Consider the following 72,089-nt stretch of genomic DNA (forward strand, 5'->3'; position numbering starts at 1 on the left):
CCCTCTGTATCGTCAAATTTGATTTGCTTGTCTACAATACTTGGCTATATTCGTCAAGGAAATCAGTATAAAAAAACCAGAAGTTCGCCATTTGTATATTTTGGATTTCGGCTATAATTTATTTTCAGCGTTTCGGTAGAATGGAAATGTTGGAATTTTTTCACACAAAAGTAGTGGTTTATTCTACCCGCTGTCCTAAACTCTAACTTCATGCGAGATTTCGTGTTCTTTGCTTTCTATTTGTGGCCTTTATAACGGTTGCAAAATCAGGAACATGTTTAGTTGTTGGTCCTTTACCACCTCTAAATATATTCAAAAAATCAAATTGAAAAAATCGCATGCGATAAAAAATATGAAAAAATTAAAAAAATATCACAAAATACTACAAAATCTATATTAACATCAGTGTCGGAATCTTTTTATGCGATTTTTTTTTTTTAATTTTATTCTTTTATGACAAGAGGGCATTCTGAATTGAAAAAATTTATCAAAATCGGTCCAGCCATTCTAGAGATATAAGCATTCTAGCTAAAATGACATTCCTTTGTATATACATTGTTTATATTTCGCTATATATCCCATATACCTATTTACAATTGACATCTACGTAGCGGTCAGAATTGACCTTTTCGTCTATTTGTGATTTCGCCGGGATTATAGATATTCGCGGTTTAATGGAAAATTTTACTTTTATTTAACACAAATATTATGGTCTATCTCACCCACTAAATATTACCCGATGACCTTCCAAATTGGAAGGCTTCTGCCCAGCCCTATGCTCTAGCCCCATGCTAACATCGGCATCACTTGGTCTATAATTGCGACCTGTAGAACAACCGCAAAATCAGGAAAATGTTCTGTTTCTGTCAACCTAAATACAGGGTGAGATAAAAAACTGCAACAAAGTCAAACGCCATAATTATTAAATTTTTTCTAAATTTTATTAAATGAGAGCAAAAAATGTCGGAAATAGCATCAAATTTTAGAAACAGTTTAGATTTGTTCGAATTGCTCACCTTTGGTACGAATTATGGCCTTCAAACGGCCAATGAAACCTGTGGTACATTGGTCCATTCCCGGCCACAATGTTTGCATGCCCGAGGCTTTAATACACCCTCCAGAATATGTTCGCAATAATATTCGGCATTTATTCTGATCGAGTGGAGAGCTTTGGCTGTTATGGCGTCCCACACCATCACCATGGCCGGCGCTTGAATTCTGGTGGCCAACCGAAAGTGCACATTTTCAGCTGACCTCTTTGGCAAGTAAATACGATCATTTTGTTTGTATACAAACTGCTGAACAACGAATGTTTTCTCATCGGAGAAAACCAAATTCGGCAGTTCACCACGAAGTAACTTTTTAGCTCTTTTAAGTCTATTTTCTTTCTGTTGCGATGTAAGTTCTTGCACTTTTTGGAATTTCAATGGCTTTACCCCGAACTCATTTTTCAATAATGCCGAATGGAATATTGCGATATGTTCAGCTCACGAGCCATTTTTCGGCCACTTCTTCTTTACTTTACGAACCATTTCTGCTGATGTTGCTGTTTTCTTTCATCCACTACCTTGACATCGGGCTACGCTGCCAGTATCACGGTAACAAGCGATGATACGAGACACAAAAGCTTTATTCACATTTAAATGCTGGAATGCTCCAACGATAGCCACTTGTGGTTTTCCAGCCAAATAAAAAGAAATCACACTATCACGCTTGAATTCCATCACGATAATCTTTTTTTCTGGAAAATTCTCTCCAAAATGATTTTGAACGCTTGTAAACAATATAATGAGCTGTCACTGGAATAATTTTAACAACTGTCGGACGAGTGGCTTAGAAATGACAGCAGCCTGAAGTTGGTTGCAATTTATCTCACCCTGTATATTACAATCATCTCCAAAAGCAATAGGGTTCTATTCTGACCCTAACCTTCCATTTTCAATTTCGTGAAGATCGGGCTTTAATTGCGACCTGTAGCTTGATTACAAATTAACAAGGTCAGACGGACGGACATAGGTAGACATAGCTAGATCGAATTAGCTCGTCGAGATAGGAAGATCCACATATACTTTCCTATGTGGGAAAGCAATATTGCGAGGTGTTACATAATTTTTGGCTCAATCAAACTACTTTGTCCGTTGCTTGTATTGAATTCGTTTGCAGACGCCGAGTGTCGAACTCACAACTTTTGTTTTTGAAGACCCTCTTGAGACAACGTTACTCATTACTTGGTAGTGGGAAAAATAAGTTTAATGCAGAAGTTTGATTCCTTACTTAACATTTCATTGGTAGTTGTCATTACTAGTAATGCCAAAAATGGCATATGGTTCTGACGATGGTCTAACCTGATGTTATCGTTTCCTTACTGTTTCATATCCAACATATTACTTTTCATTTATGCTCCGCGAAAACGATCACCCATAATCTTCCAACATAATACTCACCTTAACAATTTAATTCATGATTTCATTTTCGTGTAAATTAAAATTGTAATCACCTGAGTTGGGATCATAATTTTGGCGCCATTAACACAAACTGCGTTGCACACGCTCACGGAAACGCATTGACAGCAAAATGAGATCAAAGGTTATTAACCTTGTCAATGAAAGTTTAGTTTTTGAAAATATACCCATAGCCATACCATACCATAATGCGCAATTGTTAAGCTGGCCGGCCAATGCCGACAGTCGAACGTTGAAAATCAAAACAAACAGACAGACCAACAAACAAACAAACAGACACACAGTTCAAGGAAACACTTTCTATTTCTAGAAGTTTAACCTAAATTTCTTGTTATCGCTTTCACGCAAAGACAAATTAATATAGATCACGTCATTGGTTGAGACAATCAGTTGGTTGGTTGGCTTGGTTTCGGTTTGGGTTTGGGGTTTTTTCTTGCTTCATGGTATTTTTCCCCGCGCTCTCAACTGTTGTTTATGTGCTCCAGCAATTGATGGTAATTCATTCATACAGAGTGACAGAGGTAGACCACGATCTATCTCCAATCATCTCACATTGTGTGACAATGTGTGTGTGTGTGTTTGTGCATCGGTTGGTCGGTGCTATACATTTGACCTAATTTCCTCCTGAAGACTGTATGTGTGTTGTTTTCTCACACCAAACTGAAGAGTGAGCGAGTGAGTGCTACACGTTGCTGATGAAAATAATATCAGCAACAAAAAAGCCCCCCAAAACCAATCCACAGAACAACATTGCCATCAATGCTGCTGGCACAACCATATCATCATCAACTTTAACCCCCATACACGGCAAAGGGGTCATTTCTGGCAGTATACAACAAAAAATCACCATATAAAGGTTAAACATTTATTCCACTATAATATGTATGAGTTGTAGAGAATTAACAATTCTAATTATTGTTTCGAACCATTAAATTGTGTGTTAAAATGTATAAGTTTTCGGAAAAAATGTAGCGTCCCACAATGGGTTAAGAAAAATGAAATTCCACTCTGAGAAGAGTTGAAAGAAACTAAATCTACATAAGCAAACAAAACAACCAACCACACAATCAGCAGAACTTTCTAAGTGAAAGTTAAAAAATACAAGAAGTTGTTATTAATGTTTTTTTCCACTTCTTCTTCTTCTTCTTCGCCTTCTGCTGCCATCTTTTGATGGTGTTTTGTTGTTGTTGTAACGATGCCGGTATAAATTTTGTAGTTTTTTTCCTAACAGCTTGAGGAACACACAAGTCGATCGGCGTTGGTCTGAATGTAATGATGAGGATTGTATGTCAGTGTTGCGTGTGTATGGTAGTGGCGGTGGTGGTGTGATATCCGATGTAGGCAGTTTGATTGTTGAGGCTGATCATGACACTGTCGAGGCAATGTTCGAAAATGTATCCTTACCATAGTAAGGAGTTATTATACCCTCCACCATAGTATGGAGGGTATATTGATTTTGTCATTCCGTTCGTAACACCTCGAAATATACATTTTAGACCCACAAAGTGTATATATTCTTGATCAGCATACATTTCTATGTCGATTTAGCGATGTCCGTCCGTCTGTGGAAATCACTCTAGCTTCCGAACGAAATGAAGTAGATGGATAAAATTTTACTCAAATGTATATTTTGTCTGGACCATGTACAGGGTTGTCCATATTCGACGGAACTTTGCAATCGACAAGGCTTGTCCGCAGGCAACATTCAATGCGAATAATCCGTTGTAAAGTGGACCGAGCCATGCCCAACTGCTGAGAACGACGTTTTTGGGATGTTCTTGGGGACCTCTCAACACTGGCTCGTACAGCAGCGATATTCTAGGTCGACCGCCTTGGGCGACTTTTATATGGCCTCTTCGGATTAGAAAGAGCCTTACCAGTCGAAAATTTTTCGTATAAACGCTTAATGGTGTTCTTCTCACATTTTTTAATGTTTTAAAAGCACGTTGAGTTTTCACAATTGACTTCTTCTGTTGAATGTAAATTTCAACTATTTCAGAGCGCTCGCGTGGCGTGTATTGGTTCATGGTAAAAATCTGCTTGGACTGACGCTTCAAACGCGGTATGTTATTAAGCGATGTGACATCTCTCTCAAAAGTTATGGCGTTGCCAGATGGGTCCGTCGAATATGGGCAACCCTGTATGTCCACGTTTTGGTATAGCCCCCATATAGATTGAGTTTAGAGATGTACCATATCGGTCCACTCCTTCTGGTACACCCCCCCCCCAAAAAAGATCAAAATTCTCAACGAAAATAATTTACCTGAAAGAAAAATAAGAGAATCGTTCGATTTTGTGCAAACTTTGCAAATCTCAGGTGCGAAAATTGGCAATATGTGCCCACTCCATCAAGTACCTCCCCCACAAAGGGTCAATATTTGGAATAAGTATAACTCTTATAAAATGTAAAATAAGGGTGCGATTGTCCTTAAATTTCTCACATCTCAATATTCTTATTAACACCAAATCTGGCGTTTAGGTGGAATGTACCACTCCTTCTGGTAGCTCCCCTACAATGGGTTAAAATTTGGAAAAGCCATTAAGTTCGTGGAACGCGAAATAATCATCCGATTCCTTTTAAAATCGACATATCTCAATATTTCCATCAACGAAAGATCTGTTGTTAAGATGGTAGATATCCTTCTGGTACCTCCCCCCACAAAGGGTAAACATTTCGAATAACTAAAGCGATTAGAAAATGCGAAATAATCCACCAATTTCAGTATCCCAAATTGTTTACTAATGAATGATACAAATCGGCCCACCCCTTTATGTCTCTCCTCCACAAAGGGTCACAATTTTCAATAATTATATTTCTAACAACTAAAAAAGCTGTAAGTTCGACCGAGCCGAACTTTAAATACCCTCCACAAATTGCAACGAATTTGGCAATTTACTAAAAAACAAAATCCGTTAAAAATTCTGTTAAAATCTTAAAAATACCGAATGTAGCCCTTTTATTAGGGTCTATACGACGACATGGACCTGCGTAGGTAACTTTTGTCATGAGTCATTACAATATACAAATGCAAAACTTAAAAAAAAAAATAAAAAAAGCTGTAAGTTCGGCCGGGCCGAACTTTGAATACCCTCCACCATTTGGAACGAAATTGGGAATTCTCAATAACAAAAAAATCCGTTAAAAATTCTGTTCAGATCTTAAAAAGACCGAATGTAGCTGTTATATTAGGGTCTATACGACATGGACCTGCATAGGTAACTTTTGTCAAAAGCCATTACAATATTGAAATGCGAAACTTAAACAGAAAAAGTCGGTGAATATTGTCGCTAAAATCATCAATATACCGAATATCGGGAGGTATCGTTATATGGGGGCTATACGAAGACGTGGACCTGCACAGACAATCTCTTGTCATAGGCTGAAGCATCCATTATGAACATCAAATACCAAATTTGAAACAATTTCGATGAATATTGTCGCTAAAATCATCAAAATACCGCATATCGGGAAGTCCCGTTATATGGGGACTATACCGAAACGTGGACCTACATGGCCCATTTTCAATACCAAAAGTACTGCAGACATAATAAACATTTGAAGAAAATTTTTGTCAATCTACTTCAATTCGTTCGGAAGGTAGAGTGATTTCCACAGACGGACCGACGGACGGATATCTCTAAATCGACATAGAATTTTATGTTGATCAGGAATATATATACTTTGTGTATATTTCGAAGTGTTACAAACGGAATGACAAACTTAATATACCCTCCATACTATGGTGGGGGTATAAAAATACCGAATATAAGGAGGTACTATTATATGGGGGCTATACCAAAACGTGGACCAGCACAGACAATGTTCTGTAATAGGCTGTAGTATCAATTACGAACTTCAAATATCAAATTTGAAACGTTTCCGGTGAATAATGTTGCTTAAATCACCAACATAAATAAGATAGAAAGTTCGAAGATGGGCTATTTAGGTCCATGATATAGCCCCCATATAACGGTACCCCCTAAACTCGGTATTTTGACGATTTTAGCCACATTTTTCAATGAAATTGTTTTAAAATCCACAAAAGGAGTTCCTTGTGAGTACATTAACCCCGGGAAGAGAATTGTCTATTTCGGTCCACGATATCATATATCCCCTAGATAACAGTTTTTGGGATTTTAAAGAAATCGAATACTGATACAATATTACGAGAGTTGTTATTGAAAATTGTGATCTTTTGTGAGGAGAGGTCGAAGGGTGTTATTACGCCTGAGGACTTGAAAATAAGTAATTCAGTTAATGCCAAATGTAACTTATAGAACTTTTGTAAATACTTCGAAACATATACCAAAGAGAATTAACTGTGATAATTTTTGGCATCTTTTTATACCCTACACCACATAGTGGTAAGGGTATTATGTCTTTGTGCATTTGTTTGTAACATGGAGAAGGAAGCGAGATAGACCCATAGTTACTCTTGAGGATATCCATAGAATCACTTTCTGAGTTGCATGTCAGTCCGTCTGTCCGTCCGTCCGTCTGTCCATGTATTCTTCTGAACAAAATGCAGGTCGTATTTATTATCCGATTGAGATGAAATTTTGCAAACAACATTTGTTTGGCCCAAGGACGAACCCTATTGAAATTGGAGGTAACCGGTAAAAATTTAGATATACACTGGTGGCCAAAACTAAAGCAACTGAAATTACAAGGAGAATGAATGCCCTGTAACTTGGACAAAACAAAAGCAACTCTGTTGTACATTCATATAACCGCTTCAATTTCAGTTGTTTTTGCTGTAATATTTATCGCTTTTTTGCTTCCTTCGACAATTTTGCTTGTCATAAATCCTTTTTGAGAAGTTTTTTTAAAACAGCTTGTGTTTTTCTTTTCGTTTTTTAAGTACTGCCCAAAAAAAAAATTAAAAATGGCTAGAAGTAAATAGAGTACCTGAATAAAACAGCAAATTATCAGTGACTATCAAAACAACATATCACAGAAAATGATTTTCGAGAAATATTTCATAAATATTTATGTGATTTCATAATTATTTCTGTATACTAAGTCGGTTTTTTGAAACTGGATCAGTAGTAACAGTCTATAACGGATGAAGGCCGTGAAAAACTTCAGCCCGTACTGATCCACAAATTGTGAGAGAAATAAAAAACAACCATTTAAGAGTTCAACTGGATTGGTGAGAGAGCAATCATTGGATATAAGCTCGAGATCAGTGCGTAGACGAGTAGTGGCAGCTGGTCTGCATGCCCGTAAGACATCAAAAAACCATTTATATCTGAAAAAATCAAAAAGGCATTCGGAAACAATAATATTAAGTGGAATCAAGCTTAATGGAAAAAAACATTATTTCTGGGATGAGTCTACGGTTAATGTTAAAGGCTCAGGCGTGAAAAATTTTACGATGAGAAGACCAAAAAATTAAGGACTAAAGCCGCAGTGTTGCAAAGGTACAGTGAAGCATGAGGGAGGGTCAAAAATGGCGTGGCGCTGTTTTTCTTTCTATGGACTTGGGCCTATCCATAAATTAAAGGAAGTTGTGGATCGGTTTGTTTACAAAGATGTGTTGGACATCACGTTGTTCCCTTACACTGAGTAAAATATTCGGATGATTTGGGTGTTTCAGCATGACAATGATCCCAAACATGTATCAAAACTTGTCAAATATTGGTTGCGGGAGTCAAAAATTGATGTTTTGTTATGGCTGGCACAATCACCTGACCTAAACTCCATAGAAAACCTTTGGAGTATCGTAGATATAAAGATCAAGCGAGATTCTGATATAAATAAGCACAACATTTTCTAGAGAATTCGGGGTGCCTGGGAAAGCACACCCAAGGATCAAATTGAGCGTGTTATATATTCAATGCCTCGTACGTGTGCAGCTGCTATCAAAAATAATGAATGCTATCGACTACTAGCCAAAATTTAATTATTTTAAAATAAAAAATCAAAAGTTGCTTTAGTTTTGACCAAGCAAAAATTGGGTCATTTTAGTTTTCCTCATATTATTTTTCGTTCAAAATTATTTTTGTATTTTTGTTTTTAGTTTCTTAAAAGTGAATTAAACCCCTCATTTAAAACTGGAAAAATAATTACGATTTGTTTATTTTTGTAAAAGTTACAGGACATTTATCGTCTTTGCGATTTAAGTTGCTTTAGTTTTGGCCACCAGTGTAGCTCCCATATATATGTTCGTCCGATTTGTCTTTTATTGTGCACCAAACGTGTAATATCAGGCCGAAAATTATGGAATTTTGCACATACAACCAAATTAGGCCTTAAACTAAGTATGCCAAATTTGATCGAAATCGGTTCAGATATAGCTATAGCTCCCAAATATATTGTTCATCCGATTTATTATTTTTGTCCTCCGCAGCTGTAATATGCACTCTGTGACAACAATATTTGGGGAAATATATCAAATGCAGCTCAGAAATATCTTTGCCAAATTTTATCGAGATCGGTTCAGATTTGGATATATCTTTATCCGATTTAAAATTAATTGTGTACCAAATGGGCAATACAAGTCCGAATTTAAAAGACACAAATGCTTCGGTATATTTAGTCCTTTGAACTTTAAATTATAATTATAATCATAGGGTGTATGATTGAATTCTCCCATAAAAACTTTTAAGTGTTATGTGGAGCTCTACTAAATTATCAAAGTGGTGTAGGGTTTCAAAAAGTCGGCCCCGCCCGACGGTAGGACTGTCTTTACTGGTTTTGTATTCTATAGTTTCCCACGAACACATTTTATAATACAAGGATTCCTAAAATATAATTTAGAGATCGGTACTAGCTTAAAATACTATTTGAATAATGGCGCCAACAAACACGAAAAACTATAGAATACCAGTTAATTAATTTGCATATTAAAAGCAAATGTACCCCCCGCAGTGTATTGAAGACGATTTTGATGCTAATGATCATTATCATTATGAGTTTTGTCTTTTTTTTTGGTGCTACTATTCACGTTAATTGAATCAAGCTTGATTGTTGTCTTGGACCACTTTAACAATCCGAGTGTAAACTACCCACACACAAAGTTTAAAACATCACACAACTTATAATGTTCCAGTAGTCAAACAAAACCATAATGTCAGAAGCAAAAAAAACGATATCACCTGAAATCCCTCCAAATACGTTTTTTGTTTTTGGCTACGCCAATAATTTACACCCATGCTAATATGAATGTTGATTGAGTTCTCTTTGCTATTTCTGGGATTCCAAATTAATTTATTGCTTAGAAATCTCCCAACAACTAAGTTCGTGCTCTAAGCCCCGTAAAGAGCGAAATAATAAAATTTGCTCGAGTGTAGCGTGGAGAGTTTGTGTGTACATTGTGGGGTTTATATTTTTGTTTCTCCAGTGCTCTGCTGTGCTGGATCTTACTTACTCATAAACAAACAACAAACACATGATTATAACTTGACCCACATTTTAAAAGCAAAAACAACAGCAACATCGTCGTCATCATCATCGCCATCATCACACAAAACCGTCAAAAAGAAACAACTGATCTACAAAGGCGGGGCGGCGGTGGGGTACTGACGAGGTAGGCAGCAAATACTGATTCAAAACCTAACTGATACTACAGCGCTGCTGCTGCTTCTGGTTGTTGCTTGGTGTTCTGTGGCTTGGCTGCTCCTCGCTTGTTACAGTCTGACGCTGGATTGTTGTTCGAACGAGCGATCGATCGATCACCACCAGTTGCCGCCTCTTTGACTTTGTACCAAGTTTATGTCGGCCGAGGCACATGTTGTTCATTTGTTGTCGTTACAAAGGCATTTATTATTGTTGCTGTTGTTGTTGTTCGTTGTGGGATTGTGCTTAACGTATTAACAGGAGAAAATAAAGAAATTTATAACGGTATTTTGGGAACAACACCAACGATTTGTAACTAAATATTGGTAACAGCAATGTATGCTTCCGCCTTTTCTTATAGCCAGATATTCAAGTCGGCGCAGTGATTTATTACCAATTGGATTGACCCCATTCTGTGGGATGAATAGCAAAGAAATACGTAAGCCCTGTTACAAAAATTCTGTGGGGAATAAATGTCTTTGTTATTGAGACATGGCGCGCTAAGATTTTTTGGAACAACCCGACTTCCCGTAGAATGTTTGGGTGAAAAAGTTTTTATATCCTCCATAACATCATATGTAGAGCTTTGAGATTTAGTAAACAGGTTATTGTAAGGCTAAGGATGATTAGTATTAAAATTGCTGGTCCACGCTTACGTATAGCCCCCAAAAACAGTATTTCCTGATTTTCGATATGTTCAGTAAGCCTTAATTTTTAAACCGGATGAGCTTCCTATTCCTTCCTCGGTAAGTTCCTATTTATACCCTACAACACTATGTGTTGGGGGTATTATAAGTTTGATTGGGCCAAAAATTATGTAACACCTCGAAATATTGGTTTCCCACATAGGAAAGTATATATGGATCTTCCTATCTCGCCGAGCTGAGTCGATGTAGCTATGTATGTCCGTCCGTCCGTCCGTCCGTCTGTCCATAATAATTTGTAATCACTTTACAGGTCGCAATTATGGACCGATTCTCATGAAATTGAAAATGGAGGTGGAGTTAAGGCCAGAATAGAACCCTATTTCTTTTGAAGATGATCGCATGACATTTAGGGGTTAAAATGGACTAAAAATTGAAAAAAAAATCTTATTTTGCAGTTGCTCTACAGGTCGCAATTATGGACCAATCGAAACGGACGTTAGCATGGGGCTAGAGCTTAGGGCTGGGCAGAAGTCTTTTGAAGGTCATCGGGTAATATTTAGTGGGTGAAATAGACCATAACATTTGTGTTAAATAAAACTTAAATTTTCCATTAAACCGCGAATATTTTTAATCTCGGGGAAATCGTAAATGGACGAACAGGTCAATTCTGACCGTTACGCAGATGTCGATAGCAAATATATCGGATACATATTGCGAAATATATACAATATGTATAAACAAAGGAAGGGGGTGTTATTTAGAATGCTTATATCTCAAGAATGGCTGGACCGACTTTGACAAATTTTGTCAATTCAGAAAGCCCTCTTGACATAAAACTATAAAATCTAAAAAAATCACAAAAAAATATCCCAATAATGATGTTAATATAGATTTTGTAGTATTTTGTAACTTTTTTTAATTTTTTCATATTTTTTATCGCATGCGATTTGTTCAATTTGACTTATAATATTTTTTAATATTTTTCACCTTACAACACAGGTTGGATTTGTTATATAAGTTTTGCAAATGTCGCCCGATCCTCACGAAACATTTCACAAGGGTAGGGTTGGGCTCAGAAGGGCTAGGCCTATTGTTTTCAAAGATGTCCGCAATATATTAGGGGTTAAAATGGATCAACAACTAAAAATTTTCCTGATTTTGCAGCCGTTATAAAGGTCACAAATAGAAACCAGAGGACACGAAATTTCGCATAAAGTTAGAGTTTAGGACAGCGGGTACAATGGACCACTACTTTTGTGTGAAAAAATATCAGCATTATTTACAGGCGATATCCGAAATACACAAAAGGCGAACTTCTGGCTTTTTTATGCTGATTTCGTTGACGAATATAGCCAAATATCGTAGACAATCAAATCATATAGATGAGACTCAATTTGGAGATATTTAGGTGTTCAAATGAACCAAAAACAGAAAAACAATTCCTGATCACACAATTGAAGACAATTGACACGCCTGAGAAGAGAGTTAAGAACAGCGAAGAATTCTAGCATTTTTGATGACCGTTGGATTATATTTAGCTTTAACGTGGACCACACAACTAAAAGCAAATGTCTCTGGTGGATTTGGACATAAGGGAGCTGCTAAGATATTGTAGTGTTGTAGGGTATTACATGGTCGGCCCGCACGACTATAGCCTTTGCTTACTTGTTTTTTTAATTTTCATTCAATAAACATTTCTTGACTTTAACCGTGCCAGCAATAGTCCATCCACTAAGTCCAATTTTTGCTTACTTTTCCCACGTTTCAGCTGGGATCCCACAAATAAATGCTTCATTGTTGTCTTCCCATGCGTCAATTGAAGTGGGCTCGTCTGTATAGATATGTGCCCCACACAACTAGTCCAAAGCCGGTCCAGATCTTGAAATAAAACGTTCGGGAACACGACCCTCAATAAGACCATTGTTTCACGTGCGGTGTCATGTGGCACCGTCATGTAAAAATCACAACTCATGCATAAGTTCCTGTGTCAGCTATTTAAATCCGTGTTGTCTATGAGTTTAAAACAATATTGTATATTGTCATTATCTAGCCTTATCTTTCGATAAATTTGACAGAATACGCTCAGAATTCTTATACACTGTTAGTGTTAGTTGTTCAGCATCCGCCACACTGAGGTAGAAGGGATTATGTATCTGTGCAATTCTAGTATTTTCTGATGATCTGCATAGAATCAAACGTTGAGTGTATTTCTGCCTATGTATGTTTATGATCAAATCACAGACCACGTTTTTTCCGAAATTTTGAACATTTCATTTGATTGCTTCAAAGAAGAGATCTACTAATACATGATAATTGGTCCAGATTAATATATAGCTCCCATATATATTATCATCCGATTCTCTTATTCAAGACTTAATAAAAATAGAAGCTGCCGAAACCCGGGATTGAACCGGGGACCTTTAGATCTTCAGTCTAACGCTCTCCCAACTGAGCTATTTCGGCAGATGATATAGTGCAATGGTATGAATTAGTCGTTTGTACACCTGTACTACAAATCTGCACTGCAATTGCATTTAATGAACTACGATTATGTAGATCACGACACATTTTTGTCAATTTACTTTCTTATCAATTTCAGAAAAACTGTCTATTTATATCCCCGTTGTAGTCCAATTAAGAATTGAAGACATTTGTGTGGATTTTCCCATATTTAGTATTTGTTGAGTATTTCCACAAACAATTGCACAATCTTGAGGCAAAGAACATTTGTTTAATATGGGATGCAAAAATTGAAAAAGTTTTTTTTAAACCGGTGATTACCAGTGCTTTAGTACTTTATAATTTGTTTCAATATTTTTATATAAAAACTAGCTGGCCCGGTCCGCATAGTTTTTAAAGCATAATAATTTACAAATCTGGCTCACATAAGTGGCACAATTTTTAGTATAAATGATGACTCGATTAAACAGAAATAAATACGTCTTTGAAAAAACCTGATCCTATTTTTCAGTAAGAGGTTTTTGAGAGAAGAGAGTTAAAAACCTAAATAATACAGCATATATATTAAAAAGTATACATTAACTGTTTATAATAGGTCCATGTAGGATGGTTCTCTACCCCCAAAGTAGCCCAAACACACATTTAAAGTCAAATCGATTTGAAAATATAATCAAAACCCTTGAAAAATGTAAGATCATTGAACAATTTCCGCGAAGAGGTCTAGATGCCAAATAAGGGCAACATCAATTGAAAAATGTGACCAAGACCCTGATAATAACTAAAACCACCGGATACCTTAACATAAAAGTTACAATGAAGCATTGTCCTATACTTAAAATTATTTGAAAGAATTTGTTCTTCTTTCTAAAATCTCAAATTACCAACATTTGACTAATTTGAAAGGGACTATATAATTTGAGGGGGCCATATCACAATGTAGACCAACCTAATACACATTTTGTACAAATGATTCCTCATGTAACCCCTAAGACTGTATCAAATTTAAAACTTTATCGTAACTTTTGCGGAGTATAGGGTAAAATATTTGCAGCCCTTTGTGTATGGTTAAGCTATATAAAATGGACGCTAAAAAAATTAGATCAAGGATATATTTTGGGATTTTTTTTAACAACCGAAAAATGCGGCGCAGTGTAATTACTGACGATAGCGCATAGTGCCCGTATAACGTTATCTATGATTTAATGTTACTTTTAAGGGTTCGGAAGAATTTTCCGAGCACATGAATCGTTTCTTACTATATTTTCAATTCACTCCACTATTTTGTATAGTCCGCATATTACAGTGCCTCTTCATAATCGGTATTTTACTGATTGAAGTCCTAAAAAATTTTGCATTTTGAGTTTTCATTGGATGAATTATTTCCATATCTAATCAAAATTGAAAATTTGGATATGACAACCATATAACAGCATGTATAGAAAATACGCAAGTAGGTGTAGTCAGTTTCTCAGCCCCCAAATAAATATTTAGGATTGGAGGGAAAGTCAACAGTATCTCGTGTAATAATTTTAAGACCGATATCTTCATTATTTGGCAAATATAAGGGTTTTAGATAAATCGAAATGGTGGGTGTAAAAGTAGGCGTGGTCAATATTTTTTTCTTTAAAAACCTAACTCGGGGTATGACGAACGTTTGTACAAAAAAAATTATGCAAATCGGTCCGGCCGTTCTCAACTGATTCCATTACCAACGAACAACAATTGATTTTTATATATATAAATAGATGTTTTCTAAGTTTGTTAAGCAAGCAAATTATTCAATTATTACTATTGTTCAAACAAAACCTCAGAGAAATTAGAGAGATGCTCAAGAACACATTGTTGATCAACTATAATATAAAACAAATAAAAAAACATTAAGTTCCGCCAGGTCGAACTTTTAATAACCTTTACCTTTGGGTAAAGTATCTGAATTCAAGCGTAATACACTTTAAACGTCATACACCAGCAAGACCGTTTGAATAATGCAGTTAAGTTATAAAAAAACCAACGAGTGGGTGAGGACGTTGTTTGAGGGCCATACCAAAATGGAAACCTCTATAGACAATTTTATACTTCAAGGATTGTTATCTACAATATCAATACCAATGACCCTGCAGATCTGAGTAACATTTTATTTACTTACTTCATTTCGTTCGGAAGCTAGAGTGATTTCCACAGGCGGACAGTAGACAGACATTCATAGTTAAATCGGCATATTTTGTGAGGTCTAAAATTTATATTTCGAGGAGTTACAAATGGAATGACAAACTAAATACACCCTGGTTTGTACGGTTCATATAATTTATATTTGATGATTCGTCCAGTATCTCACTAATAAAACCAGTAAAGAACTATGCATATTTCGTAGAGCTCCCGTAAGAGAAGAATTTATTTGAAGTAGATCATACCACCTATCAACATTTGGCTTTAGAGTAGTTAACGTTTGCTATTGGGTGCATTATATAACTTGGAGAAGGATTATGCTAAAAAAATATATATCGAGGCCGAGTTGCACAAAATGAAAGCATGCTTCCCGAAACTCATTCCATTTGGGCTGATATTAGCCTGAAATCGGATTAAGGATATATATGGGAGAAAATATGGAACCAAATCTTAGCCGTTCTCGATAAAATTTGGCAAAGGTATTTTCGAGCTCTATAAGATATCTGGTACCAATGTGTGAGACTTAAACACCAAATCGGATGAAACATATACATATGGGAGCTGTAGCTATATATGAACCGATTTTCTCCGAATTCGATGCTTCCAAACTGAATTAGGTAGGATATGCCATTTGGACTGATATTGACTATTTGGTGCACAATTAACCCGAAATAGGTTGAGGATATATATGGGAGCTATATCCAAAACTGAACCGATCTTGACAAAATTTGATACATCTCCTTCAGAGCTGTATCTGATAGCTGGTATCAAAGTTCATTGTTGTGGAATGCATATTACGCTTGTGAGGGACTTTAAGCTCCAAATCGGATAAAACATATACATGGGAGCTAAAGCTATATCTGAACCGATTTGCACAAAATTTGAAATACTAGTTTCTAGGATGAATTCAGTCGTATCTGCCAAAATTCAGTTGATTTGGACTGATATTAGTCATACGATGCACAATAATCCTAATATGCGGTAAAGATATATATGAGAGTCATATCCTAATCTGAACCTATTGGCATATAGTTTGACAGAGGCATTTTCGAGCAGTATCTAAAATCCGGTATCAAATGACCGATTTTCTCCAAATTTGATTTACCTGAGACAGACTGAATTCGGTGGGATCTATCAAAATACAGGTCATTTGGACTTATATTAGCCATTTGGTGTATAATTAACCCGACATCGGTGGAAGATATATGGGAGTTATATCTAAATCTGATCCGATTATCACTAATTTCAATAAGGTTCGTCCATGGGCCAAACAAATATTGTTTGCAAAATTTCATCTCAATCAGATAATAAATGCGACCTGAATTTTGTCAACCTTCTACCGACAGGATCGATTAAATAGAGGAGAAACTGTCCGTTAATCTTAAGTGAACAACACAGTTGTCCCAGCCAAATCAACAAACATTGGGTTGAGCACTATGGAAATTGCCTAAAGTAGTTACATGCAAACTAAATTCTTTCATTCATATAATATACCGACATCTGTGAATATGATTATTCAGAATGGAGAATGTACAAACTTGTAGTTTGTTATTGTCAAAATGCACTATCGGCGTTCTATGCTAATGTCTGTGCATTATTTGTTTGATGATGAATCATTTTGATCTAAAAATGAATGTTGGGGTAGCTCTAATTACAGTATAGGAAGCTGCATTTTAAAATCTAAGTTTTCAATTTGAGCCTGTGTGGTGCAATTTATAGCGATATCTGTCAATCTTAATTGGAATAGAATGGGGATATTTTTAAACAAATTATCAACAATTGAAAAGAAGGTAAATTAACAGCAAAGTGTCATCATCTACATGATCACAGTTGATTGAATGCAATTGCAGTGCAGGTGTCTGGTGTAACTTACATACACTTCTCGTCCATTTCATACTATTTTATAATCTGCCGAAATGGCTCAGTTGGGAGAGCGTTAGACTGAAGATCTGAAGGTCCCCGGTTCGATCCCGGGTTTCGGCATATTAGTATTTTCGTAAAGCCTTGAATAGAGATAAAAGCATAAAATCGATTCAATGCACCATGATCTGGAACAAGAGCAGGTTCCCAAAACTGCATTCCAGATCGTTCTCTATAAAATGACAACGAAAAGCAACGATGCGTAAGGTCGAGCAAAATTTGATATTGTGTCTTAATTTCGTATGGGAAGATCTTTATGGGTACTAAATTCTATGACAAAAAATCACTTATGCAGGTCCACGTTTTCTTATAGCCGCCTTATAACGGTACCTCTAAATATTCGACATATTGATGATTTTGGCGACATTATAGACCGGAATCGTTTCAAGTTTCGCATTAGAAGATATTAATGGGTACTAAAAGCTATAGCAAAAAAATGAGTATGCAGGTCATATATGGCCCCTATACAACGGAACCTCCTAATTTACTGGAATTGTTTAAAATTTCGTATTTAAATTTGGTAATGGATACTACAGCCTATTACAAAAATCTGCATATGCATGTCCACGTCTTCGCCATATAACCATATAAGGATACCTTCCGATATTCGTTATTGTGATAAATTTTAAGATATTATTCACCGGAAATGTTTCAAATTTCGTATTTGAAGTTCGGCCCTCGTCTTGTATAGCCCCCATTTAATGGTATTTAAACGATATTTGTCTTAATATTTTTTAAGGTCCTTCCAAGTGTTTGAGTGTGTAAAACATTCGACCCGGCCGAACTTAGCTGTTTTTTTTTTATTGTTCTTAGTGTTTTTTATACCATCAGTCAAATGGCTACAGAGAGTATATATAATTTGCTACAGCCAAAAAGTGCCTCTTCAAAATAACGGTTTTAGACTCTATGTCTCTTTGGACCAAATCCGTTTGATGACATTTGGAGTCAATCTGGGGGTGTCCGTCTGACTGGTGCGCACGATAACTCTCGAAGCGAGTATCTTATTGGGTCTAAACTTGTCACATGGTAGTATTATTATCAGAGTTCGGAGATGAAAATAGCAGTTCACTTTTTCTGCTACCTCCCTCACAAACGATCAACCTTTTCATAGAAAATAATTGAGCTAGTAGATCAAGAAAGAATCGTCCAATTTTATTCAAAGTTTGTAAATACCAAATTAAGTATCAGTCCTAGATCAGTAGCGAAAATGTACAGTATCGGCTCACATCCATCAAGTACATCCCCACAAAGAATCAACATTTTACATAATTATAACTCTTATAAAATGTGTAATAAGAGTCCGATTGTCTTAGAGTTTCGCGCATCTCAATAGTTTTATCAACACAACATCTGGTATGAAGATGAAATATATCGGACTACTTCCACACAACGGATCAAAATTTTAAATAAATATATGTATTATGAAATTCGGAAGAAAAGCCCAATTCTATTCAAATCTTAAAAATTCCATTATTTTTATTAATAAAATATTTGGTGTGAGGATGGGAAGTATCGGTAACTCTTCCACAAGAGGTAAAAATTTTGAATAATTATATCTCTTATAAAATGCGAAATAAGCATCTGATTCATTCTACGCTTCACACATTCCAATATTTCTACTAATACAATATCCGTTGTGAATATGGTAGATATTGGCCTAACAAGTGCAGTAGGACCGACCACGGTGAGAGCAGGAAAATTTGTTAAAAGTATCAGGCGGTTTTGCCGACAGGTCTACTCTCTCACGTTTTTGTCATATATGGTTAGCTTCGCATATCATAGTTGAATAAGGACATCAAATTTCTTATAATCACAACAACACTTGTGGTGTTGCTGTTTCATTTTTGCCACAGCTCTGACAAACTATGTTCTTTTGTGATAACCTAAGCCAATACATCTTTTGGCATTTTTTAGGTAATGATTAAAAATATATTTTGCCGGGATTGAACCGGGGACCTTTAGATCTTCAGTCTAACGCTCTCCCAACTGAGCTATTTCGGCGGATGATATAAAAATATAATATATATGAGATGATGTTATAAATTTCCTTATTCGTACAAAAAATTGCACAGTTTCGAAGCAAACAATTCCAGTTTAATATACTATGTACAAATTCAAAACTTTGATTTTCTATACTATTATCTTTTACTACCATCGCTCGTTACCGTGACACTGGTAGCGTAGTTCGTCGTCAAGGAAGTGGACGAAAGAAAACAGCAACATCAGCAGAAATGGTTCGAAAAATAAAGAAGCGACTTGATCGAAGCCCGTGTCGCAGTGGCCGAAAAATGGTTCGTGAGCTGAACATATCGCAATGTTCCATTAGGCAAATATTGAAAAATGAGCTTATTCCGAAAGAGCTAAAGAGTTGCTTCGCTTGGCCGAAAGTGGTGAACTGCCGAATTTGGTTTTCTCCGATGAGAAAAATATTTGTTGTCCAGCAGTTTGTAAACAAACAAAATGATCGTGTTTACTTGCCAAAGACGTCAGTGGAAAATGTGCACCTTCGTTTGGCCACCAGAACTCAAGCGCCGGCAATGGTGATGGTGTGGGCCACCATAACAGCCGATAGTTGCTCTCCGCTCATATTAATCGACCGTGGCATCAGAATAAATGCCGAATATTATCGCGAAAATATTCTGGAGGGTGATTAAAGCCTTGGGCACGCAAACATTTTGGCCGCAGACCTTGGACATTCCAACAGTACTCAGCACCATCGCACTCAGCACGCGCCACCCAAGAATGGTTACAAAATGAGGTTCCTCGCTTCATTTCCAGCGCATAATGGCCACCAAAATCTCCGGATACCAATCCGTTGGACTATTGTGTCTGGAGTATTTTGGAAAGCAAGGTTGGCGCTTAAAAATACCAAAGTATCGATCACCTCATGCAAGCGCTTCGCCGTGAATGGGCCAAAATACCGCAGAACAACATTCGGGCAGCGTTTGACGGTTTCATTGGCCGTTTGAAGGCCATAATTCGTGTCAAAGGTGATCAATTCAAAAAAATTAAATTTATTCTAAAATTTGATGCTATTTCCGACATTTTGGCATGTTATGAGAGATATAATTATTCAACATGTTTACCCTTTGCAGAAAAATTATTAGAGGGTGTGAATCTATATATTACATCATCACACCAAATATTGTGTTAGAATATTGGAATGTGTGGAGCTTAGAATAAATCGGATGCTTATATTGCATTTTATGATCGTTTTGGTTATTCAAAATTTTGAACCACTCACACATCCCAATAGTTATAATAACAGATCTACTAAAATTATTGAGGTGAGTGAAAGTTGAAGACAAACGAACTCTCATTTCGCATTTTATAAGGCTTATAATTATGCTAAATGTTGACCCTTTTCCTGAAAGATACATAATGCCGATATCGTCCATATTCACACCGGACCTAGCCCTGGGATTTAAAAGGTTTGCTTAAAATCGAATGACCCTTTGTCTTTCTACTGAAGCTTAGCGATATATTTTTTCTCGTGTGATTTCTTCTGTTCTATCATAGTGCATCAAATTGCCTGTAGTTCTACGTGTATTCACGGCTTCTTGAAAATATAATTTGCCGAAACCCGGGATTGAACCGGGGACCTTTAGATCTTCAGTCTAACGCTCTCCCAACTGAGCTATTTCGGCAGATGATATAGTAGTAAGAATGCACAAAATTTGTATATAATATATACAAAAGACCTGCACTACACTTGCATTTAATGCACTGCAAGATGTAGATCATGAGAGATTTTTTGTCTATTTACCTTCTTATCAATTCTTGAAAGAAGGTCTATTTATATCCCAATTATAGCTTTATTAAGAATGACAGATTTTGTTCCATATTTAGTTTTTGCTTAATATTTTCGCAACAAATTGTACAATCCGAAGCAAATAATATAAGTTTCTATAAGATGTACACATTCAAAATGCAAATTGAAAAGGCTGATTTCCATAGTGTAACTAGCGCTATACCTACATTCTTCTTCATTTATCGTTTAAATCATATCAAGTATAAATTTCAATTTCGTTGACTTCGAAGTAAAATAAAATGAAAGAAAAGAATATGATAAACTGGCATTAGCATAACGTGCAATTAGAAGTCCCTTCTAAGACTGTCCGACTATTTTGAACTTTTGCCGATAACAAACTGAGCGATTGAACATCCTCCATTGAAATTGAGCATCCTCAGTTTAGAATGATCTTTTTCACAACCCTGTACAACAACGTTAAAAACTGATCAAATCTTGTACAGGGTTGCCCATATTCGACGGACCCATCTGGCAACGCCATAACTTTTGACAGAGATGTCACGTCGCTTAATGACATACCGCGTTTGAAGCGTCAGTCCAAGCAGATTTTTACCATGAACCAATACACGCCACGCGAGCGTTCTGAAATAGTTGAAATTTACATTCAAAAGAAGAAGTCAATTGTGAAAACTCAACGTGCTTTTAAAACAGTAAAAAATGTGAGAAGTGCGCCTTCCAAGAACCGACCAAGGCGATCGGCCGAGAATATCGCTGCCGTACGAGCCAGTGTTGAGAAGTCCCCAAGAACATCCCAAAAACGCCGTTCTCAGCAGTTGGTCATGGCTCGGCCCACTTTAAAACGGATTATTCGCATTGATTTGCATTTGTTCCCGTACAAAATTCGATTGACGCAAAGAATGTTGCCTGCGGACAAGCCTCGTCAATTGGAATGGGCCCATGGGTTCGTCGAATATGGGCAACCCTGTATGTTTCACTTAGTATATGATTAATCCTACATCCTACATCGATTCCAGTTCAGCTCCTCATTCTCCATACGGCATATGGTTTTGATCAAAATTACGCTTGCAGTGTTGCATTTAAATGGTCTACATCAGCCCTGAAAAACTATGCTCGTTTCGAACGAACATTCATCTTAATGCTAAAAGTATGATTTTCCGAAACCCGGGATTGAACCGGGGACCTTTAGATCTTCAGTCTAACGCTCTCCCAACTGAGCTATTTCGGCGTGTATTTCTTAACAAAAGTTATTAAGATGTTGAACACAATCAAAATATATAATTTATATATCAATAATATTTAAAATAAGTGCATAGACATCAGGAAATATGAAGATTTTTATAATGCTTATGTCTTATCTCTTCCAAACGGAACGGATGACTGCCAAATTTAACACCAAATGTTGATAGCTCATATTTTATGCATTTTTAATTCTATTTTAAAACTTAAGAAACATAAGCAATTCATAGTAACAGAATTGCCGCCAGGAGCTTTAAAGACTCTTAAACTTGACCTGTCTGCAGACAAAAGGCGCATGTGCCTGGCCGAAAATAAAACCAGTAAAGAAAGTCTTAAAGTCGGGCGGGGCCGACTTTATGATACCCTACACCACTTTGCTAATTTAGTAGAGATCCGCATAACAATTAAAAGTTTTTATGGGAGAATTCAATCATACACGCTATGAATATAAATATAATTTAAAGTTTAAAGGACTAAATGTGCCGAAGCATTTGTATCTTTTAAATTCGGACTTGTATTTCCCATTTGGTGCACAGTTAATTTGAAATCGGATAAAGATATATATGGGAGCTATAACCAAATCGGAACCGATCTTGATAAAATTTGGCAAAGATATTTCTGAGCTGTATTTGATGTATTTCCCTGAATACCGTTGTTAAGGAGTGCATATTACGGCTGTGGGTAACAAATATAACAAATCGGATGAACAATATATATGGGAGCTATAGCTATATATGAACCGATCTTCAACAAATTTGACATACTAGCTTCTAGACTCAATTCGGTCGTAAGTGCCAAATTCCATTCCATTTGGACAAATATTAGACGTTTGGTGCACAATAAAAGGTAAATCGGACGAAGTTATATATGGAAGCTATATCCAAATCTTAACCGATCTCGATAAAATTTAGCAAAGGTATTTCTGTTCTGCATTTGATATATTCCTCCAAATATTGTTGTTACAGAGTGCATATTACGGCTGCGAAGGACAAAAATAACAAATCGGATGAACAATATATATGGGAGTTATAGCTATATCTGAACCGATTTCGATCAAATTTGGCATACTTATTTTTAAGCCTAATTTGGTTGTATGTGCAAATTGCATACTATTTGGGCAAATATTAGACGCACAAAAAAGGGCAAATCGGACGAAGATATATATGGCAGCTATATCTAAATTTAGGCCGATTATCTCCAATTTCAATAGGGTTCGTCCTTGGGCCAAGCAAATGATATGTGCAAATAGGGCAATAAATGCGAACTGTACTTTGTTTACAAAAATACATGGACAGACGGACGGACGAACAGACAGACGGACGGACATGCATAAATCGACTCAAAATGTGATTCTATGCAGATCATCAAAAGGAACTATGGGTCTATCTCGTTTCCTTTTGCCTGTTACAAACAAATGCGCAAAAACGTAATACCCTGAACACCTTGTGGTGTAGGGTATAAAAAATCAAAAATCCGTTGAAATATCCCGGAATAATTTAAACAAGTAAGCAAAGGATACAGTCGTGCGGGGGCCGACCATGTGATACCCTACCCAACACTAAAATATGTTGGAATCTCGCCTGTGTCCAAATCCATTTTGGAAGATTTTGTTTTTGAAATAATATCATAAATACCTGTCCAGATATTACCTTTAGGTTTCTGACCGGGGGGATTTACCCAATAATAACGCACTCTGTTGTGTTGTTAGGTATTCAAAACAATTTCACTCGAAAATTGTGATCGTTTTACAGCTAAATACAATCCGTAAATCAAAAATGCTAGACTTCGTCCTGTCCTTAACTCTCTCCTTATGAAAAATTCTGTGCCGATTGTTTTCAATTGTGACCGGCACAGGGTGAGATAAAAAAAAACTGCAACAAAGTAAAACGTCATAATTTTTACATTTTTTTTAAATTTTATTGAATGAAAGCAAAAAATATCGGAAATAGCATCACATTTTAGAATAAGTTTAGATTTGTTCGAATTGGTCAACATTGGCACGAATTATGGCCTTCATACGGCCAATGAAAGTGTCACACGCTGACCGAATGTTGCTATGCGGTATTTTGGCCCATTTCCGGCGAGGCGTTAGCTTGAGGTTATCGACACTTTGGTATTTTGTAGTGCCAATCTTGCTTTCCAAAATATTCCAACGGATTGGTATCCGGAGATTTTAGTGGCCATTGTGCGCTGGAAATGAATAATTTATTCTGATGAAACGGTCGCACTTTTTTAATTTCAACGGCCTTACCCCGAGCTCATTTTTGAATATTTTCCGAATGGAATATTGCGATATGTTGAGCTCATGAACAATATAATGAGCTGTAACTGGAAGAAATTTGACAGCTCTCGGACGATTGGCTTAGAAATTTTCGAGCATTTCAATTCCCACTCTAATTTTTGAAACAGCAGTAATTGGTATAAAAAAGAGTGCAGAATAAACTCCGTATAAAACTTGCACTCTTCGATCATTTCTGCTTTCGAATTTCACTCGCAAGAAAAAACGAAAATGAGCTCTGGATTTGCCATAGGTTAAATATTACTACAATTTTTTATATATGTCTACATTTTTATGTAGCCCGATTGAACGGTACCTCCCGATATTCGGCATTTTGATGATTTGTCTAAAAATTGCTATTTGTTGTTCATAATGGGTTCTAGCTTCGGTGGCGGAATATTAAATATCTAGGTCCACGTTTTCCTATAGCGCACATATAACGGTACCCACCGATATTCGGTATTTTGATAATCCTAGTCACATTTACCCACAATTTTTTTCAAATTTGGTTTTTAAGAATCGGAATAGATATCAATCCATGTAGTATTAAATTGTTTATACAGATATCCGTTTTGGTATGGCCTCCATATAACGGCTTCAGGTTTTTTTTTTTTTAAATTTTAACTACATTATCCAAACGATCTTAACGGTATTTGTAGTTTAAAGTGAAACACATTGAATCCAGATACTTTTATATAAAAATGTTTTCTTTTAAAAGTTCGGCACGTCCGAACTTAATTATACCCTCCACCATAGAATGGAGGGTATATTATGTTTGTCATTCCGTTGGTAACAAGTATCGAAGTATACATTTTTGACCCCACAAAGTATATATATTCTTGATCAGCATAAAATTCCATGTTGATTTAGCTATGTCCGTCTGTCTATACGTCAATGGAAATCACTCTAGCTTTCGAACGAAATGAAGAAGGTTGACAAAATTTTGCTCAAATGTATAGCCCCCACATTCGTATAGCCCCCACATTCGTTCCAAACGGTGGAGGGTATTTAAAGTTCGGCCGATGTTACAGCTTTTTTACTTGTTATTTTTTTGAAAGTGCGGTCGATAATAATTTACTTGTTCTTTATCAAAATAATGTTTATTTCTTTTTTTTTCAGATTTCCACCTGATTACAATTACCTGGAATCTATTCTGCCGGACATTACTGTAAGTACTCCAACTAAAATAACATTAATTCTAGTATTATTTTTTTCGGAAACGTTACTGTACATCTTGGGAAAACTTGACTCAATTCAAGTAGGTGTTCAATGAATTTTAAATTGAAATGTAAACTTTTTCCGCTGAGTGAACAATCAGACTGTCAATCCGCCAAAAAGACCTGAAAACATTTACCGCCACATCCACTGGATTAAACGATCGGTCGGTCGACGGATGGATGGGCTGGATCGATCGATCGATTGATCGCTCAGCTTAATTCATTCATGCACTCTGGCACATTCATCCGCACAACGTCACATACACACACACGGACACACTGGCACGCTCAAAAATCCAAAATATCTACATATCAGTATGCCTGCCTTCAAGCCAGCCAGCCCCTCCATTTGTTTTATTGTAATTGCTGTTGAATTTCATCGTTTTTGTTGTAGCGGGAAAAGTAGGTAAAAGGTTAACAACCTTCAAAAATATTTTGTTAATATTGTGGACTTGTCGTTGTCGTTGGTCGTCATTATTGTCGTTATTTCTGGCAGTTGCCATAACTGTATAGAAACCAGCGATAAAGCTTCTTCTACTTCTTCCTCGTAGTTTGATTTTAATGGTGCTGGTGGTCATTGTTGTTGTTGTGGTTGGGTTGGGGTTATGGCGGGAGAGGGCAGTGTGGTGGGGAAGAGCAGTGATCGTGGTTACCGTGTGTGCAGCGTCAGCCTACAAACTTTTCCTACTCACCGTATTATGGCTGCTATTCACTCCCCCTTTTTTATAACGGGCCATGAATGTGAGCCGAAGTGGCTCTGGCTGGCTGGCTGAGTGGCGGCTTGTCTTGTTGGCTTATTGAAGTAACCAGCAATTGTCATATTCGTTTACGATGTCGATGACGAAGACGACTGGTTGGGGAGGCTATGACTGTTAATTATTTGGATGGCAAGGTGTTGTTGTTTTTTATGGTGGCTAACTGCTGATGGTGGCGGCAGTCGTGGCGATCGTTTTCAAAAATCTACGATCATTTTATTAATGACCGTCCGTCCCATTCTCCCAATGTTGGGCGGTATATAATTTGACAAAAGCAATAACGGAGAGCTTTGTGAGACTGCTAGGGGGCGATCATCGGAGAAATCTGGGAATTTTTTACTTCGTTGTTCAGCAGCTCAGATTATTTTGGTGTTGGGTTGATTGATTACAGATTTGTATTTGGTTCAGAAAATGCATCAACTTTCCTTTGAGAGAAAATATATTTCTTTTTTTAATTTCCTCGTTGCAATATGGAAAATTTTACAGATTCTGTAGTAAACGAGAACAAAACAACGTTCGCCATGATTTTCAATGAGTAGATAACACAACGACTAGGTTATTTTGAAAGTTTTAGCCGAACTGACTAAAAATCGTCAGTTCGGCTTGTCTCCGAGGCCTTACGCTAAATCTCCTGAGAAAAATACGAAAATCGAGATTGAAGAACGAAGCATATATATTCATAATCAGCGATAAGTCGATTTAGCCATGTCCGTATGTTTTAAACACAATAGAGTCCAAACGGCATGTGATTGGAACCTAAAATTTTACATAGAGTTAGGTTAATCTAGAAGATGAGCGATGTCCGTTTGTGGAAGTCACTCTAGCTTCCAAATGAAATGAAGTAGGCTGATACAATTTTATTCAAATGTATACTAAGTCTAAAAGACTTTTGGTATTGAAAATGGGCCATGTAAGTCCACGTTTTGGGTTAGTTAGTTAGTTAGTTAGTTAGAGTTATTTTTTTAATGCAGTCAGGTTAATCTAGAAGAAGAGCGATTTCCGTTTGTGGAAATCACTCTAGCTTCCGATCGAAATGAAGTAGGCTGATAAAATTTTATTCAAATGTATACTAAGTCTAAAGGACATTTGGTTTTGAAAATGTGCCATGTATGTCCACGTTTTGGTATAGCCTCCATATAATTGTTCCTCCCTATTTTCGGTATTTTGTTGATTTTAGGGACATTATTCAGCAGAAAAGTTTCAAGTTTCGTATTTGAAGTTCCTAATGGATATTACAGCCTTGGACGAAAATTGTCTGTTCAGGTCCACGTCTTCGTATAGCCTCCATATAACGATGCATCCCGATATTCGGTATTTTGATGATTTTAGCGACATTATTCAACGGAATTGTTTCAACTTTGGTATTGGAAGTTCGTAATGGATACTAAAGCCTATGACGAAAAATTCTCTGTGCAGGTCCACGTCTTCGTATAGCCCCCGTATAACGGTACCTCCCGGTATTCGGTATTTTGGTGATTAAAGCGACATTTTCCCAGAGTTTTTTTTTTTCAAATTTGAAGTTCGCAATAGATACTACAGCCTATGACAGAAATTTGTCTGTGCAGGTCCTTGTTTAGATATAGCCTCTAATAATGGTACCTCCCTGTATTCGGTATTTTGATGATTTTAACTACATTATTCAAGTTTCGCATTTAAATATTGCCATGGCTTATGGAAAAAGTTGCTTATGCAGGACCACGTCCTCGTATTGACCCTACTATAACGGCTACATTCGGTATTTTTAGGATTTTTAACGAATTTTATTTTTCTGAATATTGCCAAATTTAAGAAATATATATGTATATATATATATATATATATATATATATATATATATATATATATATATATATATATATATATATATATATATATATATATATATATACATATATATTTCTTAAATTTGGCAATATTCAAAAAAATAAAATTCGTTAAAAATCCTAAAAATACCGAATGTATATATATATATATATATATATATATATATGTATATATATATATATATATATATATATATATATATATATATATATATATATATATATATATATATATATCTGAAAAACCCGGAATTCGTTACTTGAATTTTATTCTGTATCCAGTGGTTTAAATAGCATTGAAGAAAAGTTTTAAAACGTCGTTGTACCTACAATTTTTGTGACATGATTTTGGTAGCGATGGCATACACCACTATGCATATTTAGTAGAGCTCCCGGAACAAAATAATTTATTTGAAGTAGATCATACCCCCTATGCACATTTGGCCTTAGAGCAGTTATAATTTGGTTTCAGAGGCAACTAATATATTGAAGGCATATCCATTTCTGAATCGAATTTCACTAAATTGAATGGAGACATTTCTATCTTGTATACCAAATAACATTGCTATAGAGTGCATGATATCACTTCGAGAAGGATTACATTAAAACAATAAAAATAAAACAATAAGATAACAGGTACCAGATATCATTTTTGTCGAATGCATATTACTGATGTGAGGGACTTTAACATGAAATCGGATGAAACATATATATGGGATCTAAAGCTATACCTGAACCGATTTTGATGTACCAAATCTGATGTACTTGCTTCTAGGCTGAATTCGGTCTTATGCACCAAAATGCAGGTCACTTGGACTGATATTGGTCATTTGGTGCAAAATTAACCCGAAATCAATTGAAGATATATATGGGAGCTATATCCAAATCAGAACGGATCTTTATTCTATTTGGCAGAGCTATATCTGGGCTGTATCTGATATCTGATACTAAACATCTTTCTTGTGTGGTGCATATTACGAATCTGGGGGACTTTCAGGACTTTTGGAATGGTATTGCCCATTTGGTACACAATTAACCCCATATCGGCTGAAGAAATATGTGGGAGGTTTATCTAAATCAGAACCGTTTCTGATAAAATTTGGCAGAAGTATATCTGGGCTGTATCTGGTATCTGATACCAAACATCGTTCTTGTCGAATTCATATTACGAATGTGAGGGTCTAAACACCAAATCGGATGAAACATATATATGTGAGCTATATCTATATCTGAATCGCTTTTCACCAAATTTGATGTGTTTTCTTCTAGACTGAATTTGGTCGGATGAGCAAAAATTCAGATAATTTGGACTGATATTGGCCATTTGGTGCACAATTAACCCGAAATCGGTTTAAGATATATATATGGAAGCTAATCTAAATTTAAAACGATCGTCACCAATTCCAATTTCTTTCCAATTTCATCTCAGTCGGATAAAAAATGCGACCTGCATTTTGTTCACCAAAATACATAAACGGACGGGCTTACATGCATTATTCGACTCAGAAAGTGATTCTATGACGATCCTCAAAAGTAACTATCGGACTATCTCGCTTCTTCTTCATGTTACAAACAAATGCACAAAGACATAATACCCTTACCACTATGTCCTGTAGGGTATAAATATTGGTATGTGCAACATTTAAAGGAAATCGAACAATTATATCCTATCGTGAAAAAATCATAAATTCCAATAAATTATATATTCATATCAGATTTCTGGTTGAGATAAATATTTAGAAGTAGCAAGTTGTATAGAATCGCCGACTTGTTTCACAAGTAATAACAGATATATAGGTATTGGAAATTGTGACCCATTGTGGGTGTGATACCAGAAGAGGTATGATGTAGGGTGAAAATATAAAATTTTGAACAGAAAACACGACTTTAAGCCACTGTAAGTAGTTTTCCTAATTTAAATCTAATGATTCGTTATCAAGAGTTTGAGCGAGATTTAACCGTTATCTACAAGCTATCCATATCGGCTCCCATCTTGCAAGACTCCAGATGGTCCAGCAACCTGTTTCACTTTTGCACTTTGGGAGTGGATCATCACCAAAATTTCGTAAGTCTCTCCTCGATGTCTGCCAAAGATTATTTGGTAGAACTCTAAAGAGTACTGAGTAATGCATTCAGACGTTATAAAATCGGTATATGTTAATTATGTAATGAGAAATTTATACACAACGTACGCAGGGTGTGGACACCAGTTCCCCTTCCATGATGCTTGAATTTCTACCATTTTTTGTACTTTTAACCAGTTTTACAAGCAAAAACCTGTTGAGCCTTCCTCAGAATCTCTGAAATTGAAATTTTGGAGTTAAATGACCCACTCAGAATCCAAAGTGTGAAGTTACAACTGATTTGGTCAGAAGTTGAGGGTATAACCTTCGAAATACCAAAAATTAGGAAGGTTGACCGAATAGTGGTCACCGAATTTATTCCATTTTCAATACCAAATATCCTCAAAATAATATAATTGCCTGTGTAAAGTTGCAAAGTTTCATATTCAATGCAGCTCTATTGTTATATTAACAGATGGGCATGGTCCCGTAAAGGTCCCGTTTTTTGCACCAATAGCAACCTACTTAAAAATGTTCAAGTTTTTCCGTATTAAATTCTGTATTTTATTTCTCATCCGATTTAAAGCACAAAAACTGCTATTTAGTGCAACATGCTTAAAATCTCCACCCGGGAAGTAATATTTGTAATGTAATAATATTTTATATTTTCTGGTGTCAGTTATAGTAACGACTTCTTATACATTTTCAATATTCTCACCATCATGGGTTTTCTATTTATAAAACAAACCAATTCACATTTTACATCATAAACTATTTCATTATAACAATTCATAAAATACTTCTTTTCTATTGAAAGTTAAGCCCCCCCAAAAAACAACTTTACAATTTGTAAATTCATTTGGGTGTCTGTCGACCAGAAAAACGTTGTTAAGAAAGCTTTCCGGCTAACCTTCATAGAGCAACAAAGTTATAAATAACATCAGCAATTGCTCGAAAATCGCTAAGCAAGCAAACACACTCACACACACACGAATTCACAGTCAAAACCAAAGTGCATTTGATTAGAAGATTTCCCTGAACTTCACATTTGTTCGATGACAACCGCTTTGTGGCGCGAAAAACAACTACAACAACACAAATACGAAATGCACACGGCTGTATGGAAAAAATTGCAATATCACGAAAAGTAAATGTTAGACACCAAATAGACAGACATATCGGCCGACCTACCGTTTAAATGCTATGTAATTGGCAAGAGTAAGTCAAAAGCTTAGTTATTTTTAGAAGCTGTCGCATATCCGATTCGTTTTGATTTGCTTTGCCAATGAGGAAAATCAATTTACTTACTTACCAAACTGCCAGACAGACACACATCCCGCCAGCCAACAAACCAACCGGCCAGACACTTCCTACTACAGATACGTAAAGAGGAAAGAAAATCTTGACTAAACGGTTGCGAATGTCTCAGACATCAGATGCAATTCTTGTGAGACGAAAGCTCAAATAATATTTACAAATATCGAAAGCTTTGCAATGCAATTTGTTGATTTTTCTCTTAGATAAAATTTTAGTGCATTGATGTTCTTCAAATTCGAACGTCAGTGGTGGAAAGAATGTTGTCAACTTAGTGTTGTTTGGTATTAACGTGTTATTATTTAAGAACTTATAAAATAAGTGCTTATAAAGAATATATTCTTGATAAAAGTATAATTCTAATTCAACATAGCGGTAAACGGTCTAGAATCTAAGAGAATTGGAATGAGTTTCTACATTCCAGGTTTATGTAGACAAATGGTACTTGTCTTCGCTATTTATATTTTAATTTTTATACCCTACACCACATAGTGGTAAGGGTATTATATCTTTGTGCATTTGTTTGTAACATGGAGAAGGAAGCGAGATAGACACATAGTTACTTTTGAGAATCTCCAAAGAATCACTTTCTGAGTTGATTTATGCATGTCAGTCCCTCCGTCTGTCCATGTATTCTTGTCTAAAACAAAGTGCAGGACGCATTTATTATCCGATTGAGAGGAAATTTTACACAAATCATTTGTTTGGCCCAAGGACGAACTGTATTGGAGAAATTGGAGATAATCGGTCAAAATGTAGGTATAGCTCCAATAGATCGATTTGCCTTTTATTGGGCACCAAACGTGTAATATCAGCCCAAATAGTATGGAATTTTGCACATACAACCAAATTATGCCTGAAAATATGGAATTCGACACATGCGACCTAATTGAGTCTAGAAGCTAGATGCCAAATTTGGTGAAGATCGGTTCAGATATATCTATAGCACCCACATATATTGTTCATCCGATTTGTTACCCACACCCGTAATATGCACTCCGTAACAACGATATTCAGGGAAATATATGAAATACAGCTCAGAAATATCCTTGCCAAATTTTATCAGGATCGGTTCAGATTTGGATATAGCTCCCATATATTAAATGGGCAATACAAGTCCGAATTTAAAAGATTCAAATGCTTCGGCATATTTAGTCTTTTGAATTTTAAATTATAATTATAATCATAGCGTGTATGATTGAATTCTCCCATAAAAACTTTTAATTGTTATGTGGAGCTCTACTAAATTAGCAAAGTGGTGTAGGGTATCATAATGTCGACCCCGCCCGACTTTAAGACTTTCTTAACTGGTTCATATGTACTTTACTGGTTCATATGTAGGTAAAGTCTGATACAATTATTTTGATACGCATAGTTTTAGGCAAATAGGATTTTTATTAGATATGTTTTTATACCCTATACCGTAGTATGAAGGGGTGTATTAAGTTTGTCATTCCGTTTGTAACACCTCGAAATATACATTTTAGACCCCACAAAGTATTTATATTCTTGATCAGCATAAAATTATATGTCGATTTAGCGATGTCCGTCTGTCTATTCGTCTGTGGAAATCACTCTAGTTTCCGAACGAAATGAAGTAGGTTGATAATATTTTACTCAAATGTGTATTATGTCTGCAAGAAGAAAACAGCAACATCATCGAAAAGTAAAGAATCGACTTGAGTCGCAGTGGCCTAAAAACGTCTCGTGAGCTGAACAATTGCAATATTCCATTCGGCAAATATTGAAAAATTACCTCGGCGTAAAGCCATTGAAATTCCAAAAAGTGCAAGAACTTACACGGCAACAGAAAGAAGATAGACTTAAATAAGCTAAAGAGTTGCTTCACTTGGCCGAAAGTGGTGAACTACCGAATTTGGATTTCTACGATTAGAAAACATTCTTGTCCAGCAATTTGTAAACAAACAATATGATCGTGTTTACTTCCCAAAGACGTCAGCTGAAAATGTGCACCTTCGTTTGGCCACCAGAACTCAAGCGCCTGCCATGGTGATGGTGTGGGCCGCCATAACAGCCGATGGTCGCCTTGGGCAAGCAAACATTTTGGCCGCAGACCTTGGACATTCCAACAGGACTCAGCACCATCACACATCGCAACGCGTCACCCAAGAATGTTTACAAGATGAGGTTTCTCGCTTCATTTCCAGCGCACAATGGCCACCAAAATGTCCGGATACCAATCTGTTGGACTATGGTGTCTGGAGTATTTTGGAAAGCAAGGTTGGCACTAAAAAATACCAAAGTGTCGATCACCTCAAGAAAGCGCTTCGCCGGAAATGGGCCAAAATACCACAGAGCAACATTCGGGCAGCATGTGACGGTTTTATTGGCCGTTTGAAGGCTACAATTCGTGCCAAAGGTGACCAATTAGAACAAGTATAAACTTATTCTAAAATAAAAAAAAATCAGCCCTGTCAAATGTTATCTACGTTGTTTCAAGTGAAAAATATTTCGGTCATCTATGCGGTCAAAATGTGCCTTTTCAGGGTTTTTAGAGTCAGTTCGTCGGTCTGGACGGCTGGTGCTCCCGAAACTCTCGAAAGAGGTAACCGAGTTTGTCTAAACTTGGAACTACGACTTTCTCAGCAGTTGGGCGTGGCTCGGTCCACTTTACAATGGATTATTCGCATTGATTTGCATTTGTTCCCGTACAAAATTCAATTGACGCAAAGAATGTTGCCTGCGGACAAGCCTCGTCGATTGGAATGGGCCCAAAGGTCCGTCGAATATGGGCAACCCGTACTTGTTGTAACTTCATATCTAGTGTAAAGCTAGGAAGTATAGGTCCAATTTTCATGGTACGTCCCCAAAAAAAAAGTTATCCATAAATAGGTTTTAAATTGGAAATTCCGTCTGATTAGGGCTTTGGTCTATAGTTTCTGACAATCCCATATTTAATTTTCTGATTTCTGTGAGTATGGCTTTATAATTATGACAAAGTCCAGACATAAACATATTGACAACATTGTCCTCGGACATTTGGAGAGCATATTTTCATTGGTTACAAAATCACAATTCTTGTTTGTTTACTTTACTCTTTTACAATGACTCTGAGCTTTCTTGTTAGAACAGTTGACTGAAATAACGATCAAGCGATCGATCAAGCCGCCACCGTTGGAGCGAAATGAACATATGGCCAACTGAAAAAACAACAACAACACAACAAAACAATTTTATGGCTGATATCTGATCTGCAGTGATCTTATTACTATGAGTCTGTAGGCTTTTAGCCTTCGTTGTTGTTGCTATTATAATTGTTGTTTTCTTTGTTGGCTTTGACCGTTTGTGTTCCGCTCTATCGTATTCGCAATGTTTGTGCACTTCTCTGGCTGGTTTATCATTTGTCGTTTTGCCGTTTTGTTGTTATTAGCGAGAGCGAGAAACAGAGAAGCTTGGCAAGATTTAATACTGACGACGGCGACGACAATGGTGGTGGGACAGGTGGGCGGTTGAACACCAACAAAAACATTGTTGTACTAGTCTGGCTATGAGCAACTGCAACTTTTTGGTAGACAACTAAAACACATGATTATGATCATCATAATAATGAGGTTTTATTGGGATGATGGTGATTATTATCAAATACTCATTAAATTAGACGCATACAAATATACGAACGAACAAATACATATATACGAGGATGATCAATAGTTTAGTTGTCGGCCGACATGTGAATGTCTATGTGATGAGAAAAATATACTAAACTACATACTAATATACATACATACGAACAGACTTACTAACATTGATAGATATTGGCAGCTAATAATATTCAATGTATTTGGCACTGGGCATGGGGAGGATGAATTACCAGTTTTGTTGTGCATTTTTACAGCGAAAACGAGGTTACCAATATGAGTGTAGTTAAATTGTAATTGGAAGAACCCAGATGGGTTTACGCTCAGAGATGGTATATGTATGTCCACATGGTATAAAAACCCCGTATCAGATTTTGGGACCTTTGGAGGGTAAGACCATCATAAAAGGGGAATTACAGCAAATTTGTTATTTCGTTCGTTTCTACGATGTTTGATATTGAAAGTATATATCGTTTCAGTATAACCTCATAAAATAGTATCTCATAATTTTCGGTTCTTTGAAGTAATCAGCCACAAGATCCTTCCTCGTAGATGTAGACCCTACCATCGTAAGAACGTATTCTGCCTACACTATAGTTCTTTTGGTGATTTATTTAGGATTACATTCTGAATTGATTTATACATAGAATCGATTTGGCAAGGAGAGAACAGACCTACCGGGAATCCCAATTGTTAAGTTTCAGCTAATTTGGTTGGAAATTGTGGCAAAAAACTCGGGAGGTACCGCTATATGGGGCTGTAGCTATTAGTGGACCAGAATGGAACATTTTTTGCAAGGAGTGAACTGAACTGAGGCAAAAATCTTCAAAATTGCGAAAATTGGAAGGTACCGCTATACCTAAATGTCGATATAGCCCATTTTCAATACTAATCAGCCTGCATATAATGTACACCTTTGTGTCAAAATTCAAAGCATCAAATTTTAGAATAAGTTTAGATTTGTTCGAATTGGTCACCTTTGGCACGAATTATGGCCTTCAAACGGCCAATGAAACCGTCACACGCTGCCCAAATGTTGCTCTGCAGTATTTTGTCCCATTCACGGCGAAGCACTTGCTTGAAGTGATCGACACTATGGTATTTTTTAGTGCCAACCTTGCTTTCCAAAATACTCCAGACACAATAGTCCAACGGTTTGGTATCCGGAGATTTTTCTAGCGAAGCGAGTAACCTCAATTTGTAACCATTCATGTTTGGCGAGAGCTGAGTGCGATGGTCCTGAGTCCTGTTGGAATGTCCAAGGTCTGCGGCCAAAATGTTTCCGTGCCCAAGACTTTAATACACCCTTCACAATATTTTTGCGATAATATTCCGCATTTATTCTGATGCCACGGTCGATTAATATGAGCGGAAAACGACCATCGTCTGTTATGGTGGCCCACACCACCATCGTGGGTTCGTAATATGCACTCCGCGAAAATACTATTGCCAAATTTTATCGAGATCGGCAAATATGTGGATATAACTCCCATATATATCCTTAATCCGATTTCAGGTCTATTGGTGGAACTCGGCTACGATACATATTTTTATACCCTACACCACAAGGTGGTCAGGGTATTATGTCTTTGTGCATTTGTTTGTAACAGGCAAAAGGAAACGAGATAGACCCATAGTTCCTTTTGATGATCTGCATACAATCAATTTCTGAGTTGATTTATGCATGTCAGTCCGTCTGTCCATGTAATTTTGTGAACAAAATGCAGGTCGCATTTATTATCCGAATGAGATGAAATTTTCCAAACAACATTTGTTTGGCCCAAGGACGAACCCTATTGAAATTAGAGGTAATCGGTAAAAATTTAGATATAGCTCCCATATATATCTTCGCCCGAATTGCTATTTTTGTCCTCCGTAATATGCCGTAATATGCACTCTGTAACAATAATATTTAGGGAAATATATCAAATGCAGCTCAGAAATACCTTTGCTAAATTTTATCCAGATCGGTTCATATTTGGATATAGCTCCCATATATTACTTCGTCCGATTTACATTTTATTGTGCACCAAACGTCTAATATTTGCCCAAATGGAATGAAATTCGGCACATACGACCGAATTGAGTCTAGAAGGTAGTATTCCAAATTTGCTGAAGATCGGTTCAGATATAGCTATAGCTCCCATATATATTGTTCATCCGATTTCTAGTATTTGTTACCCACAGCCGTAATATGCACTCCGTAACAACGATATTCAGGGAAATATATCAAATGCAGCTCAGAAATATCTTTGCCAAATTTTATCGAGATCGGTTCAGATTTATATATAAAATATCTCGCTCAAAAATCGATTCAGAATTGGATATGCCTTCCATATATTAGTTCCCTCTGAAACCAAATTATATCTGATCTAAAGCCAAATTGTTGATAGGTGATATTATCTACTGCAAAGGAATTCTTTTGTTCCGGAGCTCTACTAAATATGGTAGGGTAGCATATAGTCGGCCCCGCCCGACTTTTGACTTTTCCTTACTGGTTAAGTGTAATTTTAACTTCCCTTATGACACTAACCTCCTTTAAATTCTATGTTTATTTCATTTGGATTATATCTATTCTCCTGACGACTAGAGTAGAGAATATCAGAGTATGAGATGTGTGTTATTTCGTGTAATGTGTATTTTTTCTACTATTTTTCGTTGTTGCTGAGGTGGTTGTGGTTGTTGTTGCTACTTAATCTAGCTGCCGTGCAATATCGCTATTGCTGTTGTTGTTGTTGCAATTTTGTGTTATTATTGACCTAATCACTTGTGGAGCACAAACGATCATTGAACTTTTACTTCCGCATGCATTGTTCGAATATCTGTTGGTGTGGTTGGTTGTTGTTGCTGCTGCTGCAGTGATATATTCAGTAAAATGCACTTGTATTGTATTTTGCTTTTGTTTTTTTTTTTTTTTTTCTGTAACATGCCTTTCCTCGTTTACGATGGGAAAATTAAATTCTAATGCTATCAATCGTTGTTGCTGATCTCAATAGCAATGCAAGTCGTGCGTTTGTTTACTGGCTCTAGGTTCATATGAGTTTATCAAGGACGATTATCGAATGGGAATGTATATATAGAATGTACACGACTATTTACATGTCGATCGATTTATTTATTATTTCATACACATTACCTAATTGTCTTTCCGACTACCGGCCTACCATAGACTATGAGTCGAAATCGTACAATTCTTAAAACATGAAAGTTAAATTGAATGAAAGGAAAATTTTAACAGCGAGGAGGTTTTATACTCATAAACGAAAGTAAGTAGGTTTTTTGAAGTAGTTAAAAAAATTGGACGCTAAAATCATCAAAATACCAAATATCGGGAGGTACCGTTGTATGGGGGACATACGATATCGTGGACCCATATAGACAAATCTCTTTCAGGAGTAAAGTTCTCCTAAAAACCTCATTGTGTACAACTTTAGATACTTCCATTGAAAATGCGGCTAAAATACTGAATATCGGGAGGTACCGTAGTAGGGGGATATACGATATCGTGGACCGATATAGCCCATCTTCGAACTCGATTTGCCTGCATACAAAAGACTGATCTGTGCCAAATTTTGGCTTCCTATATTAGTTCGTGTTGACTCTAGCGTAATTGCAACAGACGGGCAGTCGGCCAAAACGTCATAGAATTTTACGCTGATCTATGTCCGTTTCCTATGTCCGTTTTTAAATATATTTCTTGACTTGCGTTTCGATTATTCAAATTTTTGACCCCTAGTGGAGGTGTATTCAGAAGTAGTGAGTCAAAATTCCAGATTCACACCATATTTACGATTTTTTGTAACATTGAGATATGCAAGGTGAAAAGTTTGGACCAAATCAATACCCCTTCGAGAGTTATCGTGTACTCCAGTTAGACAGATGACTCCAAATATCCTGATATGGATTTAGTTCAAAGAAACTTAGAGTCTAAAACGTTTTGGCCACATCATATGATATATATCTTCAGTAGTGAGGGTATAGAAAGTTTGAAGAAAAACGGTAAATAATTCTATTTTTTAAAAATTTTCCGATCTGCCTAGTTTAGACCAAAAGGTATACTCCCTTCGAGAGTTATCGTGCTCACAGAATGATTAATAGATGGATGGACAAACAAACTAACGTGACTAAATGGACTCCAGGTTGTCTAAAACGGGTTTCACCGTTATTTCAATAAGGCATATATTGGCCTTATCAATTAATCCAAAACCTTTTACACACACGGCTTAGGTTGTAAAAAAGTAGTTTATGTAGGTACATTTAAAGGATATGAGTACTAATATCCTTTGAATGTACCTTATCTAATTCCGTACTAAAGGGTGATTGTTGATAATTAATTTTCACAAATTGAATTATATGGACCGTTGACCACGACTGCGCTTTGACATTTGCTTTGCCCAAGGATGAATCCTATTGAAATTGGTGAGAAATCGGTTCAAATTTAGATACAGCTCCCATAGATATCTTCAACCGATATCGGGTGAATTGTGCACAGTACATAAAATTTGGTGAAAATCGGTTCAGATATAGCTGTAGCTCCCCTATATATATGTTTCACCCGATTTGAGGTCTTAAGACCCTCGCATGCGAAATATGCACTCCACAACAATTATCTTTGGTACGAGATATCAGATACAGCTCAGAAATAAGTGTCAAAAATGTTGTCAAGATCGGTTCAGATTTGGATATAGCTCCCATATATGTCTTTATCCGATTTCAGGTTTACTGTGCACTAAATGGCTAATATCAGCCGAAATGGACTGAACTTTGGCACTTCCGACGGGATCCAGCCCAGAAGCAAGTACTTAATTTTTTGGTGAATATCAATCCAGATATAGCTATAGCTCCCATATACATGTGTTAAAGACCCTCACATGCGCAATATGCACTTCACAACAAGGATATTTGATACCGAACTTAGATACAGCTCGAAAATACCTCTGTCAAATTCCATCGAGATCGGTTTAGATTTTTATATACTTTCGATATACATCTTAATTCGATATACACCATATATGTAACATCAGCCTAAATTGAATAGATCTTTTAATATTCAACCGAATTCTTTCATTTGGTAAAAGTCTGTCGGGTATATATATTGCTCCAACAAATATTTTTGAATACAATTCTTATCGAAGTCATATCATACACTATTCAGCAATGTTATTTGGTGCTAGAGGAACAAAGCCTCCATCAAATTTGTTGAAAATCAATTCAAATAGGATATAATTCTTAAATGGTGACTACTCTAAAGTCATGATACGCATTCAAATATGGTTCATAGTTAGTATGATCTACCCCAATTTTAGATTTTTTTGTTACGGAAGCTCTACTACACCACATATTGGTGTATCATACCGATCATAATTAGTCATAATATGGACCCGAATTTACTGTAAATTGTTTAATGGTTTTCCCAGTATGTAGGACAAATATTTTCATAGATGGGTCCAAGTTTGGTATAGTCCCCACATAACTGTATTCACACTTTTCACCGGAAGTGTTTAGTATTTCTAGTTCGTAATGGGTAATTCCTTCTAAGAAAAAAAATGCCTACCTCTATCAAAAGGGTATTTAGCTACATTGTTTAACAGAATTAATCAAACTTGGTATTTACTAAATTCATACACTTTCTATGACAAACAAGTAAAAAAGCTGTAAGTTCGGCCGGACCGATTTTTGAATAACCTTCACCATTTGGAAGGAATTTGGCAATTTCCAAAAAAAAAAAAAAAATGAAATCCGTTAAAAATTCTGTTAAATCTTAAAAATACCGAATGTAGCCCTTATATTCGGGTCTATACGACGACGTGGGCCTGCATAGGCAACTTTTGTCATAAGCCATTACCATATATTCAAATGCGAAACTTAAATATAAAAATTCGGTGAATAATGTAGCTAAAATTATCAAAATACCGAATATCGGGATGTACCGTTATATGGTGTCTAAATGACTTGCACAGACAATTTTCTGTCTTAGGTTGTAGTATCTATTTTGAACTTCAAATACCAAATTTGAAACGATTCCGGTGAATAATGTCGCTAAAATCATCAAAATACCGAATATCGGGCGGTATCGTTATATGGGGGCTATACCAAAACGTGGACCTACATGACCCCTTATTCAATAGCAAAAATTCTTCAGACATAATATACATTTGAGTAAAATTGTATCAGCCTACTTCGTTTCTAGAGTGCTTTTCCACAGAGGGACAGAAAGACAGACGGACGGACATCGCTAAATCGACATAGAATTTTGTGCTGATCAAGAATAGATATATACTTTGTGGGGTCTAAACTGTATATTTCGAGGTGGTACAAACGGAATGACAAACATAATACTCCCACCATACCATGGTGGAGGGTATAAAAATCGGTATTTAGAGAATTTTGGATACTTTTTCCAACGAAATTATCTCAAAATTGGTGTTTGGACTTCGCAATAGAACTCCTCTGGCAGATAATTTGCAAAACATTCCCACGCTTTCGTATAGCATCCATATAACTGTACCAACCTATATTCGGTATTTTTTTAGCTGAATTTTTTTTCAATGGAATCTAATGAAATTTTGCAGGTTCCTCTCAAATGGTGGAGGGTATTAAATGATCGGCGCAGCTAGATCACTTTCTAATTTGCTTGGATTTTCTTTTATTTATGAGGGATATGATAATAATTGAATTTAAAGAAAAATGTTTTACAATTTTCAAACTTTCCAATTGGATTTCGAATTTGAACATTTTAGAAAATATTCTTCTACGAAAAACGTATCTACTTTATGCGGCGCACTCTAATGTTGTAGTAAAAACTATGACAAAGCAAAACAACTCTAGTTGGTTTATCCCCAAATCATAAATGCCTGAGTGTTTGTGTGTGTGCGTGCTGAGCTGTGTAGGCAGAACTTTCACTACCAAATAAGAAAAAAACTTACCACAATGTTGTCAGCTAACAAAATATGGGCAGCAAACAAAATCAAAAGACAATTGTAGGTTTTTTTTTAAGATTTTTCATATATTTTTTGTTGTATTTGTTTTTTTGAGGGGGGTATTTTCTGTTTGTTTTTAACGTTTAAATATAAATAAATTTTCTTTACTAGATAGACAGATGAATAAGCAAAATAAAATAAAAATCATACAATTTCTTTTTGGAGAAAGGAAAATACAAAAAAAAAAATTAAATTAAATATATAAATTAATGTTTACATGGGCATTGAAATTTTCATTTGGAGAAATTTAAAACTTAAAAAGAAAACATAGAGGAAAAGGAAAAACAAATAAAATTGTTTTTTTTTTTTTAATATATAATACAAGTTATATAAGTATATACTATATGCATGTATATAACATAAGATAATGTGGCGGAAATTTTTTGTAATTTTTTTTCATCATGTATGTATATGTGTTGTATGTATATGTTTATGTTGTTTAGGAAAATTAAACAAAAATAAAAAATCCAAAAAAATTTATATAAAATAAAAAAATTATTGGCTCACACTAATATGACACTTAATGTAATACATTATTTCTGTAGTAGTAGTTGTTGTTCTTGTGGTTTGGATATAAAAGAAAAATAAATAAATATTTATTTTGTGTTTTTGCATATTTTCACATTTTTAATAAATATTTACTTATTTTTGTTTAAGAAAAAGTATAAAAAATAAATAGGAAAATTTTTGTAAGAGTTTCTTTTTGTTCGTTTGTCTAAATAGGAAAACAAGAAGTAGATAGGTTTTTTTTCATTCAAAACATTTCAAAAAATAGTAACATATTTGTTGAGGATTTTTAGTTTTTGTTTTTTCTTTAATAAATTATAATTTCTTTTAACTTTAAAAACTAACAAAAATAAATTATAATCAGTACATTTTTCAAATGAATTTCTTTTTTCTTTTTTTTCGTTTATACTTCTTCCCCAGCCTGTTGGGGAAGAAATTTTCTTCTACGCCGACAACTGGAAGTCTCCTCACGGCCTCTCACTTGCAACCATAAAGGCCGCCTTAAAAACTTGTTCATGCCAAGCATTATGGATACATTAATTATTTTTCGTATTTTATTTTTACAGAAAAAACTAATGTGAGTGAATTGAATTTTAGTTGTTGTGATTGTTGTTGTTTTTGTTAGAAAATAAGGCAATTATGGTAGATTGTTTTTATTTTGTTTTCTTGGGAAAAACAAAACAATTTCCTAGGAAAAACTATTTGCCATCACCATCAATACTGACCGGTAGGATCTAGCTGTGGTGTGTGCTGGTGACAACTGCTTTGGCTCGCACAGCGTTCATGCTGACGATCATGGTGTGTGGAGCTAAGATTTTGTGGCCTCAAATAAGTGCCGGTAGGATCTAAGATTGGTTGGCTAATCATTTTGTTAATAATTTTGTTTTAAAGGGGAGAGGGGGGAGGAGTTACGAAAAATAATTAATTTTTTAGTTAAAACAATTTTTTCTTTCCTTAAATTTTAAAGGCCGAAATAGGCTTTTTTTCAAAAAAGTTTAAAAATAATTAAACCTCTTTAATAAGTACCAGTGGGATCCAAGGCGAAATCCATTTTGAAGCTCAATAAACAACAAGAAAATTAAATTAAAAATTACTAAAAAATAATTTTACAAAATTTCTGGAATTTTGTCCTAAAAAGCTGTTTTTTTAACAGAAATATTTTTTTTTTCAAATAAAATTTTTTTTAATATTGTCCAGTAGGATCTAAGATAGCCATTTTGCCTAGTAAATTTCAAACAAAAATCTTCTTCAAAAATATTTAAAAAAAAACTAGATTTCTTGTCTTCGCAAACAGCTGATTGGCAGGAATTTTTGTTGTTGTTGAATATCTCTCTTGCTCTTGGCTCTCTGTTTTTATTTCACCAAATGCTCACCGCTCGTTCTCTTTTTGGTTGGACTGCAAGAAGTTGATCTTGTTGTTGCTTTTATTGTTTTATTTTGGGGGGTCTGCTCCTCACCGCACACTCAATACTGACCAGTAGGATCCAAATAGCCAGCCATTGTAGTATTAGTTGTTGTTGTCGTTAACGAAAATTTTCAAACAAATTGTTTTAAACAAAAAAAAAAAAATTGGTGGAGTCTTTTTGTTTCTTTTTCAAACACTTGGTTGGGACTTTGCGTTTGCTTGCTGCTTGCTTTTCCTTTAAAGTCTTTGAACTTTATTCAAATAATCTTCTTTTTTGTTTGGGTTTTTGTCTTTTGGCAGTTTGTTCTTTTAATTCTTTTCTGTTAACAAATTAATTGTTAAAATATTTAAATTTTGTTGTGGTTGTTGTTTATGGTTAAATTCAAATCACTGGCACCAGGAATATTTTACTGGTGTTATTTTTGTTTTTCAAATGTTTAGTTTATTGGATTTTTCAAAACTATTTGTTTTATTTTCAAAACCGTCCACGATTTGATTTTTTTTCTGAAAAAATTATAGATTTTTTCAATATTTTTTCTTTCGTAATTTAACGTGCTTTTATTGAATCTACTTTTCGATCTGTACTCTTTGAGTGCTGATGATGTTGTGTACTGATTTCGTTTGCAACGTGAGTTTAAATATCTGTGAGAGACAAAGTGGTGCTCATTTGGCCCAACTGAGTAGCATGAGTAAACGAGAGCACCGATTTACCCAGCATTCTGTGACTGTGTGCGTGTGTGTGAAACGAAAATAGGCAGGTGTTTTCTTGAGGCGTTTTTCTCTTATGGTCTGTGTGGAATTCTCTTAAATCCATGTTGCCCCGCTGCACTGGTGTGCGGAAGAAAAAGAGCGAGCGAATACTCTTTCTTTCCAACATGCACACAACACAACGAGATCTTGGCGATATTTTTCAATTCGTGAGACCGGTATTATTCATTCAAACAAAAATCAGCTGTTTTAAGTCCAATCTTGAAATTGTTGTTGGTGCTGGAGCCATGTATGAGAGCGTTTAGTTTGTCATTGTATTTGTACACCACGATCATATGTTTGGACAAAAAAAATGTATCTCGTTTTGTATTCAAACAATTTCTACCTGATTTTTTTCTTCTTCTGCTTCTACTTCTTCAACTTTAGTTGTGTGTTGTTCTTTCTGCATTCTAATTGGTGCTTTATTGGCTGTCTTGATTATTTATTATAGGTTAGGTGTGGTGTTGCTATCATTGCATTGCAGCACGATACATCCTTTATTCGTATCCTGTCTGTGTGTTTCGTTGTTGACCTATAAGATTCGTTTTAACATTGCAGATGGATTCTTCATGGGATGTGCTGTAGTGTGTGTGGATTTAATGGCTGAGTTAGCTCCTCCTACACTTGGCTGTTAGAACTTCTTAATATTGAAAGGATCTTAGTCGGCATCTGCCAAAAATTTAATTTTTTTCGGAAGTGTTCAAAAAATTTGTTTAATGTAAATTAAAAATTTGCTTATATTGGAAAAGTTGTTGTTTCCTTTATTTCATAACTACATAAGATTGTGTGAAAAAAATCAGATTATTTTTTTATAACAATATAAATGAAATCTACAAGTTTACAAATTAAAAAACTAAATATTGTTATTAACTCGCAGATATTTAAACAGTGATATTTTTACTTGGCAATGTTACTGAGACGTATTGAGAAATTCATTTCGAAACTATTCCATCCAGAGTGGATTTTAGTCAGTCACTTGGTGTTTTTAAATTTTCACCATTTAATGAAAAAATTGTTATTTTTTAACAGCTAGAGATATTTTAATAACATTTTTGTTCGAATGATAATATATCGTGTTTCTTGAGATGTCATTACCCAACAAGAACTACAAGTGCTAAACATTTGCCAAGGCTAAGATTGAAATATAATTTTTCCCCAAGAAGATTATTTTTTATAAACAATTTTAAAGATCCACGTTTTTTAATGCTTTTGATTTTTTTCTCATTTTGCTGGAAATTGTGATTAAATTCTGAAAAAAAACTATATTGAAATGTACTTTAATATGGAGCTGTGTCAAAACGTTCACCTAAACATTTTTTACCCTACACCACAAGGTGGTCAGGGTATTATGTCTTTGTGCATTTGTTTGTATTAGGAAAAAGGAAACGAGATAGACCCATAGTTACTTTTGATGATCTGCATTAAATAACATTCTGAATCGATTTATGCATGTCCGTCTGTCCACGTATTTTTGTAAACAAATTACATGTCGCATTTATTGCCCGATCCCGATGAAATTTTTCACAAATCATTTGCTTGAACCAGGGACGAAATTCGAGATAATCGGCCAAATTTTAGACATAGCTCTTCGTCCGAATTGGCTTTTATTGTGCACCAAACGTGTAATATCAGACCAAATAGTATGGAATTTTGCACATAGGTCAAATTTGGCCTGAAAATAAGTATGCCAAATTTGATCGAAACCGGTTCAGATATAGCTATAGCTTCATCCGATTTGTTATTTTTGTCCTCCGCAGCCATAATATGCACTCTGTAACAACGCTCAGCTCAGAAATACCTTTGCTAAATTTTTGACGAGATCGATCCAGATTTGGATATAGCTCCCATATATATGTTCGTCTGATTTGCTTATTATTGTTACATTAGCTCAAATGGGATGGAATTTTGGACTTGTCAAGTATGTCAAATTTGGTGAAGATCGGTTCAGATATGGCTACAGCTCCCATATATAATGTTCATCCGATTTGTTATATGTGTTCTCCATAGCCGTAATATGCATTCCGTAACAACGACATTCTGAGAAATATATCAAATACAGCTCAGAAATTCCTTTGCCAAATTTTATTTAGATCGGCTCAGATTTGGATATAGATCCCATATACAGGGTGATATAAAAAAAACTCCATAATTTAAACATTTTTTTAAAAAAATCTTATTGAATGAAGGCAAAAAAGGTCGGAAATAGCATCAAATTTTAGAATAAGTTTAGATTTGTTCCAATTGGTCACCTTTGGCACGAATTATGGCCTTTAAACGGTGAGGATCGGAAGATAATTTCTACATGTATATAATACCCTCAACAAATACTTTTGTAAAACCTTAGAAAATTTACAATTCAAAATTGTAAGTTACATTGAAAAAATCGCATGCGATAAAAAAAAAATGACAAAAATTGAAAAAATGAAACAAGAAATATTAACTTTTTTATTGGCAGATTTTTACGCGATTTTCTTAGATTTTATCCTTTTCTGACAAGAGACCATTCCAAATTGATGAGAATTCTGAAAATCAGAAAATTGATTTATAAGCGGTATAAATAACCTCCCCATCATTGATATATGGGATTGCACACAATTTGCTGTATATGCGATATCTTGGATATGACCATCATTGTTACGGTCAGAAGTGACATTTTAGCGAATTGGTGATTTCGCCAGGATTAAAATATTTGCGATTTAGTGCAAATTTTCGTATGTTTTAAATAAAAGTTATGGGCTATTTATGTAAAATATGGTCCATCCAATTTGGTACGCTCCTACCCAGTCCTAAAATCACACTCCATGCAAAATTCCGCGTCGATTGGTCTACAATTGATGCCTGAAGAGCAACAGAACAGATCAAGATTTTTTTCTGTTTTTGGTCCATTTTAACTCCAAAATATTTTGCGATTTTCTCCAAAAACAATAGGGTTCTGGAGCTAACTTCACCTCCATTTTCAATTTCGTAAAGATCAGATCATAATTGTGACCTGTAGCTTGATTAAAAATTAAGATGGACAGACGGACGGACGGACATACATAGCTAGATCGACTCAGCTAGGAGAGATAGGAAGATCCATATATAGTTTTCCATGTCGGAGACCAATATTTCGAGGTGTCACATAATTTTTGCTCCAATTAAATTTGTAATACCCCCAACACATAGTGTTGTAGGGTATAAAAAATCGACCAAAATGATCAAAAATTTGTCAACATTTATATCTAATTCTATTAATTTATCTTGAAATTTTACGCATTTATCTTGAATTCAACAAACGGACAGACAGATGGCGGATAAACTTCGTTTAATCAATTTAAGCGTTTTAGTGATCATTAATAATAGTTTGTGGGGCAAAAAAAAATATTTCGAGTCGCTTTAAACGATGTTGATAATCGACTCCTTAACATAGTAATATATTATTTGCCGAAACCCGGGATTGAACCGGGGACCTTTAGATCTTCAGTCTAACGCTCTCCCAACTGAGCTATTTCGGCGTATAACAGATAATTCTAAAATCCTGAAGCCGTGTCATTTTAATTAGGTTCAATTGCAATTTTATATTTATTTAGGTCAAATGTTAAAAATATTAAATACTTTATTTAGATGCAAATTTTAGTGCATTTATTAATTTTTTAATGTTGGCATAAAGTAAAAGAAAAAAGTGACCCCAGACAGTCTGGAAGTTCCTCTGACGAATTCTATTGAAATTGGGCCAGATAAAGGTATAGCTTTGATTTGAGATTTAGTCTATCTCTAAGCCGTAATAAAAATTAATGATATTTGGTACCGTCATCAGATCAGATAACTTGAAATCACAAATGCCTCCATCAATCGTACAACGTTTTGTTAGCAATCGTACGAAATTGTTAGCAATCGTGCCGAATTTGATTTTCTCCCATGAGAAAACATTCGTTGTCTAGCAGTTTGTAAAAAAAAAACAAAATGATCGTTTTTACTTGCCAAAGAGGTCAGCTGAAAATTTGCACCTTCGGTTGGCCACCAGAACTCAAGCGCCGGCCATTGTGATGGTGTGGACCGCCATAACAGCCGATGGTCGCTCTCCACTCGTATTAAACGACCGTGGCATCAGAATAAATGCCGATTATTATCGCGCAAATATTCTGGAGGCTGTATTAAAGCCTCGGGCACGCAAACGTTTTGGCCGCAGATAATGGACATTGCAACAGGACTCAGCGCCATCGCATTCAGCACGCGCCACCCAAGAATGGTTACATAATGAGGTTCCCCGCTTCATTTCCAGTGCACAATGGCAACCAAAATCTCCGGATACCAATCCGTTGGACTATTGCGTATGGAGTGTTTTGGAAAGCAAGGTTGGCACTAAAAAATACCAAAGTGTCGATCACTTTAAGCAAGCGCTTCGCCGGGAATGTGCCAAAATACCGCAGAACAACAACAGCGTGTGACGGTTTCATTGGCTGTTTGAAGACCATAATTCGTGCCAAAGATGACCAATTCGAACAAATCTAAACTTATTCTAAAATTTGATGCTAGTTCCGACATTTTTTGTTAAAAAAAAAATTAAAAATGATGGCGTTTGACTTTATTGCAGTTTTTTATCTCACCCGTATTTGAGGTTCGTTATAAATGGCCGACTAATTGCACCTACTGACTTTGGAAGCTCTTATTTTACAATAATCTCCATTATTACAAATTGTGTATAGATTGATTCCTAAAATAACTTTAAGACTTCCTACAGTAGCATCTGAATATAAATTATAACATTCAATAGTGATATCAAATTCCCTACGCTTTGCTATTGACAGGGTACATAACCCCTTCTCTAATTTGACATCAATAACCCTTGTCATAGCACGCGACATACACGCTTTCATCACAAGCCACAACCCTTTTTCCATTTCCAAGATTTTATTCAATCGATCATAACAACAGCAATTGATTACTTCTTATAACCCTTGCCATTTAAATGATTTTTTTATTCTACCCCTGTTTTACTACTCAAAAAATGTTGAAGGAGTTCCCTTCCTTCACCTTTTTGTATAACTTGTTAACATCTGTCATGTCCCCGTGAAGAAATTCACGTGCCAAGGTGAAAAATATGCCAATGCAAACCAAATAAAAGAAAACAAAATCATTTGAGGATAACCTTTCATGTTTTCGATTTTTTTATTATTAATTTTGGAATTTCTTTTGGACAACAAACGGAAGTCCTTCTCGAAACTTCACGCGAAGATCAAAAAACAGTCAGTCATCGATTAACTAGGCACAATCCTTTGCTGTAACAAAATGAAAGGATTTATATTTCCTCTTACCATTAAAAAAAAAAAAAAAAAAAACTCCCCAACATTCCACACATTACAACATATGATGTGACAGAGTATCAGAGGAGTTGAAAGGAGTGAAGCGACAATGAACGAAAACAAAGAATTCCTTTACTATTCTGCACCCCAAACCTTAATGTGGATGGATACGACGAGGATGATGATGCAGATGTAAGCGATAACATGTGCTGCTTGGAAATGGTTTTGTATTTCTAGAGTGTGCCATTTTTTCGAAAAGAAAAGAAATGTGGCTGCAAATTTTTGGTGACAAATGCAAGAGTTTTTTATGATAAAAATGCAACTCTTTTTTTTTGCAAGGTATTTGCAGATGTTGCTTTTCGAGGCGTAGTACTAATAGGAAGTGGGAGGGTATGTCTTACTTGCGAAAAATGACAGGCGTTTTTTGGAAAAATGTGCGGCAAAAGATTTCTCAGATCAACAAAATATTTCTGAAAAGATGACGGAGATATGTTGAATGTTAAGTTTGAAAGTAATGGCCTAATGACCCTACAATATCCATTTTGGATGATTTCGCTTTTGAAATTATGTCAAAGAGCCCCGCCCAGATGTTACCCTTAGGTTTTTGACCGAGGGAATTTGGCCAATATTTACGCACATTGTCGTTCTATTAGTCTTGTGGTCCATTTTACAGCAAAATATAATCCACTAGTACTCCAAAAAGCTAAACTTTTTTCCCTGTCCTTAGCTCTCTTCTCACGCAAAATTCCGTGTCGATTGGTTTCATGTGTGATCAGGATATTTTTGCTGTTTTTGGTTAATTATTAATATTTTGCGATCATCTCCAAATTCAAAATGCTCTCTGTATCTCCAAATTTAGACTTATCTATCTGATTTGCTTGTCTACGATATTTGGCAAAGGCTATAGACGTGCGGGGCCGACCATCTGATATCCTACAACACTACAGTATGTTAGAAGCCCCCTTATGTCGAAATCTATTTTGGAAGATTTCCCTTTTATATTTATGTCATAGAGAACTGCCCAGATATTACCCTTAGCTTTTTGGTCAGGGACATTTACCCAATATTAAGACTGTTAGTTGTTGTGGTCCATTTTACAGCTAAATGTAATCCAATGGTCATCCAAAATGCTGGACTTAGTCCCAATCCTCAACTCTCTTCGCATGCAAAATTCCGCGTCGATTGGTTTCAATTGTGAGATCAGGAAAATTTTTCTGTTTTTGGTTCATTTGAACCAATTAATATTTTGCTATAATCTTCAAATGCAAGATGCCTCTCTGTATCTCTAAATATAGACTCATCTATATGATTAGCTTTTCTGCGATATTTGGTTATATTCGTCAACCAAATCAGCATAAAAATCCAGAAGTTCTTTTGTGTATATGGATTTCGTCTCCTAGTTTTTTTTTCAGCGTTTCGGTAGAATGAAAATGTTGGTATTTTTTTCACACAAAAGTAGTGGTTCATTCTAGCCGCTGTCCTAAACTCTAACTTTATGTGAGATTTCGTATCTTTTGGTTTCATTTTGTGACCCTTATAACGGCTGCAAAACCAGGAACATTTTTAGTTGTTGGTCAATTTCAACTCCTAAATAAATTGCGGACATCTTTAAAAGCAATAGGCCTAGCCTTTCTGTGCCTAACCCTGCCCTTATAAAAATGTTCGTGAGAATCAGATGATAGTTGCAATTTGTATATAATAACACCAACCTGCGTTGTAAGGTGAAAAAAAAATACTACAAAATTTACACTTCAATATTATGAGTCAAATTGAAAAAATCGCATGCGATAAAAACTATGAAAAAAATAAAAAATATCAAAAAAAAAAAAATATACTACAAAATCTATATTAACATCATTATTGGCATGTTTGGCAACGGTCCAGTCATTCTTGAGATATAAGCATTCTTGCTAATATCCCCTTCCATTGAATATCCACATTGTATATATCGCTATATATATCCGATATATTTACTATCGGTATCAACGTAACGGTCAGTATTGACCTGTTCGTCTATTTGTGATTTCGCCGGGATTAAAAATATTCGCGGTTTAATTGAAAATTTGACTTTTATTTAACACAAATGTTATGGTTTACCGATGACCATCCAAATTGGAAGGCTTCTGCCCAGCCCTAAGCTCTAGCCCCACGGTTCTTGACTTATAAGCGGAATAACTAAAATAAATTTCTTGTACTTATAGAGTGTACCTATTTTGCTATATATCCTATATCTTGGCTATCAGGATCCCTGTAACAGCCAGAAGTAACCTTTAATGTATGTGTGATTTCGCCGGTATTAAAAATATTCACGGTTTAGTGAACATTTTCGAATTTTTTTTAACATAAAAGTTATGGTTTATTTTACCCGTTGCATATTGTCCGATAACCGCCAAAATTAATTGGCTTCTGTCCTTCAATAAACTCTAATTCCCTGCAAAATTCCACGCCGACTGCTTTATAATTATGGCCTGTTTTTGGTCCATTTCAACTCCTAAAATATTTGGCGATCATCTCCAAAAACAATAGCCATTTATTCTGGACGTAGCCCCACCTCCATTTTCAATTTAGTGAGAATCGGGCCATAATTGCGACCTGTATCGTGATTACAAATTGACATGGACAGACGGATGGACGGGCATACATAGCTAGATCGACATAGCTCGGCGAGATAGGAAGATCAATATATAGTTTCCTATGTGCAGTACCAACATTTCGAAGTGTTACATAATTTGTGCAAAAATCAAACTTACAATACCCCAAACATATAGGTATGTCTCTTAACTCGTTTAACTAAAATGCTCCTTTTAAATATTAAAATATTTCTAAGACCTACACAAAATTAGAACTGTGACAATGTCACACACAAAAAGAAGCTGAACAAATAACAGATGATTTTATTACAATTTTCAAAATCCATAATTTTAATATCTTTACTAAGAATTGTGTGTTCTTATCTAAAACACCAAAAAAAAAATTACAAATGAAAAGATTTAAAATTTCGTTCTGGTCAAAACCATGGCACAACAATCGACTGACCGACGAAACAGCCAGCCAACCCCTAACTGGGTAATCCACAAGATAAACATGTTAAAAAGCCACATTAGTCGCAGTCATTGTTCGGTATTTAGTGATTGGACAAATATTTCTTAACACACTTTTTTACGGTTGTAAAACAAAATGCCACACAATGGACAAAATGACAACAAGATAGCACAGACGAAACAAAGGATAAACAACAACGACAACAACATAGGCAGAAGCGGAGGCAGCAAAAGGATGAGGATACTAACATCCTCTAATCATAAAACAATCGCTTAGATGTAACCAGTTAAGGAAGGGCTCTAATGGGCAGGACATCTCCGCAGCTCTTTGTCACCATAATTCTGGAACGTGTCGCAGCGAATTCCACTTAAAAACGTAAAGAAAGGATAACAAAACAAATATTTGCCAGAAACAGGCGACAACGAATAAGTAAATAGTAGCCCTGAAAATATGTGTCGCCTGGCGAGCTACCTGTTTGTTACAGCAGTAGCAAACACGATCGGTCTACATCTATATTTGTATGCACACACATACACTTATGTACATATTTATGAAATATCCTTTACATTGTCACTGTGTCCTGTTTGTGGCCAGCCTTTTTCCTTTGATCTGGGTGAATGTGCTAAAATAATAATGATGTTTGACAAGTTAATCTGAATATTAATGGTTTTTAGCAAAATTGTAGGCAGATTATATCTTCCTGTCTATGTGTATGTATGTATGTATTTATGTATGAACAATGCGATAATATAGTATGTCGCCAACTGGCGTCACACAATATCCTTCGATTATTTGCACAAGGATTAATGAAGAATAGGCTATAGACCAAAACATTCATTCTCAAAAGGAAATGGGTTGAACAGCAAAATTTTAAGGCGTTTTCAAGTATTCCATTTGTATTATTTTCTGGACCTAAAAGCAGATATTTTAATGGGAGGAGAATACCCAATGATTTGGCATTAATTATGGAATATCCTTTTTTCGTAGAATGCATTTTGTAGAAAACAGATAACTTTTGAAACAACCATGTAGATGTGATGTTATATATTCCGGCATTCGTAGGATTTGTAGGGTTGTTTATGGATCAAAAACAAAAAGTCCTGATTTTGACGTTGCAGTTGCTCGACAGGTCGCAACTATTGTCCAATAGACGCAAAATTTAGCCTGGGACTAGATTTTTGCCAAAAGCCTACAAATTTGTTTTATGTGACAAAATCCGAAAAATTGTACTAAATCGCGAATACTTTTTAATCCCGGTGAGATCAAAAATACATGAAAAGTTGAGTTCTGACTGTAACAATGATGCTGATATCTTGGCTATCGGATTTATAACAAACAAATTGGAATCTATGCGTACAAAAATTTGATGTTAGTTGCTACGCAATTATCGATCGACCCGAGAAATGGGCGTAGGGTTCGAAATTTAGCCTGGGACTAGATTTTTGCCAGAAACCTACAAATTTGTTTTATGTGACGAAAATCCGAAAAATTGCACTAAATCGAGAATACTTTTTAATCCCGGCGAGATCAGAAATACATGAAAAGTTCAGTTCTGAATGTTACAATGATACTGATATCCTGGCTAGCGGATTTATAACAAACAAATTGCAATCTATGTGTACAAAACTTTGATGTTAGTTGCTGCGCAATTATCGACCGAACCTCGAAATGGGCGTAGGGTTCGGGTCGAAATTGAAGCCCGTAAAAGCCGAGATGTGATTTTCTTCAAAAATATCTAGCAAAAGCCGAGATGTGTGGGCTCTCAATCCACAATTTTAATAAAAATTTACATTCCCAATGATTTTTTTGAAACTTCAAAAATCTTTATATTTTTATCAAACGAAGATCACCGGAAAAGATCGACAAAATAACCCTTCACCATATTATGGAGGGTATATTAGGTTTGTTATTCCATCATTAAGTTTGACATTTTAGACAACATAAATATAAACAAGGTGAGATGAAAAAACTGCAACCAATTTCAGACTGCAGTCATTTCTAAGCCACTCGTCCGACAGCTGCTAAAATTATTCCAGTGACAGCTCATCATATTGTTTACAAGTGTACAAAAGGATTTTGGTGACAATTTTCCAGAAAAAAAGTTATTTGTGATGGAATTCAAGCGTGATAGTTTGATTTCTATATATTTGACTGGAAAAAGTTAAGTAGCGACTTGATCGAAACCCGCGAACTGAACATATCGCAATATTCTATTCGGCAAATATTGAATCATGAGCTCGGGGTGAAGCCATTGAAATTCCAAAAAGTGCAAGAACTTATACCGCAACAGAAAGAAAACAGACTCAAAAGAGCTAAAGAGTTACTTCGCTTGGCCAAAAGTAGTGAACTGCAGAATTTGATTTTCTCCGAAGAGAAAACATTCGTTGTCCAGCAGGTTGTAAACAAACAAAATGTTCGTGTTTACTTGCCAAAGAGGTCAGCTGAAAATGTGCACCTTCGGTTGGCCACCAGAACTCAAGCGCCGGCCATGGTGATGGTATGGTCTGCCAGTTGTTGCAGTTTTTTTATCTCACCCTGTATATAGATCTCTTTGACTTTAGATTATTAGTTCCATTTGTCTCCTTTCAGAACTGGTATCTCTATAGGGCTATGTCAATGGTAGTGGACCGATAACACCATCTATCAATGCGATCAAAATATTACGATGTGTTGAGTTTGGACCAATACGGATACTCCCTTTTGTAGAGGACTAATAAAACGGAATTGCAATGTTTCTTTGTTTTTATGTTGTTGAAATTACATTTCAGAGACAACTCAGTCCAATTCATTAATTTGATAGAGCTTCATATAGTGCCTTTATTATATAAGGGATTTTACTATCTTACGAAGTTACGGAGCTTTTATTTAGCAATTTTCTTATAAAGGGCTTTCATAAATCTGCCAAGTAATAGTCACCTATCTTTAGCTTAATTGTTATTATTTATTTATTTATTTTTTTTGTAAAATTTCATTTACTCTACTCTATAAAAAAATATATCTCAACATAGCGTATTTCACGAAAAAAAAGATAATAAAACCTTCAATTAGATTCCTCAAGAACAGTTATTTAAACACCTGAGTATAGAACACCAAAAATCAACCTCGTAATTGTTTTCTTTTTTTTGTTTGCAAAAAGAAAATAAAGATATTTTTATTCAAGTGTATATTTATTTACTTTTTGCAAACAATCCCAAAAAAATCTGTTTTTGCCAACTTGGCACAAATGTAGGTCAGCAGTATCGCTACGAAAAAAAAGTGTTGCTGTGTTCGAATCACTCTTATAGCCGTTTTATAGCTTGTTCGTCGTCGATGTTGTTGTTGGTTTTTTGGTCTTTTGTGCAAAATCAACGTATTTGTCAAGTACTGCTGACTTCTGAGTTCTTGGTCTTGGCCATACTGTCACACTCACACGGCGGGAATGGTTTACACGCACAGTGCCGCTACAAATACCAGTACCAGTGGCTGTGAGCGTACTAATCGGCTAGCTGGCCAACGAGCCAGTCAGCCAGTCGCACTTAGCACACTCAGCTAGATGCCAAAGCCAGGGGGAAAACGGGTCGATAATAAAAATAACCTCGTTAATGACTATTGAAAATCAAACAGGAAAGCAAAAAAATTGAATGTAAACTTTTTAAACATTTCGCTTGCACCGAAGCAAATGAAAAGTGTTAAGTTTTCAATGTGCAAGAAAAAAATTGCATAGTTATTTGATTTTGCTCAAAATTTTTATAATCAAAAAAAAATGTAAAGGGATCACTGTAATTCTTGGCACAAATGTGAACATGCACAGTTTTAACTGAAAATTAAAGTAAAATAGTATCAGTAGGTTTTGCCTATAAATGTATACCACCAGCCTTGAGTAATGATTATTCAAACTTTTGACCCTTCATGGGGGAGGTGCCGAAGCGGTTTAACCAATATTGACAAATTCGTATCTGACCTAAGACTGATATAAATATTACAACGTGCCATCTCTACCATCCTCAAATCAAAAATCATCAATGCTAGTTTAAAACAAATGAAAAAGCAGTTAATACCCTCCACTATTTGGAAGGAACTTGAAAAATTTCAAAAAATACCGCTTTAATTTTATACGTTGCTATACGAAGACGTGGACCTGCATAAGTATTTTTTTTTTCATAGGCTGTAGCACCCATTAAAATTTTCAAATACGAAATTTGATAAAGTCGTTGAAATCATCGAAATCATCGCGCTATATGATGGTTATACGAAGATGTAGACCAGCATACGAAATTTTAAGGCCATTACAAACTTCCAACACGAAAATTAAAATTATTCGGGTGAATAAGGTAGCTAAAACCAGCTAAATACCGAATATGGGAACGATACGTTATATGGGGGCTATATGAAAACGTGGATCGACATGGTCCATTTACGAACTTTACACATTTATGCACAATTTTAGCCTTCTATCTTAAGTCGTTCGAAAGATAGAGTGATTACAACAGACAGACGAACAATGCAAGATCGTCTTAGAATATTACGCTGATCCAGAATATATAAACTTTGTAGGGTCCATCATGAATATTTCGAGGAGTTACAAACGGAATGACAAACAGCAACCAAATTCAGACTGCTGTCATTTCAAAGTCACTCGTCCGACAGATGTTAAAATTATTCCAGTGACAGCTCATTATATTGTTTACAAGCGTACAAAAGCATTTTGGTGAGAATTTTCCAGAAAAAAAGTTATTCGTACTGGAATTCAAGGGTGATAGTGTGACTTCTTTATATTTGGCTGGAAAACCACAAGTGGCTATCGTTAGAGCACTCCAGCATTTAAATGTGAATAAATCTTTTGTGTCTCGTACCACCGTTCGTTACCGTGATACTGAAAGCGTAGTCCGACGTCAAGGAAGTGGACAGAAGAAAACATCAAAATCAGCAGAAATGGTTCGAAAAGTAAAGAAGCGACTTGATCGAATCGCGCGTCGCAGTGGCCGAAAAATGGCTCGTGAGCTGAACATATTGCAATAGTCCATGCGGCAAATATTAGAAAAAATTAGCTCGGGGTAAGTCATTGAAATTCCAAAAAGTGCTAGAATTTACACCGCAACAGAGAGAAAATAGACAGCTCGTATTCATCGACCGTGGCATCGGAATAAATGCCGAATATTATCGCGAAAATATTCTGGAGGGTGTATTAAAGCCTTGGGTACGCAAACACCCACCCATAAATTGTTACGAAATGAGGTTCCTCGCTTCATTTCCAGAGAACAATGGCCACCAAAATATCCGGACACCAATCCGTTGGACTATTGTGTTTGGAGTATTTTGGAAAGCAAGATTGGCACTAAAAAACACCACAAGCAAGCGCTTTGCAGGGATAGGGTCGAAATACCGCAGAGCAAATTCGGGTACCGTGTGACCGTTTCATTGGCCGTTTGGAGGCCATAATTCATGCCAAAGGTAACCTATTCTAAACGTATTCTATAATTTGATGCTATTTCCGACATGTTTTGCTTTCATTCAATAAAATTAAAAAAAAAAAAAAAAATTATGGCGTTTGACTTTGGTGCAGTTTTTTTTATCTCACCCTGTTTTCATTTCCATCATTTGTAGGGTGTGTCATGAATATTTCAAGGACTTCCAAACGCAATGAAAAAGCTAAAGCCCTCCATTGAATGATTTAGGGTATAAAAAATACTTTTTTTATTTTCGACAAATTTTACTATTCAATATCCAGTCCTGGTAGTGGAAATTCCATGTTGAGGTAATAGTGCTTGTTTAGTAAAAATCTCTAAACGAGCTTCGGGTTCTCAGTCAAAACTTTTATGTAGTCGTGATCATATGCGCGTTGATGAGCGTAAGTATGTATGTAATGTATTGTTATAGTGTAAGAAATACCAAATTGTACCATCGGAACTCTTAAGTACTTTACTAGTTCAAATTTCCAAAAACACAGTTCTATTAAATGGAACATTCCGCTATTACGGTAGGTATTTCCGGTCCCCCAATATTTTGTACCCTATTTAGTGAACTCATTCAGTTCAAAAACCTTTTTTTTATAAAATAATTTGTTTTCCGTAGACGAAGCTTCATGCAAAAATTCAGAGCCTTTGCTTAGTACAATGTATGGTACTTTCTAGTACTTTTTGTCAGTTCCAGAAATAATTTCCAAAATTCATAAAATCGAAACCTTTCCCTCCAAAAAATCGTTGCTAATGCAAAATATCATCAGCCATTTCAACTTATGGACTAGTCAATCAATAATCGCTTTACCCTTGTAGTTGTAAAAGGCATGACTACTTCTTGAAAGCTTTAAGTAAAAGCATTTCTCTTGAAACTGCAGCGACAATGTCGACCATATTTTCAGCCGTCTCACACCTTTATTCTTCTGTTTTGTGGTAAAAAACAAAAAAAAAAAACTTTTATACCCTCAAAATTGTGAAAAAAGAAACGAAACCAACCAACGAAGAAACAAATTTATATTCTCTTGCATGGAATGAAGTTACATTTCTTTTCGTTAGTATTCTTCGATTTGGTTGATTATGGCCATTTCTTGTTTTAACCACACAGAAACAAGTTCGAGTGACCTAAATACAGGTCAATACCAGGAAGCGCACAGCGCGCTATAAACTATGATAAGCCTTCTTCTTTCTTTCTTTCACTCCAAGCAGGGAGGGGGGCTTTTATGGTTATTGTTATCGTAAATACTGTTGTAGTTGTCGTTGTTCTTCCCCTGTGTTTTAAGATGAGTTGGAGTTTCTTGGCTTGTTACATTACCAACAAAAAGATTAAGATTGGACTTGCCACCACAGAGTCAATCGAGCAATCAGATGATTATTGCCGCTTGGTTGTTGAAAAGTATTTCTGGTTTTAACACCAAAAAATTAAGTCTTGATATTTATTTATTAATAAAAATATTATTATTTAATTGCGGAAAGTATTAAACAAATTGTTTTAAACAAGTAAATGCATGCTGCTTTATAAGCGAAAATTGTTACAGGAAAGTGATTTTAATCAGATTAGAATCAGCACAAATACATAAGTTATTATAGATCTCAAATTTTTATACCCTACACCACATAGTGGTAAGGGTATTTGTTTGTAACATGGAGAAGGAAGCAATATAGACCCATAGTTACTTTTGAAGATCTTCATAGAATCACTTTTGATTTATGCATGTCAGTCCGCCCGTCCATGTGTTCTTGTGAAAAAATGCAGGTTGCATTTATTATCCGATTGAGATAAAATTTTGCACACAATATTTGTTTGCCCAAGGATGAACCCTATTGAAATTGGTGATAATCGGTTCAGAGTTGCATATAGCTCCCATATATCTTCAAATGATTTCGGTTTAATTGTGCACCAATGGGCTAATATAAGTCCAAATGACCTGTTTTGTTTTATACATTCCACCGAATTCAGTCTAGAAGCCAGTAACTCAAATTTGGAGAAAATCGGTTCATATATAGCTAAAGCTTCCATATATATGTTTCAACCGATTTGGGGGCTTAAGTCCATCACATGATTAATATGCACTCCAGATAAATAATATTTGGTACCGGAAATCAGATACTGCTGGAAAATACCTTTGTCAAATTTTATCGAGATCGTTTCAGATTAGGATATAGCTCTCATATATATAATATCAGCCCAAATGAACTGAATTTTTGTAATTAAGACTAAATTCATCCTATAAACCCTCACAAGCGTAATACCAGATACCAGATACAGCTCTGAAATAAGTGTAACAATTTTTTTCAAGATAGGTTCAGATTTTTATAAGTGTAACAAATTTTGTCAAGATAGGTTCAGATTTGTATATAGCTCCCATATATATCCTCAGCCGATTTCGATTTAATTGAGCACTTAATAGCTAATATCAGTCCACATCCAACAGCATTTAATTTAGAAGCATGTACATTGAAATTAGTGTAAATCGGTTCGGAATTTAATTTACAAGGAAGTACATTAAAATTGGTGTAAATCGGTTCAGATATAGCTATAGCAGCCATATATGTTTTATCCGATTTGGGATTTAAAGTCCCTCACAAGCGTTATATGCATTCCACAATATTGATTTTTGGTACCAGATATCAGATAGAGCTCTGAAATAAGTGTATTAAATTTTGTAAAGATCGGTTCAGATTTGGATATAGGTCCCATATATATCCACAACCGATTTTGGGTTAATTGCGGACCAAATAGACAATATCTGTCAAAAAGTTCTGAATTTTGGTACATCTTACCGAATTCAGTCTAGAAGCAAGTACATAAAATTTTGTGAAAATCTGTTCAGATATAGCTCCCATATATATATATATATATATATATATATATATATATATATATATATATATACATATATATATATATATATATATATATATATATATATATATATATATATATATATATATGTGTTTCATCCGATTTGGTGCTTAAGTCCCTCACATTCGTAATATGCATTCGACAAATATGATATTTGGTATTTGATATCTTATAAAGCTCGGAAATACCTTGGCAAAATTTTAGCGAGAACGGCTAAGATTTGGATATAGCTCGCATATATATACTTATTCCGATTTTGGGTTTATTGTGCAAATAATGGCTAATATCAGCCCAAATGGAGTGAATTTCGCGACGTACGTTTCCATTTTGTGCAACTCGGCTCCGATATATATTTTTATACCCTCCACCTTGGAAAGGAGGGTATATTTACTTTGTCATTCCGTTTGTAACATCCTTAAATATTCGTCGTAGACCCCATAATGTATATATATTCATAACCAACATAAAATTCTAAGTCGATTTAACGATGTCCGTCTGTCTGTCTGTCCTTCTGTCTGTCTGTTGAAATCACGATACAGCCCACATTATTTGACGTAGAGCGCCAAAATTTAGCAGAGCAATTTGTATTGTGTCTAGGATGTTTGGTATTGAAATGAGATATATCGGTCCACGTTCTGGTATATTCCCCATATAACGGTACCTCCCGATATTCGGTATTTTGATGATTTATGCCACATTTTTTCACTGATTTGTTTGAAAATTGGTATTTATAAGTCATAACGGGTCCCTGTATGTGTGGCAAAACATGGCATGAATAGGTCCACTTTGGTATAGCCCCCATATAACGGTACCTCCCGATATTCGGTATTTTGATAATTTTTGCCACATTTTTTAACGGATTTGTCTAAAAATTGGTATTTGTGGGTCATAATGGGTCCTAGTTCGTGTGGCGAAACATTGTATGTATAGGTCCACGTTTTGGTATAGTCCCCATATAACGGTACCTCCCGATATTCGGTATTTTGGTGATTTTTGACACATTTTTTCACGAATTTCTCTGAAAATTGGTAGTTGTAGATCATAATGGGTCCCAGTTCGTGAGGCGAGTCATTGAAATTATAGGTCCACGTTTTGGTATTGCTCCCAGATAATGGTACCTCCAAATATTCGGTAATTTGATGATTTTTGCCACATTTTTTCACGGAATTGTCTGAAAATTGGTTTTTCTAGGTCATAATGGGTTCTAGCTCCTTTGGCGAAACAATGCATGTGTAGGTCCACGATTTGGTATAGCCCCCATATAACGGCACCCCCCGATATTCGGCATTTTAATGGTTTTTGCTACATTTCTTATAATGTTTCCTTTACCCTTAGGTGGAGGGTATTAAAAGTTTTTCCCGGCCGAACTTAATGTTTTTTTACTTGTTTTAATATAATCCTTCTCGGCGTGATATCACGCACTCTACAGCAAACTATTACGGCTCTAAAGCCAATTGTTGATAGGAGGTATTATGTACTTGTAATAAATTCTTTTGTTACGGGAGCTCTACTAAATATGCATAGTGGTGTAGGGCATCATATAGTCGGCCCGCCTGACTTTTGACTTTTCCTTACTGGTTTCCCTGATTTGGAACTATTGTTGCAACCACAAAATATTAAAAATTAATTTATCTATTCATGTCTAATTGACCATCAGAAAAATATATATTTGTTTTTTTTTTTTTAATTCTATTTCTGACCGGAATCAATATTTCTATGAAGAATATCTTAAGAATAACTGAACCAGCTCCAAAACAAACAAGAGATTTTTCCACTTAAATCTTGTTAAATATTTGACCACGAAAACCACCTTTCCTCAAAATGCACCTTAAATAAATAGCATTAACATAGACAGCGGAAACACAGCGGAAGCTGTTAAGACTTTCCCACTTTCCTTTAATTTCCATTTCTTCCGAGCTCCACATTGCGTAATGCGAACAAACACATTAAAGTGAAACGAATTTTCTTCCCCCCATTAAAAAAAACTCCAACGAATCAACAAAAAATTTTCACTTTGTATTCAGTTTTTGTTTTTATTTTTTTTAAGAGGAGATCAGGTTACACATCCACAATTAATTTAGGATCCCTAAATAGTCAAGAATCTCGATGACATTCGTTTTACATCTATCCTCACAAAGGTGGGTGGTTGTGGAAATGTATCAGCAAACAAATAACACGTGCCCTGCCTCAGTCTGTGTTTGTATACCAGCGTTCGGTAAACACGCTTCCCTTGCACTGACAAGACAACAAAAATCACATGCTCTATTTTTTACGATTCTCTACATAAGGTCAATAACTGGGGATGAAGATTTTCGATATAAAAAGAAAAAATGTTCTAGTTTCCTTACTTTTCCTTGGGTTTTTTAAACGATGAAAGGAAAATCAAACAAATAATTTTTTCTCTTAAATGAAAGTAGGAAATTGTTTTGAGAAGGCGAAAACAGGGCAATGTAGAACAAAACGAAAAAAAAAAACATGTGAAAAATTAAGGATTTCAAATAGTTTTAAGGCAAGTTGTTGTTGTTGCGACCATAATTGGAAAACGCACAAGGTGTTTTCCATCTTCTCTATGCTGGAACACAAAATGTGGGTATCTAATTCGGTTCGATGTAAAAAACGAAATAAAAATACAATGGTAGCCTTTTGTTCTTTTGACTACTTCCGTGTGGTTGATGTTTGTGGAAAATTGCAATTAATCGCAAAGGTAAACCTGCAATTTTATTTCACCTCCATTAATTTGTATAGCCTCAACAATATATGGAGAAAATACTAACTTTGTAATTCTGTTTGTAACTCTTCAAAATACTGTTGTTAGACCCTACAAAGTATATAAATTCTTGATCAGTCGACTTAGCGAAGGATATCAGTCGAGCGGTGTGTCAGTCTGTCTGTTGTAATCACGCTATCTTTCGGACGAATTGAGGTAGAAGGTTAACATTTTTCCCACATGTGTATTTTGCCTGTGGGTTAAGTTCATGGGACATGTCGGTCCAATTTCCGTATAGACTCCATATAACTCTCGATATTCGATATTTGGAAGATTTAACTTAAAATATTGTGCATATGAGAAAATTAAAGACAATTGGACTGTTATTTCACGTTTTATAAGCTTTGAGATTTTTCAAATTTTTGACCCTTTATATCGCTCCTAACATGCGAAATTTGTCATCGATTTTTTTCAAACTTGGTTTATCTAAATATTTCTCTCAACCAGAAATCTGATGTGAATATGGAGTTGATCGAACTACTCTTTCTAGTACCCCCTCACAAGCGGACAGCATTTTTATACCCTACAACACTATGTGTTCATTAAACCGCGAATATTTTAAATCCCGGCGAAATCTCAAAGCCATGACAAGGTTACTTCTGATCTTTACATTGATGTTTACATCCCACAAATCGGATATATAGAAAAATATGTGCGATATATATGTCTATCAAAGAAGATATGCTTGAAAGATCTCTTATATGTCGAGAACGGCTGAACTGATTTCGACAGTTCTCATTAATTCAGAATGGCCTCTTGGCAGGAAAGAAGAAACGTCTAAAAAATTGCATAAAAATATCTCAAATCTAATCAATGATAGTACCTAAAAAGTACTCCCAATATAGCTCCGATATATTCTTAAATATACATAATTACTGCTTCATTAATTTTATTTAATAATTATTCTCTAAAATTCTAAGAGTATAACTCCAAGAGACCCTTGAATATATTATTACTCTAATAGTTCTTGAAAAATTCTTGAATATAACTCTATAATCCCTAAAAATAATTGTTAAATTCCACGATAATTCCTCTAATAATCCTGCAAAAATATTCTTCAAAAAATTCAGATTAAATGGTTGATAGATCTTTTTTCTTTAAAAATTCCCACGTTTATATGGCTGAAAGTCCTTCAAAGAAACTTTTTAAAAATCCACATACATATGTCCTTCAAACATATTTTTTACAAAAACATTTTTTTGTTTTATAGTCCTTCAAAAGTATTCATTAAAATCCACATTAATATAGATAATAGTCCTTCAAACACATTCTTTAAAAATTTACGTTTATATGGCTGATAGTCCTTCAAAAATATTTTTTAAAGATGCCTTTAAAATATTCATTCATTTTCACGATTATATGGCTGAAAGTCCTTTAAAGAATCTTTTTAAAAATCCACAAACATGCAGGGTGAGATAAACAAACTGCAACAAAGTCAAACGGGATAATTTATTTTTTTTTAAATTGTATTGAATGATGTGATGAATGTATTGAATTGTATTAGATTTGTTCGAATCGGTCACCTTTGGCACGAATTATGGCCTTCAAACGACCAATGAAACCATCAAACGCTGCCCGATTTGCGGTGATCGACACTTTGGTATTTTTTAGTGCCAACCTTGTTTTTAAAATACTCCAGACACAATAGTCCAATGGATTGGTATCCGAAGATTTTGATGGCCATTGTGCACTGGAAATGAAGCGAGGAACCTCATTTTGTAACCATTCTTGGGTGGCATGTGCTGAGTGCGAAGGAGCTGAGTCCTGTTGGAATGTCCAACGTCTGTGGCCAAAATGTTGGCGTGCCCAAGGCTTTAATACACCCTCCAGAATATTTTCGCTTGAGTTTTTCCAGCCAAATTTAAAGGACACACTATCCCGCTTGAATTTAATTACAAATAACTTTTTTTCTGGAAAATTCTCATCAAAATGCTTTTGTACGCTTGTAAACAATATAATGAGCTGTCATTGGAATAATTTCAACAGCTGTCGGACGAGTGGCTTAGAAATGACAGCATTCTGAAGTTGGTTGCAGTTTTTTCATGTCACCCTGTATGGTGGAGAGTATGAAAATCCTCACTTTTATATGGCTGATAGTCCTTGAAAAATATTCTTGAAAATCCACGCTTATACGGCTGTAAGTCCTTCAAAAAATCATTTTAAAAAATCACAAACATATGTCCTCTAAAAATATTTTTTACACAACAAATTTTTTTTGGCTAATTTTCCTTTAAATATATTTTTTAGAAATACGCGGTTATAATATAACTGATAGTTCTTCAAAATGTTGTTTAAAAATACACGATTATATGTGGATAATAGTCCTTCAAAATATTATTAATTACACCATAAAAATAATCCACTAGCTACATACATTTCTTCTTTCCTCATACTGGTGTATATATATATATATATATCTCCTGCTCTCCCAAATATTTCGATTCATTTATCTTTGCCATACGTAACAATAAAAATTACCATTACAATTTATCACGAACTCTCACATCCTTTGTTCTGACATTTGTAGTCAAAAACTGCAGAAAAAAAAACTGTTTCAATTTTATGTGAGTGCTACTGAAATTTCTGTTTTCCTAGTATTTACAGTGATTTATGTCAAAAGAATCTAATTTACATTTTTATTAAAATAACAAACGAAAAACACAAACAAACAGTGACTTTATAAAATAAAATTTATTACACAAAATAATTCTTACTATGTTATTTCTGGCGGTTTTTTTGTGGTGGAGGATGAAAAACCCTCGGGAGCAATTTTTAGTTCCAATGGGAAAAATGATGTTTAATTTTCTGTTATCCTGGTAAGTGCATACATTGACTTGCAACATGTTGATGACGAAACATTTATCATTATCTTTACGAAGAACGAAGGATAGAAGACATTATTTAGTTCTTTCAATGCGTTAATCCGAAAAGAATTTCATTTTTTGCAGACAACTTTTTCAAGGACTTTAAGAGATGATATAGTTAAGTAATATCAGGGGATATAATCGCTAATACTTATTTGTGAGCGGCTATAATTGGGGTTTTTAGGACATTTTTTGAAAAATATTCAAAGATGAAATCGGGGATATTTTTAAGAATATTTTAAAAGAACTAACCGTGATAAAATCGTGAGCATTTTAAGATCATTTTTGAAATTTCGGTGGATTTGAATATCATAGTGGATTTTTTAAGGACATTTTAGTTTGACTATTGAAGACGCAATTAAGAATTTCTTATGAATACTAGTATTTTCAGATATATTTTAACACATTTTTTAAGAAAAAATTTACTTCATCTATCAGAAGATTTTCAAATATATTTTCAGTGACTATCAGGGATGAAAACGTGAAATTTTAGGATACATCTAAGGTACTCTCTCAACAAAAAAAAAACGATAAAGATTTTTTCAGAGAAATGGCTGATTCGTTGTCCAGCAGTTTGTACAGCGTGAGATAAAAAAAACTGGAACAAAGTTAAACGCCACAAGTTTTAAATTTTTTTAATTTTATTGAATGAAAGCAAAAAATGTCTGAAATTTGGTGGCCACTGTATGCTGGAAATGAAGCGAGAAACCTCATTTTGTAAACATTCTTGGGTGGCGCGTGCTGAGTGCGATGGTGCTGAGTCCTGTTGGAATGTCCAAGGTCTGCGGCCAAAATGTTTGCGTGCCCTCCAGAATATTTTCGCGATAATATTCGGCATTTATTCTGATGCCATGGTCGATTTATACGAGCGGAGAGTGAACATCTGTTGTGGCGGACCACACTGTCATTATGGCCAGCGCTTGAGTTCTGGTGGCCAACCGAATGTGCACATTTTCAGCTGATCTCTTTGGCAAGTAAAAACGATCATTTTGTTTGTTTACAAACTGCTGGACTCTCATCTGAGAAAACCAAATTCGGCAGTTCACCACTTTCGGCCAAGCGAAGCTACTCTTTACCTCTGTTGAGTCTGTTTTCTTTCTGTTGCGATGTAAGTTCTTGCACTTTTTGGAATTTCAATAGATCTACCCCGAGCTCATTTTTCAATATTTGCCGAATGGAATATTGCGATATGTTTAGCTCATGAGCCATTTTTAAGCCACTGCGACACAGGTTTCGTTCAAGTAGCTTCTTTACTTTTCGAACCAATAGAATAGTTTTGACAGCTGTCGGACGAGTGGCTTAGAAATACCAGCAGTCTGAAGTTGGTTGCAGTTTTTTCATCTCATCCTGTAGCCACAATAATAATACCCTACAACACTATGTGTTGGGGGTATTATAAGATTGATTGCGATTTCCATCTCGCTGAGCTGAGTCGATCTATCTACGTATGTCCGTCCGTCCGTCTGTCCATGTTAATTTTTAATCATGTACTAGTCCCAATTATGGTCCGATCCTCACAAAATTAAAAATGGAGGTGGGGTTAGGTTCAGAATGGAACCCTATTGTTTTTGGAGGTGATTGCAAATTATTTCGAGGGTTAAAATGGATAAAAACAGGCAAATGTCCTGATTTTGCTATGGCTCTATAAGCCACAATTGCGTGGAGTTCGAGTTTAGGGCTGGGTAGAAGCCTGCCAATTTGGAGCGTCAACGGAAAATATTTTTTTTTTTTTGTTTCAAAAGTACGAAAGTTGTCACTAAGCGAATAATTTTAATCCCGGCTAAATAGCACATACATTAAAAGGTCACTTCCGACTATTGCAGTGATGCTGATAGCCAAGATATCGGATATATAGCTCATCAATCCTGAATGGTCTCTTGCTAGAAGATGATAAAATCTAGGAAGATATAATAAAACAAATAAGCAAAGGCTATAGTCGTGCGGGGCCGACCATGTAATACCCTACCACACTACAATATTCGCTTTTGAAATTATGTCACGGAGCACTCATCGAAAATGCTAGAATTCTTCCATGCCCTTAACTCTCTTCTCAGGCGTGTCGATTGGCTTCAATTGTGTAATCAGGAAATTTTTTCTGTTTTTAGTTCATTTGAACCCCTAAATTTTTTGTGATCATCACCAAAAACAAGATGCCCTTCTGTATCTCCACATTTAGCCTCATCTATATAATTTTCTTGTCTACGATCTTTGGCTATATTCGTCAACGAAATTAGCATAAAAAAAAGAATTTCGCCTTTTGTGTATTTCGGTATTGCCTGTAGTGTAGTAGTCCATTCTTCACGCTGTCGTAAACTCTAATTTCATGCGAGATTTCGTGTCATTTGGCTTCTATTTATGGCCTTTATAACGACTGCAAAATCAGGAACATTTTTAGTTGTTGGTCCATTTCAAGCCCTAAATACATTGCGGACATATTTAAAAAAAAATAGGCACAGCCCTTCTGAGCCTAACCCTATCCTTGTGAAAATTTTCGTGAGGATCGGACGATAATTGCGATCTGTGTATAATAACCCCAACCTGTGTTGTAAGGTGAAAATATTTTACAAAATATACACTTCAATATTTAAAGTCAAATTGAAAAAATCGCATGCGAAAAAAATATGAAAAAATAAAAAATGTCACAAAATACCACAAAATCTATATTAGCATTATTATTGGCATGTTTTTATGTAATTTATTAAGATTTTATTCTTTTATTCCAAGAGGGCATTCTGAATTGACAAAATTTGTCAAAATCCGTTCAGACATTCCTGCGATAGAAGCATTCTAGCTAATATCCCCTTCCTTTGTATTTATATTGTATATATTTCGCTATATACGGTTAGGGTCAGAATTAAATCCTATTGTTTTTGAAGATGTTCATGACCAAAAAAATAGAATAATCCTGATTTTACAGTCACTCTACAGGTCACAATTGAAAACCAATCGACACGGAATTTTGCATGAGAGTTAAGGACACGGCTGCAATGGATGGACCCCAACTTTTGGTTGAATTTATTTCGAATACATAACAACACGGCAGAGAACGTAAATAAGGATAACATCTGGGCAGGGCTCTATGACATTATATCAAAAAAGAAATCTTCCAAAATATATTTGGACATATAAGGGGCTTCTAAAATGTTGTAGTGTTGTAGGGTATCACATGGACGGCCCCGCACGTCTATAGTCTTTGCATACTTGTTGATATTAGCACCACTATTATTTTTTTCCAGCACCCAGTGTATTATTGTGCCAAGGTATAACCTAAGCACTGGCCACAATAATTCTAATATTGGAATATATTATGCAAATAAAACTTTCGTTGGGTCTCCAAGAAACAATAAAAAAAAAACAAAATTATATAACTTACCGTAATATATTTTCACTTTAACTGAATTAATCGCAGAATAAAAAACACTTAAGGTCCATGAATGAATTCTTTGACTTCAGTTCATGTTATGAATGATTTTTTGCAGTGTTCTTTTAAAAGGCGTGAACAACAAAACGAACATGTGATAGGCCCATGTGATTACATGTGATATCCTGTCCGAAAATCTAAGCAAAATAATGCAAATGCACCAAAGAAGTCTTGCAACACAAAGTGCATTTGCCAGTCGGGCAAATAACTTATTTTACGGTCATTGTTCTCACTCGGTCATGATGAAAATCACGTAGATATGCCGAGAAGTCGGAAATTTTAAAAATATGTTAAATTATACCCAAATCCAAAAAAGTATGTATGATGGACCACTTTTTTTCTTTCTTGTCTATCAATGAACATTTTGTTAGACATTTGACTGGCCACGACCAAATGAATTGGTATTGTTGGATGTCAAAAAATTTCGATTTAATTTTATTTTCTAAGTAATATTTACATATTACGAATAATTTACGGAACCAGAACACTTTACTTTTACGTAAAGCCAATTTATTCACCTTAGTATGCTGATTGTGGAATATTGTGGTGTGATGATGACTTTGGAGCCTAATTCAATTCGCATTTGAAGTGTCTGATATTAAATGGAAAATATTTTCGAATATTTTTTTTCTTTCGATGAACAAAAGAATTAGCGTCGAAAAATATGTATTTAAGTTTGCTGTCGTATAAGGTTCTATGTTATGTTTCTAGTCCATGCTCGCTCGTAAAGGTCATTTTGCAAAAGCTTTGTTCTAAATGAAATAAAATTGTAAACATATTTAATTTCTGGAACTGTTCTTGGGACCGGACGAAATGATGATGCTCTTAATGATGCCATAAAATTCCATGATGACGACTTCCTTATTGCACCAGTTACAGAATGAGGACAACAAAAGAGATTTTAAACAGCATGAAAAATATCTCCCAGGAAACTTTGGGCATCTCAGCGCGCGGCATCGCATCATACAATGTTCAGTAAAGATGCTTTCCAAGAAACCAGCCGAACTAATTTACAATGGACAAGCGATTTTAACCCACATCCAAAAGCGATAAATAACGTCAAACATTCACATGACAGTGTTCTACTCTGTAAACATCGTAAGACCGTGGGGTTTAGTAAAAGTTCTGAATTTGTAGGTGTTACAGCAAATAAAACTAAGCGTTTTGTCACTGAGTAACACAAAAAATTCAAACAACTTCTAGTAGAATTTAAAAAACAAAAATCTACCTAGTTGGGTTTGTTTTTGTGAAGCCAGTTCGGATATTATGGTCTATTTTGACGATTTAAGCCACATTTTCCAATGGCATTGTCTGAAATTCCACACAAGGAGTCACTTGTGAGTACTTTACCACCTGGAAGAGAATTGTCTGCATCGGCCCCGCGATATCATATATCCCCCATATAACAGCACCTTCCGATATTCCGAAATTTTTATGATTTTAGCCACATTTTCCAATGGAATTGTCTGAAAATCCACACAAGGAGTTTTTTTTGTGAGTACT

The 72,089-nt window shown here is 35.3% G+C and overlaps 5 non-coding genes across 5 annotated transcripts; 1 reads left to right on the forward strand and 4 right to left on the reverse strand.

The window, feature by feature from the left end:
- Nucleotides 1-13,060: 13,060 nt before the first annotated feature.
- TRNAF-GAA (transfer RNA phenylalanine (anticodon GAA)) lies at nucleotides 13,061-13,133 on the reverse strand. Its single transcript has one exon. It is a non-coding gene; the product is annotated as a tRNA-Phe (tRNA).
- A 4,073-nt stretch (nucleotides 13,134-17,206) lies between these two features.
- TRNAF-GAA (transfer RNA phenylalanine (anticodon GAA)) lies at nucleotides 17,207-17,279 on the forward strand. The gene has a single exon. It is a non-coding gene; the product is annotated as a tRNA-Phe (tRNA).
- Nucleotides 17,280-20,790: 3,511 nt separating this feature from the next.
- Nucleotides 20,791-20,863, reverse strand: TRNAF-GAA (transfer RNA phenylalanine (anticodon GAA)). Its single transcript has one exon. It is a non-coding gene; the product is annotated as a tRNA-Phe (tRNA).
- Nucleotides 20,864-22,140: 1,277 nt separating this feature from the next.
- Nucleotides 22,141-22,213, reverse strand: TRNAF-GAA (transfer RNA phenylalanine (anticodon GAA)). The gene has a single exon. It is a non-coding gene; the product is annotated as a tRNA-Phe (tRNA).
- A 26,120-nt stretch (nucleotides 22,214-48,333) lies between these two features.
- On the reverse strand, nucleotides 48,334-48,406 carry TRNAF-GAA (transfer RNA phenylalanine (anticodon GAA)). Its single transcript has one exon. It is a non-coding gene; the product is annotated as a tRNA-Phe (tRNA).
- Nucleotides 48,407-72,089: the final 23,683 nt, after the last annotated feature.

The sequence above is a fragment of the Musca domestica genome, unplaced genomic scaffold (assembly GCF_030504385.1).
Source record: "Musca domestica strain aabys unplaced genomic scaffold, Musca_domestica.polishedcontigs.V.1.1 1, whole genome shotgun sequence".
Taxonomy (NCBI): domain Eukaryota; kingdom Metazoa; phylum Arthropoda; class Insecta; order Diptera; family Muscidae; genus Musca; species Musca domestica.